We start from the raw sequence: 72,089 nt of genomic DNA, 5'->3' as shown, positions 1-72,089 counted from the left end.
TGGAGAACTGCCATTGTCATCCCCTTGCACAAAGCTGGTGCCACTACTGACCCTGGAACTAGTACCTCAATAGCTTAACAAGTCTGATCTGTAAAGCCATGGAGCGTATTATAATGGCTCTCATAAACAAGGACATAGGCAATCTCTAAGCACTTGACCCCACCCCGTTAGGATTCTTCAAGGGCAGATCTTGCCTGTTGAACCTGGTTGACTTCTTTGATACTGTCACCAAGGCCCTGGATGAGGGAAAGTCAGTACATACAACTTACTTTGACTTGGCCAAGGCCTTTGACACAATCCCCCACTTGGGCATCATCAAAAAGCTAACACAACTTGCCATAAATCCCTGTCTCATCAGGTGGGTGGCCAACTGGCTCACTGACAGGACCCTCAAAGTCAAAATAGGCCCCTCCACCTCCAATAGCAGGCCTGTCACTAGTGGAGTTTCCCAGGGATCTGTCCTGGGACCCCTACTGTTTGGCATCTATTTCTCAGAGGTCCAGGCAAAGACAAAGGGCCTGTGGCTGACCAAGTTTGTGGATGGTTGTAAGTTGGGTGCTGTCATTGACTCCTCAAATGATGTTAACATACTGCAAGAGGGTCTCACAGCAACTAATGACTGGTGCCAAAGTCATGGCCTCAAGCTAAATGCAAAAAAATGTATCATCATACCATTTGGCAAAAACACCACCCCTATTGATTACCACATCGACGGCAACCCCCTAAGCACACAACCTGTGGTGAGAGACCTGGGCACTCAGGTTGATAACAACCTCACATTCGACTATTATGTAGCGGCAATGGTCAGAAAAGCCTTTGACTTGGTTCATCTCATAAGTAAAGGGATTGCATCCAGAAAAAAGGAGGTTTTTACCTCTCTGTACTCCTCCCTCATTAGACCAATAATTGAGTATAATGCCCCATTTGAGGTGTACCTCTCCAAACATCTGCACCAACTGGAAAGGCCACTGAAATACCTCACAAGGAGAATCCATGGACTCCAACACCTGTCCTCTGCAGACAGGCTCAAATCACTATCACTCTACTCAGTATCATACAAATTGCTCAGGAGTGATCTGTGCCTCGTCTACAAGGCAAACTCGGACCCTACCCTACTAGAGATGGTCCATATCTGTAAGTCTAACTCCTCACACACTACCCACTCAAAAGGGCTGAATCTAATGTGCAACATCAACAAAACCTGCTGGAGAGACAGGTTTGTCTCCCAGAGGCTGCCCCATCTCTGGAATAGACTTCCCATATATGTCAAACAGAGCACATCGCTGACCCTCTTCAAGCTCAACCTTGACGAGTGGATGGGAAACCACAAATTTGTCTCAGGGATTCCACCTGTGTCCTTCACTGACAGGGGTGACAGGTGCTGACTGAGGTTTCTTTTTGGGGAATAAACTCTTGGCTAGGCTTGGAAGGGCCCCAGGCCCATTAGGCTAGTAACCTCATATGATCCTATGTACCTGATTTTCCTAGTATTTTCTCTGTCCCGTCTCTCTTGTACCTCCAGACTGTCCAGATTTGAAATGTTATTATAATATTTTTTTTTTTTTTTGCTTTCAAGAAAAGTCAAAAAGTTACAGCATATATTAATAGAAGAAAGTCCAGTCACCCAGACTTTTTTCTGTTGGTCTATACTCAATTTACAAAGGGCACACTGATTGGGCTGACCAATCAGCATGCTCGTTTTTGAATGTTAGTGACCAGTCATTGTATATTACTATGTGTTCTGTGTTTACCCATTTGTTCCACATTTTGAAGATGGAATGCTGAGAGCTATGACAACAGACCAGACAAAACAGCACCATGGGCAGCATTTAGGGGAGTGTAAGAGGCAGTTACTGGGAGTATAAAAAGATTCATTCCCTTCCATAAACAAAACAATGCAACTGTTATTTAATTTCCATTAAAAATTAGGTTTTATTTTATTCTTCATTGCTCTTTATTCCACTTGTATTTTAATGAAGTGAACAATGTGTGTTGAAGTTTTTGACTGGCAGTTGTGAATTTGATTAAAAAGAAAACGGTGATGCTGTTCAGTGTGACAGAATATTCTGAGGGTCTGTCTGTCAGAATTATATCATTATTGTTGTTTTGGGGCAAATAGTTATAGGTTTTGTCAACACATTGACTGCTGGACTTCCTACAAAAGGGCTGTTCATCTGCTTGTACCTGCCTTGCGTTTTTGCTTTCGGCTTCTATGACTTTGCTGTTTCTTTTGTAATTACTACACTGTTAGGCATAGTGGGCTCGAGGTTTGTTGTGTGAGACTGTTGTGCTCTTTACTAAGGAGTTATGGACTCAGTTTTTCAAACATGGTTTTATCTGAAGAAGTTTTCATTAAGAAGATGAAAGTGCTTGTCTTTTACTTGTTTTTATCAGCATTTCAATATTAAAGCAACCTTTTTATTATGAATTGTGGCTTCAGGTGTACTGTGTCCTTACTTTTGAACTACCTTCGTTTGCAATTTTTTCTTTGTAGATTACAAGTTTCTCCTTTCCTGACTGCTGAGTGATCATAGAATTAGAGTATGTGTGTGTCTGTGTATCTGACTGTCTGTCTGTATGTTACTATGTATATATTGTGTTCAGGGGCTGTGGAGTATGCAGGGGTACTAGAGGTCTGACCCTGCAAAAATACTTAGTGGGCTGTAAGGGAAACATACTCTTGGTCAGATGTGATCAAGAAACAGTTTTGTTAATGATCACGTGTGAGTCTTTCATAAGGAAACTGTTTCTAACTGTTGTGAAACTAAAGTCATTTAATACCATGTTGAATATTGTCTGGATGCCTGTGCGCAAAATCTGCCATCTGGGATAACCTAACATGATTAACAGTGAACGTCTTTTTTCTAAGGAATACTGCTCTGTTTCATATTTCTTTCTCTGTTTTATCCCTTGGTTTGGTTCCTTTGGTTTCTTACTCTCACTGCACATGCTTGACATGATGTAGTGTATTGGTTTGTTCAGATCTTATCCTCCTATCTCTCTCCATACCTTCCCTTCCTCTTCTTATAAGTGTAATGAACAAGGAATTCTGTCCTCCTTGTCTATGGCATAGCAAGGTCCTCAGACATTGCCTTTGTACCTAGGTTGCATGTTATACAGCCTTCATTTCAGCTGAGTCAGGTATCATTATCCTATGTAATATATAATAGTTTGTTTCTCTTTTTACTACATTCAAATGTATATTATTCAAGGGCCTCTTAGTGAGGGTTTCTCTTTCTGTAGTTTGTCTGCACTTTGTAAGGCATGAGAACTGTTCGACAGAGCATCTACATTAAAATAAAGTTAGGGGTCACTATCTTTCTTTGAGGAGTAAATTTACTTAATGATCAGGGAGAACAGCCTCCACCCTCTTATTACAATACTGAATTTTCGGTATATTGTGCACCACTGTACTGGGTCTTATGGACACTTATAAACAGCCATCTTTTGTCTTAAATGGCTAGGTTCAACAATTCCAGTCATACATATCAGATTATATATACCCCAGGGGCATGACTCTGGGAAAATAAAGAACATAATGTCATACCCAGGAGACACCGGTCTCGAATGAGATGTGCAGTCAGCCAGAGGGGCTACGTATCATTAGCTTCATCTCTGTTCCCTAAGAGCTGAAGTACTGAAGTACCATCTCCATAGTGCTTTTTAACACCTCTTCAAATTCTAAGTAATAAATAAACAGAAAAATGCATAACATAAAAATGACAGTAAGGCAGATTTGCTAAACTGATATATGTATGATTATTGTTTAAAGATCCAAAGTGAAAATCACAGATTCCTGAGTATACCTACTTCCTTTGTTGCAAAGTGGATGGGGGCTAGATGGGTGGCCCATAGATTGAAAATAGCCGGCATTTAAAGATACACATAATGTGCCTGTGTCTGGAACATGCATCCCTCTCATGGAGTGGAGCATCAGGGTGTTTAGTATCATGTATTCATTCCCTTTAAGGAGTCATATTGTTTGGAAAAGTGAAAGGTGGTCTTCTTAATGGAGGCTGAAGGTTTTCTATTTGTTTGTTTCTATAGGATCTGCATATGTATTCACTGAATGAGTCAGCAGAATGGCAGACGATGGTTTCTGCAATCTCTTTGCTCCTTCTCCTCCTTCTATGTGCATGAAGGTGGGATTCCATCCTTATCTCCCCATCCCATTACACATTTTAACTTGGGGGTCTGTTACCTCTATGATATATATCAACAGAGCAACATCCAGTAATAAAATAAAAAGCTGAAAAAGAGATATGTATTGAAATGCTATAATTTATGTCATTGTGCACTTGGCATGCACTGGAGGTGACTGTAGGAGCAGGCAGCATTATAGGCCAAAATGTGTGCACCACCTAGGTGCTGTAGTCAGGAATAGGCATGCATGTACAATGGAAGTGTACATGTTTCAACAGGCTAGCACTGTGGAGTTCACATGCACCTCAGGATATCACAAGGCATATGGTGAGTAGGAACCAAACTCTCTAAACTCCTAAATAATATCAGGCACAATACTTTGCTCTCAATCTCTTCATTCATGTGCAAAACATTATACAAAAACTAGGAAATAAATGCTTGAATTGAGGAAGGAGCTTATTGGCTGACAAGGAGAAAAAGCAACTAAAATGTTTGACACTGGTAAAGCAATATTGCAAAAAATAAAGATTAAAGAGTGAGGGCATTCTGGCAAGGTGATTGTGTACATCTTCTGAAGTCTGACAGCTGGAAACATTAGTAGTATACTCTAGTTAAGGTTTTAAACAAGAGTTATTAAAATCTCTTTATGTAAAAAAAGTAGTGATGTATGCAGGCAAAGAGAGATACAGACATTGATATAAAGCAAGGGGTCTACTATTTAAGTCAATAGTTAACATGGAAATGTAAATTTACATAGAGTACACTTGTGGTCAGTAAGCAATAAGTGCATTTATTTCCAGATTAAGGTACAGTCAGATCTGCTCAGTTGGGAATAACAAAGAAAACTTATATTTGACACACTTTGTAAATTGGGGTAACACCTCAGCTTTAATCTGAGCAAAAAAATACTCTGCAAGCTGTATTAATAGCATGCTTCCACTCTTAAAAATATGTAATAGTGGAGTTTTGGGCAGTTTTGTGACACAGCCTGCTGAAAAGCCCACATGCCTTCAAAATCCATCTGGCACTCCCCGGTAGGACTCTTTAAGAAGTAGTGATACATGAGCATGGGTGTCATGTCATTAAATGGTTCTGGACACTTGTAAGTAAACTGATGTCTGTTCATTGCTGAAACTGTATACATTAATAATGATTTTATTCCAGAGTGGGGATTCTGTAGAAATTACAAACTAGAATATTAGACGCTGTCAGTGAGGGTCACCTTGGTGCAACTCCTTAGACAAAATTTTGTACAGTGGCTAGGAACAGACAAGTAAACAGATGAGATTTGAGACAAATCTGCATAAATCATTTATATATGTTATCAAATGGCTCAGAATTTTCCCTCAAAAGCACTTTTGCACCCCTATGAGGGCATTCAGCCCAATAGTAGTGTATTTATATTAACATCACAATTCTCTTCACGGCCTCGGTATCCTTGATTGCAGTAGCTGTCCATTCCATATAACCAGACTCAGTACCTCTAAAAAAAGTGTCAGTGCCAAGAATTTTGTTTGCAAGAAACTGTTTTCCTGATTAGACCTAAAGTGATAATGGCAGATCGTTTGTATATAAAGCATTTAAGTCTTCATCAGTTCTCCGAGATGAATTGCTAGTTATGCCCATAATTATCACAATGGAAGGGCCTATGTATTTAAATATCTATATTTTATTATGTGAGGATGCTGTCAGAGCTTTAAATGTAAAGAAGCTAAGAAAAGTTTTAAATTTAGTTGTCTATAGTTAAGATGTTTGAATACCAATATTCACTGGCAACATTTAATTAATGATTTACTTTGTGCATATTTGAAAATAACTAAAGTTATTGTGGTAATTTAACTTTTGAATTAGTTTTCACAAAGGAAATAAGTGAGGTAGATATGTGAAATCTGTATCTGTGAGGCATACTACTGGAAGCCTCCAGCTTTTAGACCTGTTTATACTGGAATTATTTGTACTGATTTCATGCATTAAGTTTATGTGCTGTCTTTTTAAATTTTGTTATTATAATTAGCCTAATTGATAGTAACTGTTATAAAAGATTTGTGTTTCACAATGAATTGTTGTTTTTATCCCCTAGAAGGCTACTATGTTGCTGGCACATTGTGTGATTTTTGAATAATGTGTCATTATCTCTAAAAACCTGAGGAGTTCAGACATTAATTGAAAGAAAACAGTAAGTAATAAGTGTTTGTTTCCTGACTTATCCTTCTCAAAATCTGACAAAAACTTCCTTAAGAGGAAATAGAAATGGGTGATACATCGTATGCATACTTGACATGCATGTGTATATGCACACACATGCCCATATGGCACATGCCTTTGCAATATTCATGTTATAGTAAAGGTGGGTTGACCACCACCTCTAACTCCACGTAGATCCTGTGTACAAGTACCACTTTTTCGTAGTAAATAAAATAGCAGACATCACTAACAAAACTGTAATTATTACAATCTGCATTATATCATTTTGATTAACTTGATAAGGTTAGTGTTTTGAGGATTCACAAACAAAAGTAAACTGGATATAAAAAAACGGCAGCATGGATGTGGACTCAGGTGGAGAAAATATTGAAGTCAAGTGAGAAGTTAGAAACAATTTTGTTGTTTTCAGCTTGTTATTGGCAGCATTAAGGAGTGAAACCATCTGAAAGAACTCAGTGGACATTCTGATGCAGTCTTCCTTTCTGCTATTGTTTTTTTTTTTGTCATCTTGCTACTGGCAGCATTTAAAACTGAAAATGCATGCTAGAACTTGTTAGTTTTTCAGCTGCCTTTGGACTTTCTGCTACAACTGTCACTTTTATGGCAGCTCATAGCAAGATGGGGTGCTATAAAGGTTAGAGCAGAATGACTGATGTAGGACTCAGGACTAAAAGATTGTGATTATCTAGAGTAGCATCACTTTCCTATTTTATCACTGAGTGCTTTTAGATGATGACATGGACAACTGGTCAGTAGACATCCTACATGTCAATAGGTGCTTCTAAGCATTGTCCCTGCTATTGCAGACTGTGCTGCATACAAAATCCCACCTTTTGTGACAATGTGTTGTTGTACATATGCAGTCAATAGAAAAGGTGGTATTTTTTATGCTTATTTTTTTTTGCACATTTGCTTAGGCATATTTCATATAAAAATGATGTGTCACTGTTTGACATGTCTTTGCTTTCTTGAAGGTTGCAGCTTCTCACAGTAAACAGTGTTCACACAGACAGACTGTTTATTAGTGATCACTTCTCTGAGGTGCAATGATCTCAGGAGAATAATAAAGTAACAGACATGTCTTTGCTTTCTTGAAGGTTGCAGCTTCTCACAGAAAAGAGTGTTGACACAGACAGACTGTTTATTAGTGATCACTTCTCTGATGTGCAATGATCTCAGGAGAATAATAAAGTAACAGAAATGCCCCACAGTGGAAACTTGCCTAGTTTGCAAAAAATAGTCTTCCTTAAATGTTACAGTCTAATGATTGCTCATAAACTGTACAATCTCAAGTTCATATTTTGGTTAGTTCAGATGTCAGTTTCTATGGCTTTGTGACTTTTGCAAGCTGGGAATTGCAATCTGTGCTATTTAGTTTTGAGCAGATACAGTGAATTTGTTTTACAGCTGCAAAGTATGGTAGTACATAACTTTATTATGTTTCTTCTGTGTAATGTCTTGTATATTAGGTTGAAGGTACGTTGTCCTGTCTGTGTTGGACTGGCCTTCAGGGACAAGTATTGCTGTGTCAGTTTATTGTACTATATCTCTCTTACGTATTAAAACCAAAAGAAAGAAACAATAGGAAAATTTGATCTGAAGAAATAAAAAAAAAAAACATGCTGAATGCTATTTTGATTTTTTTTTTCTGACTTTTAACTGTAGAGGTTAAAAAGACTGCAAATCACTACAACAGGAATATCTAGGATGTATTTGTTGTTTTTTTTATTATTATCTTCTGTCTCTTTCACAATTTGTGACTTGCTGACCACTACCAGGCTGGCAGTGGTGCCTGTTCCACAGCCGTCTTACTCAACAACTTGTTCAAACAGCAGGTGTGTATTTAAGCAGCAATGTAGAATCATAGGTTCATACTAGGCTGTTCAACAGACTGACAGAAAGATCATTCATAGCCTTGCCACTAAAATTTGCATTAATTATAAGTACATTTCAGTGCATTCTCCTGCTTTTTATGAGGGGCAAAAGGGCCACACCTAGCATGAATTTGCAGTTCCCAACAACTTATCTAGGTTTTGTTTGAAGAGGAACAGTGAGCTGTTGTGTTTAATGTAAAGAGGATATCTGTTTCAGAGGAGTGAAATTCTTTGAGAGAAGTATCCATCCCATCAACAGGCTCCGTTTATGTTGCAGTGGAAGTTTAGTTCTTTCATGCAGGTTTTCATGGTGCTCTTTGTTTTGTGAATGGGTAGGAGGTCACACAGAACTGGATCATTTGCGGCATTGTAGGTGAGGAAGATGTATCCTCTTAAAAGTCTGTACAAAACTGTGAAGAGAGATAGCACTTCAGGAAGACTGCATAGCACATGAACACTGTACCCTTGATCATCTTTGTGATGAATCACTGGGGGTTTTCAAGGTGAGTCAAATATTTGGAGGTACACATATAGTAAAAGACGTTATATTCTATTATGGACCTGATAAAAGAAGAGTAAAGTAATATCTTAGTTCAGTCTAGAAAACATACTCATGGTGATCTATTTGGCTTAGCAGAAGGACTTTCTAACAATAGTACATACACAGTGTTCAAAGGAATGCTAATTGTTTACAAAAGTGCTAGGCCTGTGTCAGTTTTGAGCAGAGTACAATTTACGTGATAGGTATATAGCTGCTTATGTTTCCCAAAAGATGTATTGTTACATTTCTTGGAGTTTAGCTTTACACTGTGATCCTAGCACTATTTGCTTGTACACATTAAGCCCTCTTAAGAGTATCTGGGAGTCCAATGGGGAGGATATGACAGCTTCAGGATAGCAATCATCTGCAAACATTGTCAGCTACAGACCCATGATGTTAGATTGACATCAGAGAACCATATGCTAAATAGAAGTTGCCCGAGAACAGATCCCTGGGGGACCCCAGTAGAAATGAACCTTTTCATTGATAGTGTGTCCTCTGTACTGATAGAGTGGGTTTTGTTCTATTACTGATCCAGTTTACTATCCAGTAGGTTATGTAAGCATTACTATGTCAGTTTATTATACTATATCTGATTAGTTTGTTGAGGATGTCAGAATGTGGGAAGTTGTCAAAGGCCTTTGCCAGATTGAGGTAATAACTGTGGACTGATCTGTCTTCAGCCAAAGCCTCTGTGACTTTTTTAAAGAAGTCTACTAAGTTTAGAAGACAGGATTTATATTTTACAAACCAAAATTGGATTGGGTCAAGGAATTGTAGACTGCCAACATCAATATTTGTTAAGTTCCATAATGATGCTCTCTGTTGCCTTGCAAATCAAGCTGGTTAGTGTTATCCATTTGTAGTCTCTAGGATCAGTAGAAGGTCCACCTTTGTGGAGTGGGTGACCACAACTGTTCTTCACACCTCCAACATGAAGCTATTGAGAGGCTGTGGCTAAACAGATTTAGCAGTGATTAAGGCTGTGCTTAGTATGACAAGAAAGCAGCTAGGCTCATTGTCTAGACCTATGGACCTAGCATTCTTGGCCTTAGATTATAGGTTCATAGGTTCATACTAGGCTATCTGCCCTAGGTCATTTATAAGCCTAGCCAGAGTGTGTTTGGCTTTCGCCACCTATTTTAAATTAATTTTGCTATGCCCTTTTTCGAGGTTAGTATACTGTGCCTCTGTCTAACAGTGACACAGAAGTGATACCCGGGGTAAACCTACGATCTCCCATCCACGCATCAAGATTCCTCTTGAAGAGAGTCAATGAGGGACTCTGCCTAACCTGGACTGGGATTTTATTCCAGAGTGAAGGGAGCCTCTGGGTTATGAATCTAGCCCTCCAGCATGTCCTATTTATTTCAGTGCTGAGGTTCAAGTCTCTCGAGCGCGTAGCTCGATGGGACTTGGATTTTCTGAGGTGCAGCATGTCCATTAATTCCAGGTTGGACATGGCTTTATACGTCAGGCACAAATCGCCTCTGAGCAGGCGGTATGCCACTGAGTAGAGCTGGAGTTTCTTTAACCGGGCAGCATATGGCATCTGTTTGAGCCCTTTGATCCTCTTGGTGAGGTACTTTTGGGGTCTTTCCAGTTGCAACAGGTGTCTGGTAAGGTACATCCCAAAAGGGGCATTGTACTCAATTATGGGCCTGATGAGGGATGAGTAAAGAGGCACGATGACCTCCCCTGATCTAGATGTGAATCCCTTCATGATTAGGTGGGCTATATAAAATGTTTTTCTAACCACTTTGTCCACATGGTTGTCAAATGAGAGATTGCTATCAACTTGGGTCCCCAGGTCCCTAATTACTTCTTGTGTACTTAATGGATTACCACCTATGTGGTAATTTGTGGGCACTTTATTTTTGCCAAAGGGGATGACTATACACTTTTTGGCATTTAGCTTGAGGCCATGGCTCTGGCACCAGTTGTCTGTTTCTATGAGGCCCTTTTGGAGGATGCTTGTGTCAGCTGGAGAGTCGATTATGGTGCCCAGTTTGCAGTCATCTGCGAACTTGGTCAGCCACAGTCCTTCCATGTTGGCCTGTACCTCCGAGAAATATATACCGAACAAGAGAGGTCCCAGGACTGAGCCTTGTGGGATGCCACTTGTAACTGGTTTGGAGTCTGACATGGCTCCAGCAATTCTAACCATGTGGGTTCTGTCCTTGAGCCAGTTTGCAACCCATCTAGTGACATAGGGGTTTATATTTAAGCTGGTGAGCTTATCTATAATGCCAGAGTGGGGTATTGTATCGAAGGCTTTTGCGAGGTCCAGGTAGGCTGTGTGGACCACCTTCCTTCGTCAATGGCCTTGGTGACTGTTTCAAAGAAATCAACCAGGTTTAAGAGGCAGGATCTGCCCTTAACAAAGCCGAACTGGGTAGGATCCAGTGTCTGTAGGTCCCCAATATCTTTATTTATGAGGTCCATGATGATCCTTTCCATAGCTTTGCAGACCAAGCTAGTCAGGCTTATGGGGCGATAGTTTCCAGGATCCGTTGAGGCACCACCTTTGTGGAGAGGGACCACTGTTGCTGTACGCCACTCTTTGGATACATATCCTGTAGTAAGGCTGAGATTGAACAGTAGTTTTATGTTTGGGTTTAGCTCTTCTTGGAGTTCATGTAAGACGCAGCCCGGGACACCGTCTGGCCCCATTGATGCTGTGTTTTTTGCTATGGAGAGGGCAGCTCTTACCTGAACATCTGAGATGTCAGGGGGCAGCACTCTGCTGGGATAGATATTTGCCTTTTTGGGGGGGGGGGGGGTTTGCACTGAACCTGTCAGCTAGGATGTTGGCAATGTCTGTGGGTTCTGTGTATTTTTTGTCATTTTGGACTAATTCTGAGCATATCTGGGAATTCCCACCCAGGTTCCTAACATAACTAAAGAAAGCCTTGTGATTATCCTTAGTGTCCTGTGCAATTTTTCTCTCGAAGCTGGCCTTAGACGATTTTATGAGTGCCCGTAGTTTTTTGCTAATACTGATCAGAGATGCCTTCCCTTTTTGGGATTTTGCTCTATCATGTAGTAGCTTCCTCCTTCTATTGTATAGTTTGTTTATGGCTGGGGTCCACCAGACAGGACATCTGCCTTTGGAGGATTGGGTCTTGGTTTTATTTGGGATTGCATGATCCATGCATTCCTGAAGGTGTTCATAGAATGCGTTTATAAAGGATTCTGCGGTCTGGGCCGTATTTTCCACAGGCCCGGGGGCTTTGAAGGATTCCACCTCGGTTTTGAGGAGTGTGAAATTTGCTTTAGAGAAGGTTTTCACTGTGGTTTTCAGGGCAGGGGGTGGAGTCGGGATGTGAATATCCAGTGAGATTAGTTTATGGTCTGATCTTACCAATGAGGGATACACTTCTGGTCTGGAGCATAGAGTCCCCATGTTGGTGATGATCAGGTCCAGTATGTTTTCCCCTCTTGTGGGAGTGGTAACAAGTTGTTCCATAGCATTTGAGTTTATAAATTCTAGGAACCTTTGGGCTAGGGTGTTGGAGTTAGAGTAATGCTCCCAGTCTATGTTTGGGTAGTTGAAGTCATCCAATATAATGGTGTTTGGAGAGACCTTCATATTTTCCATTGTTCTCAGGAAGGCCGAGTGGGGTTCCTGGGTTTGGGAGGGTGGTCTGTAGCAGGCTATAAACTGGAAGGCAGTTTTACCCACTGTTAGTTGCACATGGATAGTCTCTGATGCTTTGTGCTGTGCCACCAACCTGGAGATGTGGGTATCTTTGATGAATATTGATACTCCCCCTCCTTTTGTGGTTCAGTCCAAGTTTTGGGGCCGAAAAGCATGGTATGAGGTATAACCTGGTAGTGCTGGGGTGCTCTCGGTAGCCTTGAACCAGGTTTCTGTTACTGCACAGATATCGATGTTCTCCATGCTAAGGAGAGTTTTGAGTGCGTGCATCTTGAGGTTTAGACTGGCGTTGAGTAGCATTACTCTTAGTTTCTTATCCCTTGTGATACCTATGGAGGTGGGTTTGTCTTTTGAGCCTTGCCTAAAAAAAGCACTATGGGGGTAGCAAGAGCCTTTGCCAATATCCAAAAGCCCTGGGGTGACAGGTGCAAGCTGTCCCTAGCGAAGCATCGTGGCTTGTCGAGCATGTCATCCCAGGCTGACAGGCATTGGATCCCCTTTGAATGACACCAATACTTAAGCCAATTGTTGAAATTGATCATCTTGTCTTCATATTGTGGCATCATTCTTGATGAGGGTAAGATGCTACTCAAAGTCAGGGTCATACCGGCCTGGGCTACATGCTCAGAGAGCTCCTCTATGTCTCTTTTCATGTAGTCCAGGGAGGTACGTCTCAGGTCATTCACACCAGCATGGACAATGACTGAGTCATATTTGTACTTGCCTTCGAGTGACCTGAGTGCTTGTGTTATGTGGCAGATCCTAGCGCCCGACAGGCAGCTCACCGTGACTTTCTCCTTGTTCAGCCTGGTGAGCAGGACGTCAGTGTGCCTGACGATAGAGTCACCTATTACAAGTGTATCAGGTGTGTTGTTTAGCCTTAAGGGCTGTGACTGTTCGGCACACTGGCTTTGTGAGCTATGTGTTGCACATGTTTTGTTTTGGGGTAGCGGTTGCTTGGGTGTCTGCTTTGGTGGTCTCTGCTGCTTAGGCAGATTTTTATTTAGAGCCTCCGAGTATGTTTTTGTGTGTTTATGTGTTTGGTTTGCTGTCGTGGTAGGTCTATGTGAGACTGGAATTGTAGTGAGTGTGGTTTCCTTCTCCTCCTGACTGGTTTCGCCAGTACTGAGTTGAGAGAGCTTAGCCTCCAGCATGGCTATATGGTTGCATCTCTCACATGTGTTGGAATTTGTTGGGAGGAGGAAAGGGTTGTCTGTGTACATGAGGCAGTTGTAACATTGCCTCAAGATTCCCTGATTCACCAGCTGGACCAGAGAGGAGATTGACAACTGACCTTTGGACATGCTAGAATAGTATTGGGAATTCCTTTATAATTGAAAAAAAAGGGCTAATGGGGAACAAGGTACTCAAGGGGAGTTTGTGAGGGTGTAGTGTTTTTAATTTTTTAGTGCCGACTTATATAATTGCTTTAGTGAGCAAGTGCCAGGTAACTTAAATGCAATGTGTTACAGGTAACTTAAATGCAAAAACGACAAACAGTAACTTTCTTTCAAGTGAAACAAGGAAATAAGTACAGTAAGCAATGCAGATATCACTAGGGATCCACAGAAGTGATGAAAAGCCGGGTTTTAGGTGGAATTAGCATTTCAGGTAAATAACAAGCAAACAAACAACAAGCATACAAACAAAGCTAGATTCAGGCTACAGTAAGAAACAGTTCAAATATGCAGGCACTATAAGCCTTTAACCAGAAATTCCCAGCTCAGAAGGGCAGAGTCCAGCCTCTCCTCCCACAAGAGTGCAGACCACGAACCTTCTTAATGTAAAATAACTGGCCTGAAGCCCAAGTGCTTAAACCAGAACTAATACACTTTTAGAATAACAGACAATGAGCCCTCAATCAGCAGTTCCCAACTTAGAAGGATGTAAGCTACCTGTCCTGCCACCGCAGTGCGGGCCACAAACCTTCCTAATGTAAAACAACCGGTCTGAAGCCCAAGTGCTTAATCCAAAAGACTTAGAATGATAGCTACACTTTAATCAAGTTACTACCAAGCAGTAATAAATAGAATTGAATACTTTAAAGAAAGCCTCGATTAGTGCTCAAGTTATACAAACAAATCTAGATTCAGCAGGCCTGGATCTAGTCTATGCTACAGCAAACAAGGTGTACCAATTTCAGTAAAAAGCAGTTCAAATATGCAGGCACTATAAGCCTTTAACCAGAAATTCCCAGCTCAAAAGGGCAGAGTCCAGCCTCCCCTCCCACAAGAGTGCAGACCACGAACCCTTTTAATGTAAAATAACTGGCCTGAAGCCCAAGTGCTCAAACCAGAATTAATACACTTTTAGAATAACAGACACTGAGCCCTCAATCAGCAGTTCCCAACTTAGAAGGATGTAAGCTACCTGTTCTGCCACCACAGTGCAGACCACAAACCTTCTTAATGTAAAACAACTGGTCTGAAGCCCAAGTGCTTAAACTAAAAGGCTTAGAATGAGATACACCAAGCAGTAATAAATACAACCGAGTACTTTTAAGATGACGCAAAAGCAAAATAAAGTAGGAAGAAACACAAATACAGTAAAAGCAGATACTTTTTTTTTTCAGAAAAGTAGCAAAAACAGTAGTAAAAACAATTCACATGCAGTGCAAGCTGGCACACTTGAGTATGTAGCAATATTAGTCCACGCACAGTTTGAAAAAATGTAATTAAATTAAAAAGGACTAAAAGCAAGTGCAGAAAGGGTTTACTAGGTAGAATGCGGTAAAGAGATGGGACTGGGGGAGTGTCCTAAATCAAATCTACAGTGGGGCGGGCACTGCAAAAGCCATCAAATTTAAACTACAACCAAGAACAGGGAGGGGGTGGGGAAACCAGTTTCAACAGAGATGTGAGGAATCAGAGTGCAAATTATGAAACCAAAAAAATATATACTGATCTCTGTATATTTGCAGAAGGGGAAACCAGTTTCAACAGAGATGTGAGGAATCAGAGTGCAAATTATAAAACCAAAAAAATATATACTGATCTCTGTATATTTGCAGAACAGTAAGACAATAGATATCTAAGCAACAATTTAGCTCTATAATACAGAATAATACAGAAAAATATACTCAGCACTATATATTTGCAGATAGTCTTGTAAGGCTGTCTCTCAACACACAGGTTCCACTTTAAAATGCTAAAAGAGGCAAAATCAAAATAAGGTAATAAAGTAGGAAGAAACACAAATACAGTAAGGCAGATGAAGTGCAAAATTTTTTTTTTTTTTTTTTGAGATGGAGGAAACAGAGCAGATTAAGATACTATTGGGGAATGCCCTTCCCAAGTGCTCTCTCTGTACACTGCAGAGGAGATGGGACTGGTAAGAGTATCCAAAATCAAAATATGATCTCACTGTACTCAGTTGAGTGAGCGAATGAGATGGGTCCAGGAGGAGTGTGCAAAAAGAGATTTACAGCAGGGGCGGGCAATTCCAAAGCCACCCAAGATTAACACCACAACAAGAAACAGGGAGGGGTAGTGGGGAACTACTGCAGATATTCAGAGACACACAATATTTACTGAATCCAAGACACACAATATTTACTCACTCAAATCTTAAATAAGTGCAGAAAATATACTTAAATCAGCTTATGTCCAGTTGATGTATGCAGACAAGTCTCAGTAGCCAGCAACTCGATTTAAAATGATTACTAGAAATGTAACCAACACAGATTTTAATGCTAGCAGAAACCCCCAAGCTAATTAACACTTAACAAAGGAATTTCAAAGCAGTCTAACAACTACTGCAGAGATTCAGAGAGACACACAATATTTACTGAATCCAAGTCACAGGACCTATTCTGAGGTGATCAGAAGAGCGTGCAGGCATGATGGTTTCTGGGAGAAAGTTTGTAAGAAACTGGGTAAAATCTGAGCTAAATGTATTTGCTATTATATTAAATGTCCCCGGGGGCAGAGTACAGGCTATCAGTTCATTGCAGTGTATTGTTTCTAAGAGGTCTAACATAACTGGAAAAGCTTTGTAGTTGTGCTTTAGAATGGTGATGATATTTAGTTTATACTTATACTTAAATGATTTGATTGTGCTTCAAATTTAATTGTTTAGCCTCTTGAGTTTAATTTTGGAGCCTGAGGTATTCAGTTTATTCCTTTGGACAATGAGTTTCTTCCGTTGGTTATATAGTTTCCAAATGCTAGGATTCTGCCACAATTGAAATTCTTGTTTTTATTTATCTGCCCACAGGATATGACATAATTACAAATGAATTAAGCATTTTAGAAGGTACTGGAACAAGAATGGACTTACATATAAAGGAATGATTGTAGGTAGGGAAGGCACAGGAAATTCAACAACACAGTACTGGCTATAATAAAAGAATCAGAGAAATTTTTAGTGTGTAACTAAAGCAGGAATTCTATAAGCACTCGAGATGGCACTGTTGATGGATACTTTAAATGTGCCCTCGTTCTGTCACAACAGCAAGACAAAGAGAGAAAAAAGTACTCTAACATAAAAATAATCACTTGTAAACACCATCTGCATGTGTAGGTGGGGAGGGGGATATTTGCATGTTGAAATGAAATAAACAATCTTTTTGTTCAGAGTGTATGAAATAACTGCTGTCAAACTGTAATGAAAAATAAAGTGATAAATAAGAATTTGTCCATAATATTGAACGCCAGTTGTAAAAAGCTGCATTTGTAAAATGTAATGCATGTTTATAACTTTTCTGAAAAGTATGTTTATTATCTATGCAGAACTTCAATTCACATTGGACATCTGCTGTTGGGTTGCAGAAATTCTATCCTAATTCTAAAGGCTAGCTATCGCCTTTATGAAGCGCTCTGAAGAATTTTGTTACATTGTATATCTCAGGTCAAAATAGTGAGTGTAGCTAAAGTTATAAAGCTGCATTTGCTGAGTTACTTATTACAAACATTTAGGATTGGGAACTATAAATAAAGCATAACGTTCATCATTATTAAGTCAAAGATCAGTTTATGAAACAGAAATTAATTTAAGAATGTCACAGTGGTTATTTAACCTATTGAGAGACTGAAAGATGGTGGACTAGTTTCTTGACAACAAAAAAAGTCCTGGGGATATTGTTTACTTAAATAATAGACGATCTATTATGGAGAGACACAGCTGTGTGAAACTACAAATATGCTAGGGTAGATATTGAAACATCAGAATATTTGGCAGGATGCTCAACCAATAACACAGACACTGGATTTTTTCCAGGCTCCCGAAAGTTCCTTCTAGAAAGAAGTGTACCACATAGCTTGCATCATCTTGCGGTTATGTGTTAGCATATTTAAGGTTTTATACCCCTGCATGCCTTGAAGACATGATTAAAGGAGTCTCTCTGTATGCAACTCTTGAGTATCAAGTTCTCACAGTTCCTGATTTTCTGGAAGAATACTGGCTGTCACAGTTCTGTTTGTTCATCTTCCATGAACTTAGTATTTATATTATAAAATGGCTGTGATTACTCATGCACTGCCTTCCATCTTCCCCTTGAATAACAAAGGGACTTAGTTAAGCTGCTTTACATTATATATGTTAGAAAGCAAAACAAGAGGACATTCCCAAGTCACCTGTACTCTTGGGAGAGTGAAGCATTCTACCTCCCTTCCCTCTTACCTTTTCCAACTAGGGTTATCACTTGTCTTTCTTTGCAAGGGACAGTCCCTTTTTGGGCAGTTGTGTCCTGGGGAAAAAATGGCAAATGTCCTGAGATTTATGGCAAAAAAATAGTTCCAAAGTTTTCTTTAATAATTGCATACAGCAAATATTTTGTATCTAAAACACCTACATGTTATACAATGTAGCATAAGCAACTGAAAAGCTACAAAAATAAGCTTTAATTTCGGCAAAAGGTGAAGTTCTGACCTTTGTGATGGCCATGGGTATGTTTGTTTTGCAAAATACCACATTCCTACAAAAAGCCCCACTTTGGGCATTTGAAAAGGTGGCAAGCCTTTTTCCACTGTGTCATGCCTCTGTGGACTACCTCTCCACCACCAGTTCTGGTAGTGCATTCCATGGGTCAACAACCCTTTCAGTGAAAAAAAAATATTTTCATAAACCAAGGGAGTAATTGGTGCCTAGTATTTACTGCCTGTGCACCCTACCTTGCACCCTGTCCTTCATGCTGATAATAGCTACTTCACATCTCCTTGACATGGTTGTGTGCACTAATATCATGTACCTGTGTTTATTCTGGTTTCAAGTGTGGAAGAGCTCTAACTAATCTAGCCTCTGATCATATTCTGTTCCTTCCATCCTACGGAGCTTTCTGATAGCATTCCTCTGGATTCCTTCCATCACCTTGATGTCCCTTTCCCTATACGGCCTCCTGAACTGCATGCAAGATTAGCTGTGTAGTCTGATAAGGGCCCTGTACAGTGGAAACATTAACTCTTTGCTTTGCTTTCTGAATCATTCCACTGTGGACATACCCCAGAATTTTGTTTACTGCTGTAATTGCCCTCTTACTCTTCCTCCACTGGTCTAATCCGGGTATGAGCAATATTTCCAGATCCTCTTCCTGCCCTGTTGCCATCAGTCATATTACCCAAGGCATGATAATTTGTTCCAGAGGTGTTAAAGCCATACAGTACATTTGATAGAATTGAACCTCAGCTGCCACCTTCCTGCCTGTTTGTTCAGACTTTATAAGCCCTCCCCAAATTGTTTTTTTTTCTTTTCCTTCACTGCTGCACCTATCTTTTATCTCAGTTGCAAGGAGATGGTATCTGTTCTGTTATTTATCAGATATGTTTAGGACAAAAACAGCGATAAATACTCATGTCAAACCTCTGTAATACTTTACTATACACTTTACTTTTTTAATTCTAGACATCATAACATTAGCAGGCTCATTTAGTGCCTAATGTCATTCCCTGATCTGGCACCCCTAAACAGTAAGTTGAGAAGCAAAATAAAAAAGGGGTCTGTTCTTAAAACTCAGAAGCCAGCTAGGTCCCATTTTCTGCACCTCTCAAACCCAATCTACTGAGGACCAGGCCACTTTCTACATTTATAGTAACTTATCACTCATGAAGCACTGAAGCACTTTGGTACTGCTGTTCTGACTACAAAAGCAGTATTTAAATTTGTTTCTGTACAGGCACTCAGAAAGGAATACTGTTAGTGCACTATGAATTGATCAGCATCTGCTGATTATGCCCCCAATACCTTGTACCCAGGACAAATGCCTTCTTTGCCCCACCCTAGCTCTGCTGCTATGCTTCAGCTAGGCATTGTCCTTTTCACCACAGCTCTCTGTGTCTTACCATTCAACCATGCCACTATTTGGTTCCTTACTCCAGGTGTTGCTTCCACTTGATTTAGTTTTTCTATGAGTCTCCAGTGGGAGACTGAGTCAAAGACATTTATGAAGTCCAGGTAAACTAAACCTACAGGTGTTTTCAATTAAGTTCACCTGTAACCCAGTTGTAAAGCTGGACCAGGTTCAAATAGCTTCTTCTTCAGGGAAACTCTGGTTGTTTGTAGGTGTTTACTAGGCTAATGACCACAAGGCCTTTTTAAGCATAGCCATGCATCCCAAATCTCTGACAAGTTCTGATATCCTTGTAAATCTAAGCAGGGGCTTGGGAGATGAAACTTTTACAAGCTAGGGCCTGGGAGGTGAACCATTTACAGGTTGCCTGTGTCCATTAGAGACATAGGTGCCAAACCAGGGATGAATTTCTGATTTCCCATCCAATTGTCCAAGTTGCACTTGAATTGGGTTAGGGAGGAACTCTACTTCACATGGATGGGGACCCTGTTCCATAGATTGGGTAGTCTCTGGGATACATACCTATCTCTCCAGCAGGTCCTATTTATATCACAGGCAAGTTTAAGTCTTTAGAATGGGTAATTCTGGTGCTGTTTATTTTGTGGATATGCAGGAGGTCCATCAGAGTGGGGTCTGAAAATGACTTGTATGTCAGACATAGATCTCCTTTCAAAAGCCTGTAGGAGACAGAATACAGGGAGAGAGCCTTGAGGTGGTTTGCATATGACATTTTAATTAAGCCCTGTATTCTTTTAGTGAGGAACCTTTGTGGACATTCCAGTTGCTGGCTATGCCTGGTTAGGTACATACCAAAGGGGGCATTGTACTCAATGATAGGTCTGATGAATGCTGAATACAGTGGAGCAATGACTTCTTGGACTTAGATGCCATACCTTTGTTTATAAGTTCCGCAGCATAGAATGATTTCCTCACCACTGTAGACACATAATGATCAAAGGCTAGATTACTATCTATGTGTGTCATTAAGTCTCTGACTACTGGGCCAACTCTAAGGGGTGTTGTCAATATGATAGTTACCGGGGTGGATGACTTCCCGAAGGATACTATTATGCATTTCTTGGCATTTAGTTTTTATCCATGGCTCTCACACCAGTTATTTATCTGTGTCACCCCTCCTGTAGAACATTTGTGTCAGTGTGGGATTCAATGACAGCTCCTAATTTGCAATCATTTGCAGATTTAGTCAGCCAGAGACCACTGACATTGGACTTGACTTCAGAGAAGAAATGCCAAAAAAGGAGCAGTCCAAGGACTGATCCCTGAGGGAGTCCATTAGTGACTGGCCTCTTTGTAGAGGTGGACTCCCCAGTTCTAACTTCCTGGGTCCTGTCTTTGAGCCAGTTGGCTATCCACTGGGGTGACATACGAGTTTGTACCTAACCTCTTGTCAACAATGCCCGAGTGGGGTATTGTGTCAAATGCCTTGGCCAAGTCAAGGTAGGAGTGTGACCCATTTTGCCCTCACCCATTGCTTTGGTAACCTTCTCAAAGAAGTCCACCAGGTTAAGTAGACATGGTCTGCCCTTGATGAAAGCAAACTGGGTTGGGTTCAGTCAGTCTCTGGAGGTTTATTATATCACTATTGATCATTTGCATGATAATTCTTTCCATGGCTTTACATATCAGACTAGTGAGACTTGTTGTCCTTGAGACTGCTATCCCCTAGAAATGCTACCAGCTATCCCTTCAGAGTTTTGGCCATGATTTTCTTTGCCACTTTTGTTAAGCTATCAAGTCTGTAGTCCTCTGATTTTTTTTTTTTTTTTTTTTTTGCTTACCCCTTCCTTGTGCAAGAACAACACTTACTGTTTTATACTGTTTTATAATCCACTGAATGCCCATGACTAAGCAGTGATGTACTGATAATCTCTATTAGGTTACATGCCAACCCACTGACCACATTTCTGAGAAATATGTGAAATAGTCTATCTAGTCCTAGTTCTTTTATAAAAGCAACCTAATTTCTTTCCCTTCTTTCATCTTTTCTTGGTGACTGTCTACTAATTTTACCATTCTGCCTCCTGTGTCCCAGGAATGGCACCCCTCCCCTTGTTTTAGTTTGCAAAGACTGAAGGCAAGTGTTCATTCAGTACCTCTGCTTTTTCCAGTATTCCATGATTTCCTTCCTAGCTTTGCTTGACTTGGACAGTTCTGTCTGTCTCTCTTCTTTCTTTTTATGTATTTGATACCTACTAGTAATTACGTCTCATTTTTTTTTTTTTGTGATGTCCTCACCCTTTTTGTTGCATTTTCCTGTCCTCTTTGTACTATGCCTCATCTAGCTCTCCACCCACCCATCCCATTCCACCTGTTGGGAAACCTATATTCTGCCCTAACTGCTAATCTCACATTCTTATTATTGCCAAATTGGCCTTCTTCTGTTTTTGCATTTTCATCATACCCTTTTCTACCTCACTGCATACTCTATCCCAGATCCAACCCCATAGCTTGTTTAATCCCTTAATTTATTTTCAGTCTCTAACTCATACTTGACCAGATGTATCTGCAAAGTATATTCCACACTTCTAGAATTCCACATAATCATTTTTGTCTTTTATATTCTTACCCAGCCACCTACTCTAAACCATACAGTGGCATGATCTCTGCTGGGTAATGGTGCATTAACCTGCATGTCCATGGTACTCTCTGCATTGGTTAGGACCATATCCAGAATTCTGACCTTTGTAGTTTGGCCCATCATCAACAGTCATCTTCTACCCATCTCTGTTCTGGTGCTGTGAATCTCTCAATCTGCTCCTGGCAGATTTAAATTCTCCATGAATATTACCCTGTTCCTTCTACTCCATTACTTTAGTCACTTTTCCATTCTCTCAGCCTCCTGGCTTTGTATGTTGGGAGTTGATACAGTGCATTAGTCAACCACCCCCCATTTTAACTGCTGTAAGACTTAACCTAACTTCTGACTCAGCTTCTGACCTTGGTGGCATTCTTGCCCCATTCTTGATGTTGTGTTCCTTCTCTTCTCTGACCTCATGTCTGATGCCTTCTTTTATGCAGATTGCTGCTTCATTTCACTGTTATCTATCCCGTCTCTGATAGTTCAGAGCACCTATACCCAGGCACCTCCATGTCCCACACAGTTACACTACATTTCTCCAAAGCTTATTTTAACACGTTATGCTTGACTGAGTTACGTTTCCTCCCACATCCCAAAGACATGCTGTAGGTGGATTGGACACTCTAAATTGGCCCTAGGTGTGAGTGCATGTGTGTGTTCCTTCTGTGGAAGGTTAGGCGCCGGGCTGGCAACTCAACACTGTAAAACTCCACTGCCAATCATGAGCGGACAGGTGATCTGCGGTGGCGACCCCTAACCGGGAAAAAGCCAAAAGAAGAAGATGCTTGACTGAGTTACACTGATTGGAATGACTTTCTACGATCAGAATAATTGTTTATCTGTACTAATTTAATTTGTTAGACTGTGCTTGGGTTAAATACTTAATTTATGGGTTTTGCCATCATTTTTTGTTAGGGCTGCTTTGGTTATTTCTATTTATAGGTATATCGTTCTTAGAGGTGATTTGGGTTAAAATTACTTTTGTGTTTTTCATTGTGATTTTCTTTATTGCCTCCTACTTTTCAGTTGTACTTTATCCTCTTGCGCCTGACAAGCCAACCCAGTGGTATCACTACCTCTCATATTCCCTTGTGAAGCTTCTTCCATTCCCTTGTAGATCCCACCACTCCTGACACCCCAAAGCTCCCTGAGCCAAAAAGCTGAACCACATCTTGACCTCTAGTCCCCCCCCCCCCCTTGTACAGCCTTTGCTACACAATTCATTTGCCATTTTGGACACTTTGCCTTTTTTTCCTTTTATTTTATTCTTTGTGTTGTTTTGTACATAGTTAGGCTTGTCAAAAAGTATCCTTGCTCTGTTAAGCAAATCCCAGACATGTCTCAGACTAAAGGTTAAGTAAGATTAGAGGATATACAATTCTTACTTCATTTACCTTAGAACTCCTCAGTCACGGACAAAAGGTCAGTGTTATCGTCTGGCTTTTTGTGGTAATGAAGTCTTACAGGGTCTTTCAGAAGCAATCATTTCACACCTAGTTCTAATCACTTGAGAGGATCACAAAGGATTAGGTATTTCTGAACCAAACAATCAGTTCAAACCAAATTCTTTTCACATAACAACAAAACAAACCAAGAATGAATGTGTTTCTTATGAATCCACTGACTTTTAAAAAATGTCGAGACAAACACCCTTGGATAATGTGCCTTGCTTCACTACCCTAAATTAACAATAAATCAGAACCCTAAATTAACAATAAATCAGAACAGATTAATCAAATATTAACTATAAATCAAATCAAATCAAATCAAAAATTCTGCTAAATCTGTCATCTTAATTACTATAAAATTAACTGTTCTACAACATAAACTGAAAGCCAACAGCTGCATTGAACATGCTAAACAAAACAAAATCCAACCAGTTCTTAACTTTTGCTTGAGTCAATTATTAAGTAAAAGCTCTAAAATATTCCTATCATAATATGCATTGAATCTAATTTTAGCTGCTGAAATCAATTACCATGTTAGACACTAGACTGTGAATTATACACTACAGTTAAAAACAGCTGTAAGGCAAACCAACAGTCTAAACCGTAAGCCTACTAACAAATTTCCATTAAGCAGCCAACTCAGAAGTCAACAAATCTGGCTTAGTAAATCAAATACTGTAATCATCAAATAAACAACTGAACAAATGTGTCAGTTAATGTTGGAGCCATAGCTAAATCCACAATCTCTTCTTTTCCCGCCCCCTCTCTGTTGTGCTGCCCTCTCTGTTCTTTGCTCATTGTCCTTCAGCTTGTTCTTAACCAGCTTCACCAGACTCAGATTGCAAACCTTCCCATAGCCTTTGTATACTAACTTTGTCTCCTACCCCTCCCTTTGTGACCTAGAGATAGGAAGCTTCACTTTTTCCTGATTTTAGTTTCATATTCAACATCAGGTTTTAATAATGTAGTAAAAGTAGGTAATTTAGTTTTAGCTGAGCTGGTTAAAGACGGAATACTATGCATTTCTATGAAAATGAATCTATGTATTTCCCATAGCCTTTGCTATCAGTCTTTGTCAGGAGATATTTCAGTACTTGGAATGTTCATTTGAGTGCAGATAATATAGACTGGATATTATATTTCTGATTTCCTACTACATAATTCCTGAATTCATGACTTCAGTGTTGTGGACAATAGATAAGGCAATGTCAGGTATCGCCTAATTCCAGAATATAGGCTTTAATGCATTATTCACATTTGTTGTGTCTACCAGTTTGATTATTTCTATGTACTTTTTAACTGAAGCAGTTGTATGTCTAATCTATTCTGTGGTCTTCCTAAAACTGGGTATGTTAGCCTGGCTTCCTTTAGATTGTCATGGCATAAACAGCATATGGAGGTTGGAACATATTCGCACTACTTGCTCTGAGTTGACATTCCTGGCCAATACATTTTCTATGTTGCTCTTTTTTTATTCCTAGATTTGATTCAAATATCCCCAAGCATTTATACTTTTGGTTGACAAAGAATTATTTTGTCAGATGGAGACATTAATTCATGGCCATAACATATTTCTTCCTTGAAAGAAATGTGACTGAATGTCTTTTCTAACCAAAGATTTTTCCTCAGACCAGCCTCTCATTCTAACTTATTTCAGTAGCTGTACTTTTTGTTTTCTATGTCACTGGCATTACATCTCTGGAATTCTTTTACTTTTTATTTTGTTATTAATAACTGCAGACTCACCCATATAATTTTGTTTCATCTTCTGGCAATTCTTCAAATTTCTCAGGTAAATATGCTCTATTCAACAGATCTGTACTGCATAGTTATTTGCCTGGTCTGTATTTTGGTTTAAAATTACACTTCTGTGGATTAAATAACATCTTCTGCTATCTCAAGGGTGACTTTAACAAATATTTTCTGAATATGCTTTGCAAGGACTTTTGTTCATTCTCCACCAAATCTTCTTTACCATGAATATATTCAAACTAAAGCAAGGAGTAAAAAGGTCACACAGGAAAACCAGTTGGTTAAAAGCATGAAAACAAAACTCTAGCAAAAGGCTTAATATCAGAGCTTTGGCCGGCTAACATCTACCTGAAATCAGCTGGATGTATAAGTGAATTTAAGTACACTTTTATCTGCTCTTTTACATATAGTACTGTATTTAATTTATTTATTTGTGTTTTTCACTGAATATTAACTCAAATGAAGTTGTGGCTGTCTCTCTACAGAGTACTTTTTAGAATTTCTGTGTAGCCATTGATAGCAGTGGGGGTTAGTTTCAGTTCATCACTGACATCCTGTCTTGCCTTATATAAGTGGTACATTTTGAGTTATCTCTGTTTAATATCAGAGCTTTGGCCGGCTAACATCTACCTAAAATCAGCTGGACGTATAAATGAATTTAAGTACACTTTTATCTGCTCTTTGCATATAGTACTGTATTTATTTATTTGTGTTTTTCACTGAATATTAACTCAAATGAAGTTGTGGCTGTCTCTCAGAGCTTTGGCCGGCTAACATCTACCTGAAATCAGCTGGACGTATAAGTGAATTTAAGTACACTTTTATTTGCTCTTTTGCATATAGTACTGTATTTAATTTATTTATTTGTGTTTTTCACTGAATATTAACTCAAATGAAGTTGTGGCTGTCTCTCTACAGAGTACTTTTTAGAATTTCTGTGTAGCCATTGATAGCAGTAGGGGTAGTTTCAGCTCATCACTGACATTCTGTCTTGCCTTATATAAGTGGCACATTTTGAGTTATCTCTGCTTAATATCAGAGCTTCGGCCGGCTAACATCTACCTGAAATCAGCTGGACGTATAAGTGAATTTAAGTACACTTTTATCTGCTCTTTTGCATATATTACTGTATTTAATTTATTTATTTGTGTTTTTCACTGAATATTAACTCAACTGAAGTTGTGGCTGTCTCTCTACAGTTAGTTCCCTACCCACTCTCCCTGTTCTTGTTTTGGTATTAATGTTGGTGGCTTTGAAATTGCCCACCCCTCTTGTAGATTTGTATTTGGATACTCCTTCTGGGAGATCATAGTCTGATTTCAGGCACTCTTACTGTGTACAAAGAGAGCATTTGGGAAGGACAACCCCTGTAGCCTCTTAATCCTGCTCTGTTCCTTCCCTCAAAAAAAAAAAAAAAAATATATATATATATATATATATATATATATATATATATATCTTATTCATCTGCTCTTACTGTAACTGTCCTGTTGCTGTTCTGCGTGCTATCTGTTCATTTGCTCTTACTCTGCACTTATTACTGCTTGTTAGTAGCCTTCTAATTTACTACCTTCTGCACTTGTTTTATAGTCATTTGTTAATTTAATTGCATTTATTTGAACTGTATTTGCCATAGTGTTGCTACACACTCGGGTGTGCTGGCCTATACTACAATTTGAATTGTATTTACTGCTGTTTTAGATGCTTTTCTGTAACAAAAAAAAATAAATTCTAAGCTTGTTTCCTGCCTTTCCTGTAACTAGTCAAGTCCAGATACAGACTTGCTGTATCCAGGACTGTTGGTAAGCTTCTGAGCCTCCCAAGCCTTTCTGTGTTGGAGGGATGCCTTCTAGCTTATCAGTTGAAGTGGTAAGTACTAGGTAACCTATCTACCATGGGAAGAGTGGGTGCTGGCTCTGAAATTGTAGTTCAATGGCCATTTGGGCAGTTTTTCTATCTCTTTCTACTTTCTGGTTTAAAGCCCGTTTTGTGTTTGGTCCCCGCCTTACCTGTAACTAGTGTAATCCAGGTACAGATTTGCTGTATCCAGGACTGTTGGTACGCTTCTGAGCCCCCCCTAAGCCCTTCTGTGTTGGAGAGAATCCTTCTAGCTTATCAGTGGGAGTAGTAAGCACTAGGTAACCTATCTACCACAGGAGGAGTGGTTTCTGGCCCAGAAATTATAGTTTATTGGCCGTTTGGGAAGCTTTTCCATCTCTTTCAACCTTCTGATTTAAAAGCCTGTGTTTGCACTTGTTTTCTGCCTTTTCTGTTACTAGTCTAGTCCAGGTACAGATTTGCTGTATCCAGGACTCTTTGTAAGCTTCTGAGCCCCCAAAGCCTTTCCATGTTGGAGGGAAGCCTTCTAGCTTATCAGTGGGAGTGGTAAGGATCAGGTAGCCTATCTATCACAAGAGGAGTGGTCCCAGGCCCAGTAATTGTAGCTACTGGCTGTTTGAGCAGTTTTTTTCCATCTCTTTTAACTTTCTGGTTTGATAGCTACACTTGTGCCTGTTTCCCACCTTTCCTGTAACTAGCCTAGTCCAGTTACAGAGTTGCTGTATCCAGGATTGTTAGTAAGCTTCTGAGTCCCAAAGCCTTTCTGTGTTGGAGGAAAGCCTTCTAACTTATCAGTGGGAGTGGTAAGCACTAGGTAGCCTATCCTCCATGGGAAGAGTGGGTTTTGGCTCAGAAATTGTAGTTTATTTGGCTGTTTGAGCAGTTTTCCATCTCTTTCAACTTGCTGGCTTAAAAGCCTACGTTTGTACCTGTTCCCCATCTTTCTTGTGACTATTTAAGTCCAGGTACAGATTTGCTGTAGTCCAGGTACAGATTTGCTGTATTCCAGGACTCTTTGTAAGCTTCTGAGCCCCCCAAACCTTTCTGTGTTGGAGGGAAGCCTTCTAGCTTATCAGTGGGAGTGGTAAGCATTAGGTAGCCTATCTACCATAAGAGGAGTGGTTCCTGACCCAGAAATTGTAGCTATTGGCCATTTGGGCAGTTTTTTTTCCATCTTTTTCAAAGTTATGGTTTAAAAGCCGCACTTGTGCTTGTTTCCCACCTTTCCTGTAACTAGCCTAGTCCAGATACAGAGTTGCTGTATCCAGGACTGTTGGTAAGCTTCTGAGCCCCGCAAGCCTTTCTGTGTTGGAGGAAAGCATTCTAGCTTATCAGTGGGAGTGGTAAGCACTAGGTAGCCTGTCTACCATGACAGGAGAGGTTTTTGGCTCAGAAATTGTAGTTTATTGACCATTTGGATAGTTTGTCCGTCTCTTTCAACTTTCTGGTTTAAAAGACCGCATCTGCGCTTGTTTCCCATCGTTCCTGTAACTAACCTACTGGGTAGCACTAGAAAGCCTTAAACTGATACAAGCCTTCTAGCTTAGGAGAGAGACTTTGGAGTGATTAAATATCAGTTTTCTGTACTTTCTTGCTGTACTTAACTGTCTCTTGCCTAAACGCAGATTTTCCAGTGTTTATTGTGATTTAAAAGCTTGTTTTTTTCACATATTGTACTTATTTGACTGCCTGCACTTTTAAAAGGTTGTTTTTTGTTTAAATAATTTGTTTAACTGTTGTAGGCTACACACTAAAGTGTGATAGCCTTTTCTGATCGTTTGTAGTCGTTTAAAGCTGTTTTAAGTGTATTTTTTACCGTTTTGCCCTATCTTTTCAAAAAAACAAAAAAAAAACAAAAGAATTCCTTGTTTCCCACCTTTCTAAGCTAGTATAGTCCAGTTTTCAGGCTAGTGCTGAATTCAGGGCTGTTCCCACCTTTCTAAGCTAGTATAGTCCAGTTTTCAGGCTAGTGCTGAATTCAGGGCTGTGATACTAGTTTCTGAGTTACCCATACCTTACTTGGATAGAAGGAAGTTTCTCTGTTCACCTGTGAGAGAGGGGAGCTTTGAGCAACCTATTTGTCCCTGGAGGAGTGGTTCCAGCACAGAAGTTAGTAGTTTATTGGTCATTTTGGGCTAATTTCTATCTCTTTCATTTCCCTACTATAAAAACCACATTTGCACGGTTTTGCGCACCAGGCAGTGCCAGTTAGCTACGGTTAAATTATTCCCGGCTCCACTAAGTCTCCTCTTCAGTTTTTCCCTTGAAACTAGTCTAACTCTCAACCTACGCACTCAAAAAACATCTTACAGCCCAGCACTTGCTCAGACCTAATAGCAAGCACTAATATACCCTGACATTGATTGCCCAGCAGGGCAAGGCTCTTTATTCACCCCTCACCAACCAAGTGACTAAGCAGCTTACCCTACTATTCAGGCATGACCAAAGGGCAACTTTCGGTGCACTCTCCAGTCTAGCTGGTGAATCTGGGTATCCTGAGGCAATGTTACAACTGCCTCATGTACACAGACAACCCTCTCCTCCTACCACAAAACACTAACATATGTGAGAGATGCAATTATACAGCCAAACTGAAAGCTAAGCTGTCTCTACCCAAGACTGGAACAGACAGTCAAGAGGAGAAGGTTAACACTTGCACCACAACTCCAACCGCACACAGACCTACTAAAACACTGGCAAAAAATACACATAAATACACAAAATCATACTCAGAGGCTCTAAATAAAAACCTGCAAAAGCATCAGAGACCTCCAAAGCAGACACCCAAACAACCTGCACTTCCCATCACAAACCAAACAACACATAAAATACAAAATCAGTGTGCCACACAATCACAGCTCTTAAGGCAAAATAACATACCTAGCACACTAGTAATAGGTGACTCTATAGTCAGACACACTGACATCCCACTCACTAGGCTGGACAAGCAGAAGGTTACTGTTAGCTGCCTGTCAGGAGACAAAATCTGCCACATAACACAAGCATTTCACTCCAGAACAAGTACAAATATGATTCTGTCATTGTTCATGTTGGTGTGAATGACCTGAGATGTACCTTCCTGGACTACATGAAAAGAGACATGGAAGAGCTTTCTGATCATGTAGCCCAGGCTGGTATGACCCTGACCCTGAGTAACATCCTGCCCTCACCAAGAATGATACCACAGTATAAAGAAAAAATGATCAATTTCAACAATTGGCTAAGCTTCTGGTGTCATTCAAAAGGGATCCAGTGTATGTCAGCCTGGGACGACATGCTAGACAAGCTGCGTTGCTTGGCAAGAGATGGCTTGCACCTGTCGCCCCTAGGCTTTCGAATAGTGGCCAAGGCTCTTGCTGCATCCATAGTGCCTTTTTTAGGCAAGACTCAAAAGTCAAACCCACCTCCATAAACAGCACAATTAACAAAAAACTGAGGGTTATGCTACTAAACGCCAGGAGTTTAAATCTCAAAATGCACATGCTCGAAGCACTCCTCAGTATGGAGAACATCGAAATCTGTGCAGTAATTGAAACCTGGTTCAAGGCTCCAGAGAGCACCCCAGCACTACCAGGCTACAACTCATACCACACATTTCGGCCACAGAACATGGACCGAAACACAAAAAGAGGGGGTGTATCCATATTCATCGAGGATACCTACACCTCCAGGTTAGTGGCACAGCATGATACCTCTGAGATCATCCATGTGCAACTAACATCGGGCAAATCTGCAATGCAAATTGTGGCCTGCTACAGATCACTCTCCATGATCCAGGACCATTACTCCATCTTTCTGGAGACACTGGAAAACATGAAGGTTCTACCAAACACGCTGATATTGGGCGATTTCAATTACCCTACCATTCACTGGGAAAACTACTCGAGTACAAATTCCCAGGCCCAGCGCTTCCTGGAATTCATCAATGCAAATGCCCTGGATCAGCTGGTAAACTCCATTACCAGAGGTGAAAACATATTGGACCTGGTCATCACCAACATGGGCAACAGGTGTTCCACACCAGAGGTCAACCCGTCACTGGTTAGATCAGACCATAAACTAATCACTCTGGATGTCCACACCCCACCACCACCCCCAACTAAGGAAACCACAGTAAAAAACTTTTCTAAAACAAACTTCACCTTACTTAAGACAGAAGTGGTAAGTTTCACAGCCCCCACGCTAAAGGATAACACTGCCCAAGATGCAGAAACCTTTACAAATGCACTCTATGAGCACCTACTACCTGGATCGTGCCATCCCTAGCAAAACCAAGACTCACTCCTCTAAGAGAAGGAAACCAGTTTGGTGGACCCCTGCAATAAACAGGCTATACAATAGAAGGAGGAAACTAGTTAAAAAAAAAGCAAATCCCAAGAAGGAAAGACATCCCTGATCAGTATCAGTAAGAAACTGAGGTCCTTCATGAAATCATCCAAGGCTAACTTCGAAAGAAAAATAGCCAAGGATTCAAAAGATAACCACAAAGCCTTCTTTAGCTATGTTAAGAATCTATGTGGCAACTCGCAGATATGCACTGAACTAGTGCAAAATAGCACAAAATTTACTGAACCTACTGATATTGCCAACATCCTGGCAGATAGATTCAGTGCAAACGTCACCCCTCTCTCACCTCCAAAAGATCTCACAACAATACCGGAAAAGTGTAGTGCCCCAAAAATCACAGACGCACAGGTGAAAATAGCCCTTTCAAAAGCTAAAAACACAGCATCAATGGGACCAGATGGTGTCCCAGGCTGTGTCTTGCATGAACTACACAACGAACTAACCTCCCACCTAAACACACTGTTCAACCTCAGCCTCTCCACAGGCTACGTGCCCATAGAATGGCGCACAGCAACGGTTATTCCTCTCCACAAAGGAGGGGCCACAACTGACCTTGGTAACTATCGCCCCACAAGCCTTACTATCCTGATCTGTAAGGCTATGGACCGCATCATCATGGAACTCATTAACAAAGACATTGGGAACCTCAAAACACTTGACCCGACCCAGTTTGGCTTTGTTAAGGGCAGATTATGCCTACTAAACCTGGTTGGCAGTCACCAAGGCCATAGACGAGGGAAAGGTGGTTCACACAGCCTACCTTGACCTCGCCAAGGCTTTCAACACAATTCCTCACTCGGGTATTACAGAAAAACTCACCAGCCTGAACATAAACCCCTATGTCACGAGATGGGTTGCCAACTGGCTTACAGACAGAACTCACACAGTAAGAATAGCGGTCTCCAGGTCCGACTCTAAAACAGTCACAAGTGGTGTCCCTCAAGGCTCGGTCCTGGGACCCCTACTGTTCGTCATATACTTCTCAGAAGTACAGGAAAACACAGGAGGACTATGGTTAACCAAGTTCGCCGATGATTGCAAACTGGGAGCCATAATTGGCTGACATGGACATCCTCCAAAAGAGCCTTACTGAGATGGACACCTGGTGTCAAAGTCATGGCCTCAAGCTAAATGCCAAAAAATGCATAGCCATCCTGTTGGGAAAAACAAAACACCTATGAATTACCACATAGGTGGCAGCCCCCTTAATACAGAAGAGGTAATAAGAGATCTGGAGACCCAGGTAGATAGTTATCTCTCATTTGACAATCATATTGCCAAAGTAGTTAGGAAATCCTTCTATGTGGCCCATCTAATTACTAAAGGGTTTGCATCTAGAAATAAAGAGGTTATAGTGCCCCTCTACTCGTCACTCATTAGACCCATCATAGAGTACAATGCCCCATTTGGGATGTACCTCACAAGACACTTCCAACAGCTGGAAAGACCACAAAGTACCTCACCAGGAGGATTACTGGTCTCAAACATATGTCCTAAAAACTCAGGCTGTACTCAGTGGCATATCGCTTGCTCAGAGGTGATCTCTGCCTGACTTACAAAGCCATGTCCAACTCAGAATTGATGGACACGCTCCATGCTCCACCTAAAGAAATCCAAGTCACTGCGAGCCACGCACTTTAGTGAGCTAAACCTCACCACAACAATAAATAGAACATGCTAGTGGGATAGATTCCTGTCACAGACTCCCCATGCTTCGGAACAAAATTCCAAGCTACATCAGGCAGAGCCCCTCACTAACACTCTTCAAGAGAAACCTTGATGAATGGATGGGTAACAGAAAATACACCCCTGGATCACTTCATTGGCTCCGCTTGACAGAGGATCAGTTAATTAATCAATGGGGCGGCGAAAGCTGACACACTCTAGCTAGGCTTATAAATACCCTCGGACAGATAGCCTAGTTCCTACCTATGAACCTATAAAGTTAGACTTTCCACTGTGTGATACCTTAAACCTCTTGTATCAGAGATAACATGGGATATATGCAAATTACCCTTTAAGGATATCAGGTGTTTCAGTTAAATGGAAATTCTGAATGTCCATGACTTTTTCTTTTACTTTTAAGTCTATTTATGGATGGCTCCACCCATACTCTACCAGAGGTAATAGCCAACCTGCTAGATGGCAGATTTGGAGCAAACCTCACCCACCTGTCCCCTCCAGTCATCCCCCAAATTCTACCTGCCAGCATTCCTCAACTATTCTCTCAAGAGAGCAAGTCATCTCTGCACTCCCCAAGATCAGAAACACGACATCAATGACAACATCCCAGGTTGCCTTTTAAACAACTTAAAATATGACCTAGCAGACCCACTTGGATCTTTGTTTATTCATAGCCTGTGGACTTGGTATGATTCTGGAAGAATGGAGGACAGCAACAGTAATCCCTCTGCACAAAGGGGGACCATCAACCGACTCTGGGAATTATAGGACCGTAAGCTTGACTAGCCTCATTTGCAAGTCCATGGAAAGAATCATTATGGACCTTATTAACAAGGACATATGTAATCTCTAAACTCTGGACCAAACCTAGTTTGGATTTATTAAAGGTAGAACATGCCTGTTAAACATGGTTGACTTCTTTAAGAAAGTAAAAAAGGCCCTGGACAAGGGAATGACAGTGCATACCACCTATCTTGACCTAACCAAGGCATTTGAAACAATCTCCCACATAGGTATTATAGACTAACTCTTTCAGTTGGGAATGAACCCTTACATTACCAGATGGACAGCCAACTGGCTCAAGCAGGACACATACTGCCAAAGAAGTGGGTGACTTCAACTCTAGCAAAAGACTATTCACCAAGTGACGTACCACAGGATTCTGTGCTAGGCCCCTTACTGTTTGGAATTTATTTCTCAGAAGTAAAGGCAAACTTGGATGATCTGTGGTTTAGCAAGTTTGCTGACAATTGCAAATTGAGAGCAATCATTGAGTCCTCCAGCAATGTTAATATACTGCAGACAGGGTTAATACAGACAAATGATTGCTGCCAAAGCCACAGATTAAAGCTAAATGCAAAAAGTGCATTATTACTCCCTTTGGGAAAGCTTACATCTCTGCTAATTACATTATAGATAGCACCCCCCCAAGTGTAGACCTAGTAGTATGTGATCTGGGTACTCAGGTTGATAGCAATCTGAACTTTGACCACCACATATCCACAATAGTAAGGAAATCCTTCTGTGTGGTACATCATATAAGTAAAAGCATCACATCTAGATCTAAGGATGCTATAATCCCATTATACTCGGCCCTCATCATACCAGTAATTGAGTACAATGCTCCATTTTGGATGTACCTCACCAGACAGCTGCAATAATTGGAGAGACCACAGAAGTTTCTCACCAAGAAATTACACGGTACGCAAAACAAGTCTTACAGAGAAAGACTGAAAGCCCTGTTACTGTATTCTCTCTCTTACAAGCTGCTAAGGGGTGACCTGTGCCTAGCTTACAGGGCAGTCTCTCACCCAGCCCTGATGGAAAAGCTAAACATTCGTAAATCAAACTGTACGAGGGTCACTCACTCCAGGGATCTTAGCCTAGCTTCTGACATGAACAGGTCATATTGGAGAGATAGATACATACATCTTCCAGAGACTGCCACTTCTCTGGAACAAGCTTCAAATTCATGTGAAACAGAGCCCCTCCCTGACCTTCTTCAAATGCAACTTAGATTAATGGATGGGTGACTGCAAATTCACTACTGGGTGGCACCCATGTCCTTCATGTATGGAGGAAGTTGGTATTAACTATCATAGACCCTTACCTCTGAAAACATCACTCACCTAACCACTGAAAACTGGGGTACCTCAGGATAAATATAGGGCTAGGCTTGTCAGGGCTCTAGGGCCATTAGCCTAATAACATCCTATGAACTCACCAATTCAACCCATAATAGAATACAATCTTTTCAACCTTAAAACAGGCCACATGAAACAACTTGAAAAGGTACATCAGTTCCCAGCAAGAACAATCATAAGGGCTGGAAAACTTGAATTGCTGAGAAAGGCTTTCATTACTGCCATTATAATTTACTTCTTACAAGTTATAAACAATGTTTGAACCTCTTGTGTTTTGAAGTTCAGTGACTGAAATCCACCCCTAGCAGAGCTAAGACCAGATCAAGGAACCCGATAGTAAAATAAATATTAGTAGTAGGAAAAAAACATGCAGTGTGAGGTTACAGCAGTCAAGCTGCAGGAGAGGCAGTGGTTCAAAAACTAATCTATGAACCTAAGGCTACATAGCATATGCTAAGAGATTTCACACATTTCTTCACACCCGGTGTAAACGTTTGCAGTACTAATTTGAGAACTAGTAGACTCTTGCAAAAATCTTTGACTGTTTATTTGAATTTGTTTACTAGGGTAGGGCACTGATCTCAGTAGACCTTTTTCAGACCCAATTTAGGATAGTGTAGCAAGAACAAAGTTAAAATTGTATAGCAGTATAAAAATACATGCAGTTTCTATTAAATATAGAAGCGGTGATGTGAATAGTGTACAAATGCAAAAGCAAATAGATATTGACAAAAATACAAAAGAAGGATTACTCTGATTTTGCATGACTGCAGCTGACAATCATGATAATGACAATATTTATAAAAATATACAAGAGGTGGGGTTAAAGAACAGAGACAGGTTGAAGTGGAAATAAAATATGGACGAATGGTACAAAGAAGGAATAATTTCACAAGACTAAAGGGGGAGAAGCAGTAAAAGAAACATGGAGTTAGTGATTTATGGGTGTCTGAAACAGATGGGGCAGACTAAAAGTAAGGAATATATATTTAATTGTGTGCATAGTAAAGGGAAGAGCTTATATTGGATGACTGTTGCAGGAGCATTTACAGCTAGCAGCCAAACAGGGGTCTACTTTATGTGCTCGAAGTCCGAGAATATCGAATACGATATTCTCGACACCAGTACACTGAAAGTGCAAAGCATCGAAAATGTAAACAGAAATCTCCATAGGTGGAAATTTCCATTTACTTCAATGTAGTGCGATCTCAGAGTAGGTATATTTAAGTAGCAGGGGGTGTGGTGGGGGGGGGGGGCCTACACTAGTTAACATTCTTTTTTTGTGTGTATTTTTTTTTTTGGACTTTGATTGTTTAATAGTTAGATGCATATGGTTCGATCCATATGCATTCCAGCTATTAAACTTTTCAGGTCCTAAAGTAGACCCCAGTTTCCAAATGTCTCCATAGCTAGCTTAGTAGATATGGGCATCCTGAGACAGTGTAACAGTTGTCTAATTTTCACAGACAATCATTTAATCCTTAAAGAAAGAAACACAGTATGCAAGAGATGCACATACACAATTTCACTGGAGGCAAAGAACTTGTTGCATACAAACAAGGCTGTCAAAAACACACACACTCTATATCCACCATTCATATAGATCAACTTATGCTGAGACACTAAAAAGCAAACTCCCCAACCCTCAAATACCTCTTAAGCCTATAAATGGTGATGCTTATCCTCAGTAAATTCTAAAGCACTTACCAAAAGCAACACCAAATGCCACACATATGCCTACACTGAGCAGAGCCCTAAGAGCAAAGTCCACAAGACAAGCAAATACATTACCCAGCACTATTGTCATAGGGAACTCCATTATATGACACACAGATGCCCCACTAACCAGACTGAACAAGGATACGGTAATGATTAGTTGCTTATCTGAAGCCAGGATCTACCAAGTTACGCATACACTGAAGTCACTACACCACAGGTTCCAGTATGATTCTATCATAATCTATGTGGGCATTAATGAGTGAGACATCCTTCCCTATTCCATACAAAGAAAGACATTGTTGATCTCTCTGAATATGTGTCTCAGGCAGGTATGTGCCTTGCATTGAGCAGCATTTTACCTTCAACAAGGTTGATGACATTGTATGTAAGTGAAGTTTTGAACTCAAAGTACTACAGTTTTTTATATTAGATGAAGTGGATTCAGAGTTTAGATGCTAACACAAAAAAGCTACAATTAATTGTCACTTCTATTTCAATGTGTAGCATTATATGTAAAAGGTAATTTTTTATATTTTGGGCAGCAGTCTTATAGCTTCATACAGAGTTGTGGCAGTACTATGATCTACTGCCAGATTTGAGCCTTATTTAGTAATTTATTACAGCATTACTTATAAATATCTGCATAGTCTGATGCCTTATTTTGGGATTGGATTGCAGTAGTGGCAATATAATGAATTCTGCTGCAGAATTTGTGCTTTAGTATTTTTTATAGCTGTATATTCCTGCTCAAAGTTACAATCCAGTAGTCTGATGCCTTAGTCTATGGTAGGATTGCAGTAGTGGCAGTATTGTAAATTCTGCTCCAGGATTTGTGCTACAGTACTTTTTATAGCTGTATATACATGTTTAAAGTTGCATTCCAGTGGTTTGCCTTGCTGCTGTTTTTGCTCTGTTTTTTGAGTCTGACATTAAGCTGAAAGTTTCTGAAATTCTTAAAATAGGACTATGGCTCCACTCTGAATTATTTTCAACCATCCCATCCTCATCTTGCTGTGGTTTTAAAAGGCTTTGTCTCCGGCTTGCACCCCTGATGGTAATCTGACATCCAAAGTCTCTCTCTCTCCCCTTTTATTGCTATTGTCTGTTATGTAACTTGTTTATGTACCTTCCCACACATTGTTTTCCATATATCCATAATACTAAGTGCCCACCCAGCAAACAAGTATTGCATTTAATTAATTTTATTTATTTATTTATTTATTGCATTTGTTTACTGGGAAAGTCCACTGGGAATAAAAGAGCCCATTTTCGGTGGAAGCCAGGGGAGAAAAGCTCCAACAAGAGCATAGATGCAGAAAAAAAATTAATTGGTACAGAAGTAGAAACAGTGTTACACATAGTGGTTACAGTAATATATACAGAATATATACATAACTTAGGAATTTAGTTGGTTTGATTACAGTAACAAATACAGAATATATACATAAAAGCAGGAATATAGTTGGTTGCCAGATGAATTCAGAGTGGTAAAAACGGAGATAAATTAATCAGCATTATTGTACCAGTATCAACAAGTGATGAAAGAAAAAAAATAATAAATATGGAGAAAGTATCATCAGTCACTAGTAGTAAAAAGTATAGGAATTTAGTTATAATACAAGAAGGAAGAGGTTAGATTATAGAGCAGGTACACAGCCAGAAAGAGTTGAGATGATTTTTCAGTATTTGTTTGAAGGTGGTGGTGTTGCCCATGTTTCTTACAGAAGGAGGAAGCGGGTTCCATAGTCTGGCGACAGTGAAGGAGTAGAGAACTTGACCAGCTGGTAAGGTAGTTTTTTTTACTTTTAGTAGTAGATGATTTTTAGATCTTAGTTGCCTGCTGGGTTGGTATTTGGCAAGTTGAGTTGAGAGAGCAGCACAATCTGTGGGTCTGTAGATTATTTTGTGTGCTGTAGTTGGCTGGGTGAATGAGAGATGGTGGGGGGGTTCCAACCAGCCTAATTGTTTCAGTGAGTTACAGTGGTGGGATGAGAATTTGGCCTTGATGGCAAATTTGGGTATTCTGTTGTAACACATATCAAATTTGGATTTTGTAGAATTTTGGATAGTAGTATGGAGAGGGACACCATAAAGAAGAGAGGGTAATAAAAACGTAGTTGCAAGGGTTTGTCTAGTAGAGAGGCTAAGAAAGTGTTGGTGCCTGTACAGCATACCAAGCTTTTGGTGTGTTTTTTTTTTTATGTTACTGTTTGTGTAGGTCAAAGTTTAGGTTTTCATTTATAATAATGCCTAGTAATTTAGTATGTGGGACAACTTCTATAGTGGTATTGTCTTGGGCTTGTATACTGAAAAGTTTTTATCTAGGGGAGTGGTTTTCTTAGGGGTAAAAATTACTAGTTTTTTTTTTTTTTTTGGAGTTAGGGCAAGATGATTGTTAAGCATCCAAGATTCAGTAGAGGTGAGGGCATTCTGGGTGATCTGCTGGAGTTCAGAGCTGGAATTTGCAGTGCATATTATTGTAGAGTCATCAGCATACTGGATTACTGAGCATTGTGGGAGAGTGGTGTGAAAGTTGTTAATAAAGATGCTAAATAAGACAGGACCAAGTATGGAGCCTTGGGGTACCCCTGCGGAAGTATTGAGGAAGGGAGAGTAAGACTGTTGCCATTCAGTGGATTGCTGCCTGTTGGAGAGATAGCTATTGAACCATCATAGAGTAGGTGGGGAAATGTGGAGGGTGGATAGTTTAGAGAGGAGGATAGTGTGGGAAATGGTATTGAAAGCTTTAAAGAGGTCGAGGAAAAGAGAAGTGATTATTTTACCAGAATCCTGAGCCTGGTTAACTGTATCAATGAAGGAGAGGAGGGCTGTAGTGGTGCTGTGCCCTGGTCTGAAACCATGCTGATTGGGTGACAGATTTTGATTTTCAAGCAGGTGGTTGAGGGGTTGGGCATAGACACATTTTTCCAGTATTTTAGAGAGGGGTGAGGGAATAGCTATGGGTCGAAAGTTTGTGGTGTCTGTGTTGGTGCTGCCTTTGTGTAAAGGGAGAATGAATGCTTTTTTCCAGATGTCTGGGACAAGGGACTCTTTAATCGATCTGTTAATGAGTATGCTGATGGGATAAGCTATAGAGTTTGCAGCTAGCTGCAGGAAGTGTGGGGGTAGATTGTCAAGGGCTAGAGTACAGGGTTTAAGCTTAAGTAAAAGTTTTTTATTGTGGCAATGGCTATGGGGGAGAATTTTAGGTTAGAGTTGTGTGGAGGATTGTTTTCTGGGATGGTTTGGTCATTAGCTGTCTTGGTGGTGGTAACCTTAGGAAAGGTGATGGTTAGGTTAGCCATAGTGTCAATGAAGTAGGAATTGAAGAGGGTGGCAAGTTCGGTAAAGATTTTGTGTGGGTCAGGGGATGGGTTGCTTTGAAAACCTGGATGTGATAGATGGCTGATGGAGGACCAGAAATTTTTGGGATTATTTTTATGTTGGCTTTGTAGGTGGAGGCAGTGAGCTTTTTTATCATTGGTTATTAGACATTTTGCCTGGTTACAGAGTTGTTTGTATTCTATTAGACTTATAGGGTCTTTGTTTTTCTGCTATGATTTCCAGATTTTATCCCTTGTGGACATAACTTCTTTGGTGGATTTTGAGAGCCAGCTTGAATGGTTATGTTTTATTTGTTTTTGGCAGGGGGGTGCTTGCCTATTTAGGATGTCTAGGAATGTTGAGTTAAAGAACTCAACAGCCTCATTAAGTGGCAGGAATTTGAGCGGGTCCCAATTTAGTTTATCTAAGGTTGCATTAAATATGGATGGTTGGAACTTAGTCAAATTTCTGGTTGATTTGTATATGTGTTGCCCTGGGGTTGGGGTAGTTTTGCGTAGGATATATGCTGGGTGGTGGTAGCTAATCGCATTAGGTAGTATGCCTGCAGTGATGTTATTATTAGGTTGGGACACTAATATCCAGTCTATTGCGGAGCCCCAAATGTTATTTTTGTGGGGTCTGGTGATGTCTTCAATTAGTTGGGAGAAGTTGTAAAGGTTTATGTTTTTGAGTAGACCCCCCCCCTTACTACAAATTGTCTTCTGCTGATTTTTCCACAGCTCCCACCTGCTTGACACCTTCAGATGCCTTCACCACACTCTGAGAGTTTATCCTGTTCCATCCTTGGCAGATAAGCATTTATTTTATCGTTTTGCACTTCAGTTAACAGTTTAGAGTGCTACTGCTTTATTTTTCCTATTTGTTAATTTTGCCTTTAAATCATTATCAAGGTCACTTATACTTGAAATTGCATTGCCAATGTAGTTTAAGTTGTTTTGCTGTTGTATTATACTTGCAAGTAATCTTTCTTCTTTTACATCCAGAGGTTAGTAGTGCTCTGTACAGGTAAAAACACCCAGAAAGTAAATGTTATCTATAAAACTACCTTAGAACTGAAATTTGTAACTAGAGTACAGGGTTTAAGCTTAAGTAAAAGTTTTTTATTGTGGCAATGGCTATGGGGGAGAATTTTAGGTTAGAGTTGTGTGGAGGATTGTTTTCTGGGATGCCCACATAGATTGACTTAAACAAAGCCATTGTGAGGAAACAAGCTTAGAGCAGCTAGTTTGCACATTAAACAGCCCTTGTAGCAAATCTAACCAAGTCTAATGCCAAACAGGGGTCTACTTTATGTGCTCGAAGTCTGGGAATATCAAATACGATATTACAATATTCTCAACACCAGTACACCGATAGTGCAAAAATCTCCATAGGTGGAAATTTCCGTTTACTTCAATGTAGTGCGATCTCAGAGTTGGTATATTTAAGTAGCAGGGGGTGGGGGGACCTACACTAGTTAAAAAATTTTTTTGTGTGTATTTTTTTTTTTGGACTTTGATTGTTTAATAGTTAGTTGCATATGGTTCGATCCATATGCATTCCAGCTATTAAACTTTTGAGGTCCTAAAGTAGACCCCAATTTCCAAATGTCTCCATAGCTAGCTTAGTAGATATGGGCATCCTGAGACAGTGTAACAGTTGTCTCATTTTCACAGACAATCATTTAATCCTTAAAGAAAGAAACAAAGTATGCAAGAGATGCACATACACAATTTCACTGGAGATAAAGAACTTGTTGCATACAAACAAGGCTGTCAAGAGCACACACACTCTATATCCACCATTCATATAGATCAACTTATGCTGAGACACTAAAAAGCAATCTTCCCAACCCTCAAATACCTCTTAAGCCTATAAATGGTGATGCTTATCCTCAGTAAACTCTAAAGCACTTACCAAAAGCAACACCAAATGCCACACATATGCCTACACCCAGCAGAGCCCTAAGAGCAAAGTCCACAAGACAAGCAAATACATTACTCAGCACTATTGTCATAGGGAACTCCATTATATGACACACAGATGCCCCACTAACCAGACTGAACAAGGATACGGTAATGATTAGTTGCTTATCTGAAGCCAGGATCTACCAAGTTACGCATACACTGAAGTCACTACACCAGAGGTACCAGTATGATTCTATCATAATCTATGTGGGCATTAATGAGTGAGACATCCTTCCCTATTCCATACCAAGAGAGACATTGTTGATCTCTCTGAATATGTGTCTCAGGCAGGTATGTGCCTTGCATTGTGCAGCATTTTACCTTCAGCAAGGTTGATGACATTGTATGAACAAAAGATGATTGACTTCAATAATTAGCTTAGTGTCTTTCCTGGGGGAATCAATATGTGTCAGCATGGGAGGACATAGTTAATAAACCACATTGCTTTGCAAAAGATGGTCTGCGCCTGTCACCACTAGGCTTCTGAAACCTGGATAAAACTTGATTCTCCCCTTGGAGCCTTTTTAGGCAATGCCAAATTGATAAGCCTACCAACATTGCAAATAAAACCTAAAGAAACCTAAAGGTGAATGCCTGTAGCCTAAACAAGAAATTTCATGCTATGCAAGCTCTCCTTACTCTGGAGAATATAGACATCCATGCCATTACTGACACATGGTTTAAATTCACAGAAAGTACTCTGGTAGTACAAGGTTTCAGTGCCTTCCATATATTGAGACCATCACCTGCACAGACAAGGAGAAAAGCTGGAGGAGTCTCATAGGATCATAGGAGATTAATAGGCTATCGACCCAGAGGTCATTTCAAGCCTAACCATTTCATCCCAATGTAATGCCATAGAAATGTTAGTTAATACCCAAGACTGCATTTTAGTAATGACTGCCCATGTCTAGGAGGGTTGTGGGTGCTATTCCTGGTAAGAATTTATGGTGGCCCATCCACTCATCCAGGTTCCTTTTGAACAGTGTCATAGATGTGCTCTGTTTCACTTGAATAGGTAGCCTATTCCAAAGATGTGGCAATTGCAGGGAGATAAATCTGTCCCTCCAGCATGTCCTATTTAAGTTGCAGGTCCCTGGAACAGGTGGCCCTATTCCCATTTGATTTATGGAAATGCAGCAAGTTCATTAGGTTTGGGTCTGAGATTGCTCTGTAAGCCAGGCATAAGTCTCCCCTAAGAAGTCTATATGATACAGAATAAAGTGACAAGGACTTTAGTCTGTCTGTGTATGGCACGTGCTAGAGTCCCTTGATCTTCTTTGTTAGAAACCTCTGAGGTTTCTCCAATTGCTGCAGGTGCTTTGTACAGTACATGCCGAATGGGGCATTATACTCAATTATGGGCCAGAATAGTGCTGAGTATAGAGGGGTTATAAATTATTTTGCTCTTGAGGCTATGCTCCTACTAATCAAGTGTACTATGTAGAAAGCCTTCCTTACTACAGTAGACACATGGTGGTCAAAGTTATGGTCATGGTCAACTTCTGAACTCAAGTCCCTTACCACTTTGTCGGTACTTAGGGTATTGTTGTTGATTTTATAGTGTGTAGGGGCATTTTTTGTGCTGAAGGCAATGATGATGCATTTCTTTGCATTCAATTTGAAACTGTGACTAAGACACCAGTCATTGGTCTGCATAAGACCCTCCTGGAGTATACTGATATCATTTGGGGATTCAATAATTGCACCCAGTTTGCAGTCATCTGCAAACTTGGTCAGCCACAACCCCATAGTTTTGACCTGAACTTCTGAAAAGGATATATCAAACAGTAAGGGGGTGCAGCACTGACCCCTGTTGCATCCCACTGGTAACTGGTCTGCTGGTTGATGTGGTGTCACCCACTTTGATAGTGTGCGTCTAGTTTGTGAGCCAGTTAGCAAGCCATCTTTCAATGAAGGGGTTTACATTCAGTTTAAATTTATTGGTAATGCCCAAGTGTGGGATTGTGTTGAAAGCCTTTGCCAAGTTGAAGTATGTTGTGTGCACAGATTTGCCCTCATCAATGGAATTGGTTATATTTTTGAAAAAACACAAGATTTAACAGGCAGGATCTGCCTCTAATAAACCCAAACTGGGTAGGATCCAGGGTTTGGAGGTCACCTATGTCTTTATTTATAAGGTCTATAATGATGCGTTCCATGGCCTTACAGATGAGGCTGGTCAGGCGTATTGGTCTGTAATTCCCCAGGTCTGTTGCTAGGCCAACTTTGTGGATGAGAATAACTGTTGCCGTTCTCCATTCTGTGGGAACAAAGCCTGTGGTTAGACTATGATTGAAAAGGATACTTAATGCTGATGCTAGTTCATTATTTTAGCCTGTTTAGAAGACAGTCTGGGATGCTGTCTAGTCCCATAGAGCCTGTTCTTCAGATATCTAGGCTGGGGGGAAGTTTGAGCCAAGGTTTGTGATAGATTTGGAGGGGATGGGAGGTGAAATTTTTGCCAAACCTATCCACTTGCAGGTTTGCTATCTCTGTGGGGTCAGTGTGTGTGATACCGTCGGTCACTAGTTCTGCACATGTCTGGGTCCTACCATTTTAGACTACGTATGTAGCCATACATCTTGATATATATTAGCAGCAAGCATAAGTCTAGGTTGGGTAAACAGGACAATGTCCTGAAATTCACCCATGTACAAATCACCATAGACAAAGCCCCATCCCATATTCTAACAAGCTATAGGTCAGTTTACTATCAAAATTTCGAAATGTACTCCGTTGACTGTACTATCGTCGAACACGGACGTTCGAAAATGGTAATATCGATGTCAAAAAAACAATCTAGGAACGGGTTTTAACGTGGGTCAAGGTAGGTGTTCAGTATTATTCCGAACTACAAACATCTCCCCTACCTCGACCCATGTTAAAACCTGTCCCTAGATTGTTTTTTTTTACATCGATATTACCGTTTTCGAACTTCCGTGTTCCACAGTACAGTCGACGGAGTAGGTTTCGAAATTTTGATAGTAAACTTATAGGTCACCCTCTATGTCCCTAGAATCCCATAGTTCATACCTAGACCTACTGGAGGCACTCACCATTAAACCAAATAAGCTATTCATGGGAGACTTTCATTACCCCTCTATAGATTGGCAAACATACACTGTCACATACTAACAGACACAATTCCTGGACTTTATTAACACAAATACCCTTGACCAGAAAGTGTGTATGCCCAACAGATTCAAACATACTGGTCTATTATGGGAGAGTGCTACCCTTAGCCCCCTCATGTCATATCCTCACTGTTGAGATCAGACCACAAAGCTGTCTCCTTCAAAATAAAAATCAACTTGATAACCCCAGAAAACCCTGTAACAGTTAAGAAGTATCCCAAAGCAAGCTATTAAGCAATAGTTTGTCCAAATTCAATGTCCCTTCCAAACCTGAGTTCACAGCACCCTATGCATAATTGTTCACAGAGACCCTATACACCCATGTAAATGACTGTATAGAGGTCACTGTATTTACTAGAAGGAAGCCCAAAACAATCTCTATAAACAAACCATTCTGGTGGAATCCTAACCTTAATAGGGTATATAACAGATGGAAAAAAGTCATAGCTAAAATCAGGAAGGACAGCTCCTGTAAAAATAGGAGATGTCTAAGTAAACTAAACAGGAAACTAAGAGTACTAATTAATTCCAACAAGGCCAATTATGAAGTCAAGATGGCTTCACAGTCTAAAGACAACCTCAAGACCTTCTGCAGCCATATCCAGAACCTCAGAGGCAGGATACATCAGTGTGCTGAAATGATGGTCAGTGATGCCACATTCCCTGAGCAGAGCAACATAGTTGAATTTCATGCTGACAAATTCAGCTCAGACTCTTACAAGAGAGTCTAACACGGACAAATGACAGGTGCCAAAGTCATGGTTTAAAAGTCAATTCTCAGAAATGCATTATAGTACCTTTTCGGAAAACGACTACCCAGTCTAATTACTCCATCAATAAGACACCCCTAATAGCTGACCTGGTAGTTAGGGATCTTGGAACATATGTAGACAGTAATCTGTCCTTTGACTAACATGTTGCCAAAGTAGTAAGAAAATTATTCTCTGTCACCCAACTTATAACTAAGGGCATGGCATCCATGTCCAAAGAAGTCATACCGTCACTTTATTCAGCCCTTATCAAACCCATAATTGAGAATACTGACCCCCTTTGTTATGTACCTGACCAAACATATACAACAGTTGGAATGCCCACAAAGGTTCCTTATCAGAAGAATCCAGGGTATAAACACATTGTCATATACGGATCACTTTAATGCTCTATCTCTGTATTCGGTCTCCTACAGGTTACTCACAAGCAATCTATGCCTGCCATACAAGGCATCCTCAAATCCTGCTCTAATAGACCTTATGCACATATGCATAATGAACAACATCAGAACCAATAGCTCCAAGGATTTAAATTTGGCTTGTGACATGAATAAGACATATTAGTGAGACAGATATGTGTCTCAGAGGATCCCCATGCTCTGGAACAGGCTCCCCATCCTTGTGAAGCAGAGTCCATCCATAATACTAATTAAGCATAACCTTGACCAATGGATGGGAAATTGGAAATTCACCCCAGGTCTGATCCCCATGTCTCTGGTAGACAGACACTGTCAGTAATGCCCAAACTAACATACTCCACTACACACACCTAACCTCTACAAACCTCCTAGCTAACATACTTCTTCCTAATAAATGCCCATGATACATAGCAAAACAATTGGATTGGCTTGCATGGCTAAGATTATAAAGGCCTCCGTGGTCATTAGCCTAGTATATACCTATGAACCTACAAACCTATTTACATCATTAAATAAACACTTCTAGTCAACATTTTGATCACTTTATTGAGTGCCACTGTTTTATGCTAAAAATTGCAGAACATGACTAATTAAATGCAAATATAACACCAAAACAAATGTTTTACAAAAGCTGTATCAACCCTGACAGCCTGTAATAGTGTTATAAATTAGCCATCATCTGCATATAAAACTGACAAACTGATTCTTCCACTGACCCTGCCTGAATGGAGATTTGAATAAACTGAGGCTACATATTAACAGCAATGAAATAGATCATACAGTATTTGAAAAACAGCTATTCTTTAATTAATCATGTATACTTGTTTCATTGCACAGATCGTGTAAGGAAAATGTACCCTCTAGCATATACATTTAGCTCAATCTCCACACAGTAACATCTTATAGTATCAAATTATTGCCATGACGTCCACCTTAAAGTAATTTACTTTGCCATACAGTGATTTCTTAGAATGTCAGTTTATTACAATCATATCAAGTACTTTTATAAACTTTCTACAACACTTCATATTTAAATGTTTTGATTATCCGGTTGTTCTCGTAAATGTTTTACTAATGTGTTTTAACTTTAGATTTTAATGTTTCTTTGTTGCTCTAGTATTCTCTGTGAAGTGTTGCTTTGTCTTGCCCATAGCCGGCTTTAGGCACCAGCGAACCCTGTGGTCGCTGGGGGTCCTCTGTTTCTGAGGGGCATCCAACCATATCAAGTTATTTTATCTAGATATGTTGTACCATGTCTGTCAAACCAACAAAAGCTAGTACAGCAATCTTGTATACTTAATAGGTAATAATAACTTTTATTTATATCTACCTTAAAATTCAAAAATATATTTCTGGTTAATTTAACAGTGTTTTATCAAGTAAGAGCCTTCACAATGCCATTAAATATTTTACCACTGACACAGTGCCCCTGCCTTAATTAAACTCTGTGGGACATTCTGTACACTAAAACTAACATAGCCAGCTTTAGATACTTGCAATACCCGTGGTTGCATGGGCCCTCTTAATCATCATTGACTGTGTGGGGGCCCCACAAAAGCTGCTGCCAATTGTGGAAAAATGAGAAAAAATGTACTAATTTTCTGATTTTGCTCATTAACCTAACAGGGCTCAGATATAACCCTGTTAGTATAAAGCTGATAATTTACGTGAGCAAGGTAAGTACTATACATCAGCAGTCCAGAGTGACCAATCTCGGTGCTTACCTCAGATTTTTAAGAGCAGCTGACACTCCCAATCTTCAGGGATGGTTTTCTCTTTCAGGTAGTTTTATAAGTACTGGCAGGACACCAAACAGTATCACTCTCAACTTCATTGCTGAAGAGATCTACTCAGTGCCAAAAATAATAGGGTCTATATTATATCATCGAATGCTTAAAAAAGCGAACGCTGATTGATCGACCTAATTTAAGCAAAATCTTACAACCTCGAACTGTCAGATCAGTGATTCTTTTCCCAGGGAAAAAAAATTGCTGATCCAAAACACATACACACAACACAAGCACACTAAACAAACAGAAATCCACACACATACACCTAAAATCTGATACCTAACCCTACACTAAACTATGCACACACCACTAACTACCCACTTACCTTAACCCAAACCCTAACCCTAAGGTCCATCACTATCGCACACTCACCTCACCTGCTCCCTAACCCTAACTCACTTAAATCCGCCCTAACCCTCATGTCCACTCAATCGCACACACACCTAACCCGAGCCCTAACCCTAACTCACCTAAATCACCCTAACACTCACATCCACACAATTTCACACTTACCTGAATCCGACCAGTAACTTTCCACCATAACACTGAAAATACCGAAGCAACAGAAACGGACAACTGAATTCTTTCTCTAGGAAAAAAAATCGAGTTTCTGCTGTTTCAATATTTTGCAGTTTCGCAAAAATAAGTTCGATCAATCAGCGTTTGCTTTTTTAAGCGTTCGAGGATATAATATAGACCTAAATAATAGCAGAATAAAGGCTCAAAATCAGAAAGCCATTTTAAATATTACTCTGATTCAATTAAAAGTGAATACAGTAACACTGTTTGCATCAACATGCATTCTTGGGTAAAAAGAAATTAAATCTCTGATGTGTGGATTTATTAACTATCTGTAATCCTGAATGATTTACCAGTAAATTAAACTTTTTATGAAGTACAGAGCAAAATCAGGGAAGGTCTCGGAAATCATGGGTAGTGACAGGTATGCATTACTCCTCATCAAGGTAAATGATGACAGGTATGCATTACTCCTCAATGAGATAAATTAGTGACTTACCCTTGCTGCTGTTTGATGACTGCAACATAACAGTCACCGATCTGGTGTGGCACTACCAGTGTTGCACATTGTGTTGCTATTTGCTGAAATAAGTACAAAACTACTATTGCTATGGCTTACATGTGTGTGTGTGTGTGTGTGTGTGTGTGTGTGTGTGTGTGTGTGTGTTTGTATGTAAAAAAATATGACAGATTTTTATCTAAGCACACACCCAGTAATGCTGGGACACATACATTATTCTTTTGAGTACCAGTAAAACATGCAGCTCTAACAATGTATTACATTTCAAAAGTAAGGCATAAAATGTATCACAGAATATTCAGACACTCACATCTTATGCGAGTCTGATGGCCCCCACTACGCAGACTGTATAAATGGATACAGCAAGGTCCATCCCCTTAATCATCATTGATTCTACGAGGGCCCCACAAAAGTTGTTGCTGGTTGGGGAGAAATGAGGACAAAAAATGTTTTAATTTTCTGATTATGCTCTTTAACCTGAGCAGGGCTGTGATATGATCTTGTTAGGATAAAGCTGATAATTGCCACTGCTCTCAGCTGCATCCATTCTGAAACCAGCCCTGCTCAGATGTGTGTGTACAGAAAGTTGCTCTAGGTTATGTGTGGGGCTGGGGGATTATGTGGTTATTACTACCTTTAATTTTCATCACAGCCAAACCTTAGAGGTGTGCAGTGGAGGCCATTATAGCTCATTTTGGAGCTGGGGACAGTGTGGTCATTGTTTCTCTTACTTTTCTCACAGACTTCAGAAGTATACAGAGAAATTTACTATAGCCTTCATAGGAGCAGTGTAGTGTCTAGGAGCAACAAAGTAGAATACATTACTGTCATCATTACTTTTCAATTTCCTAACAATCACACATCAGGCACGAACACAGATGGTTGCCTTTGGGATTTAGTGGTGAGAAGTGAAGGGGTATGCTGTGTATATTTATATCAGCAGTCATTTGAAATACATGACTGTGACAATTTGAACCTCTGCTTTCATCCCAATCTAACACCAGAGGGATGCATGGGCAGTGACTGACTTTTTTAAGGGGTTAAGTAGGCAGGCAATATTACTAGATAGGACCTGTGTATCCTGACAGCTTTGAACATTCACCTTAGTTCTTCCTTGAAAGAGAGACAAAAAGATAACATTGAAATTTTTTCTTTCTCATAATTTTTGTTTAGGCCACCATTGGATTGAAAGGATGGGAAAATGCTCTAAAATGCATCCCGGAGCATCTATAGCCCCTACAGCTTCTGGGGGCACCAGCTTAATTGAGTTATTTCCTCAATGGTTATCACTGTGCTGTCTTGGTCAGGAACGGTGTGTTGAAAGGATGCAAAGAAAACTAAAGCTGAACAGCAGCACTGACTTTCTTTCCTTAATCATAATTTCTGTCATTGTATGACAGGGTTGTGTAAAAGAAAAAAAAACTCTAAAATGCACATCAGAGCATATAGAAAGTTATGGCTTCTTGAAAAAGCTGAAGTATAAGGCAAAATATGAGAAAAGTAAGAAAAAAGTAATGTGCATGGTATGGGGAGCACTGAAGGATGTGTGTATGTGGGGGGGGGGGGGTTGAAACAGTAGGAAGTGCCTAGGATGCCATTTCAACTAATTCCACACCATACATAGAGTTGTTGTAATGTATCATTGTTGCAACTAAATGCCAGTAAGTGTGAATTTCCCTTTGTGAGTTGGGTCAACATAGTGTGGTACATAGGCCTGTTGTAATGTAAGATCATTGTTGCTACAGGCCAGTCTGTGTGTACTACTCTTAAATGTATGCAGCATGAACTAAAAGGTTGCTTAGGAGTGGGGACAGTGACAGGTAAAAGTTGGATGAAAAGTGCCTAGGGGCCCCCAACTTAACATTTGCTGGGGGCCCCCAAAATTCTAACACCGGCCCTGGTCTTGCCCACTTTGAAACTTTTCTGAAGAGGGAATATCAAATATATATATATATATATATATATATATATATATATATATATATATATATATATATATATATATACTGCAGTCACTGCTTTAGAATCTGCAACTGGGGTCCCAGTGTTTAAAAGGTTCTACTTGTTATACAACTAAAGTTAATGCATAACCTGGGGAAAATGTACCAGCATTTTTAAGGTTATATCTTTTCTTGAAAACAAAATAAGAAATATTGTACATTTATAAAGTTCTACTACATTACCCTAATGAAAGCCAGTAACAAACCTGAAACCCTGCTACACTAAACAGTGCTGATATTTAATCAACAAATATTAACCACCAACAGCACTGAACAAATTTATTTTTATAAGAATAAAGATAAGAGTGAAGATGATGGTTTTGTGGAAGCAAATTACTTTCAAGTAAAGATAATGTCAGGGAAGTATGACCCTGCTATAAATGTAGCACGTACACTTGCATTATAACAAGCCTTACCCTGCTGAAACAATTAAAAGAAGCATTATTGTCTCTAGAGTTTCACAATCTTTGTTCATCCATTCATTCTTTATATCATTTGTGCATTGTTCATTATGGAAAACTCACTTAATCCAATGCAAGATCACCTAGAGGGAACCAGAATATATTGTCACAATAAATAAATACATAAAATAAGAATGTTCAGGTCCAATGCAAGATCACCTAGAGGGAACCAGAATATATTGTCACAATAAATAAATACATAAAATAAGAATGTTCAGGTCCAATGCAAGATCACCTAGAGGGAACCAGAATATATTGTCACAATAAATAAATACATAAAATAAGAATGTTCAGGTCCAATGCAAGATCACCTAGAGGGAACCAGAATATATTGTCACAATAAATAAATACATAAAATAAGAATGCTCAGGTATCAGCTCAATCAGTACAAAAATTCCAAATGTTTTGAGTGTGAGAAATGACTTTTTTTTGATCAGGTGCATCATCCAAAGAAGAGGACCAAATTTTCAACAAAATAGGTCATGTCACTGGCTCAGAATAAAAAGAAATGCTGTAGAGCTAAACATAAAAGGGAAATGAGCTATAAAGCAGGAAACTAGTCATGATCATTTTTTCTTGTTCAGGCCCACCATAGCCACAGGCAATCCAGGGGCCCATGCAAAGATAGGCTCCACGGGTGACCTAACACTGGAAATATCTTCCTGGCAATGTCCCAGTTACATCTGCCATTCTTCTCCTGTACTTAAGACTCCCTGGTACACCACAGCTGAAGTTTTAGAATGGAACTCACCCCTTGGTGACATAAAGAGCCTTCAGTGGTTGAGTGTCTTCCAACTGTTACCTATCTTGTGCAACTACTGAAGCATACAGTTAACTGCTGAGTGGACAAAGAAATCAGTACAAAGTAATAGCAGTTTAGGAGTCTGGCCTTGTACATTACATTCCTTGGCTTACAACAAGGGCTAATATTCATAAACATTCAGCGTAGCACAGCAAAGCTCACTCCTCACTTTGTCAAAGTAGCACTGACCGCCAAATCCCATTAAATGCTCTGTGAACACTTGAGTCACCCATTCCAGAAGATGGAGCAACTGTGGATGTGTGTTCCATTGAGAAAATAATGACAATGTACAATAAGCTCTCAGTTAACTTGAATTCAAGCAACTGGCACTCCCAAGCAACCAGCAAAAAAAAAAAAAATCTAAGAAATACAGCACAATTTTCATGTGTTGCACTTTCTGCACCCCCCCCAGAAGCATACCTTACATTTTTAGAGTTTTAGAATTTTAAAAAGGAAGATAGGAATAAATTGCCTCTCTCTCCAACCTGAGAAGAAGTCAAACCAAGCAAATAGTATAGGGTAAAATAGTAACTCTCAACCAACTGGAAACTACAATTATCCAGGATCTACCAATCCCCATGGGTGCCGGTTAACTGAGAGTTTACTGTAGCATTAAACTGCATAGATGTAGGTCTGCTCTGCTTAGTTAAGAACAGGCAACTGTGTACTGTATACTTTCTACAGAAGTCAAGAGCTTTATGCAACTAATATCCATATACAACATTTATGCCTGTAGCATAGTTATGTGAGTTGCCTGATGTTCTTCTGGTCGACACATATATTTTAGCACTTTTATTATTTCCTCCTTTCCCAATGAAATTTGTGTGTACTGTGATGATGTCATTTTGAGCTGCTGAGAAATTTTTCCCTTTTATGAAATTTGTCTGCTCAAAGAGTAACACAGACAGTATGAATTTAGTGTTCTGATACTGTTCGATAATAAGTGAATTAATGATTGGGAACGGATAAATAAATGCAGCCTTGGCAGTGTGAGAGTCTACTAGCCTATTTACAAGTAATTCGGTTCAGTAATTTCTTTAAAAATCAGTTACATGTTGTATTTATGCCTGATCATGCAGCTTATGTTTAAAATGCACAATAAATTATTGTTGTATTTATGGGCACTAGCCATGGTTTAAAAATTGGAGTTATTCAGAGACCTAGTTAGGCTACCAATTAATTTTTCCCACATGCTTGATAAGTAATTGTCCTGGTGTGTATCTCAGATGGAAATGGAACAAAAAGTAATTTGTGTGGCACCTCACGTGGGACACTGCTGTAATGCAAGAGAGTGTGACTATTTTGATAGCTGCTGGTATGAATCAAAGCTAGCAGCCCATGAAACACAGTAGAGGTATGATTACCCTGCCAGAGTAGTAACATAATACAGATGACTGTTTGCGAGATTTGCTAATAATGATAATGAAAGCACAGTCACTGTGAGATCTGGATACAGCGATTATGAATGTACAGTCTTGGGCAATCTGGATACAGCGATACTGGCTATAGTATCATGGGGGTCTGGATACAGTGATACTGAATGCAGAACCAGTGGGGATCTAGATGCAGTGATTCTGTATGCACTACAACTGGGGATCTGAGTACAGTGAGAATGAATGCAGTACTAATAATGATCTAGATAGTGATACTGGATGTACTACCACTGTAGATCTGGGTTAAGTGTCAATTAATACACTACAGGATTTGGGCACAGTCACACTGAATGCAGTACTACTAGAGATCTGGATACAGTGATACTTTATTAACTACCACTTGGGATCCGAGCACAGTGACATTGCATGCAGTTTCACTAGAGATCTAGGAACAGTGGCAATGAAATAACTACTACTGGGGATCTGAGTACAGTGACACTAAGTGCAGCACCACTGGAGATCTGAATGCAATGATACTGAATGCAGTACCACTGGGGATCTGAATACAGTGATACCGAATGCAGTACCACTGGGGATCTGGATACAATGACAATGAATGCATGTCCACTGTAGATCTGGATACAAAGACACTGAATGCATTACTACTGAGGATCTAGATGGAGTGATATTGCATGCACTACCACTGGGGTCTGGGTAGAGTAACAATGAATGCAATCCCACTGGGGATCTGGGTACAGTGATACTGCATGCACTACCACTGGCGTCTGGGTACAGTGATAATGCATGCACTACCACTGGGGTCTGGGTAGAGTAACAATGAATGCAATCCCACTGGGGATCTGGGTACAGTGATACTGAATACACTGTCACTGGGGATCTGACTACAATAATACTGAATGCAGTACCACTGAGGGGATGTGACTACATTGATACTGAATGCACGACCAGTATGGCATCTGAATACATTGATAACAAATGCACATTCTGTATGGGATCTAAATGCAATAAAACTGAACACACTATCACTGAAGTCTGACTACAGTAATAGCACATGCACTGTTTGGGAGATCTAACCACAGTGATAGTGAATGCAGTAGAAGTAGAGGATCTGACTACAGTGATAATGAATCCACAGACTCTGGGATCTAAATACAGTGATACTGAATGCAGTACCACTGGGTATCTGGCGATAGTGGGAATACATTCACAGCCTCTGGGATCTAAATACAATGATACTGAATGTAGTACCACATAGGGATCTGGTTACAGTAGGAATACACCCACAGTCTGAGGGGACTGGAATACACTGATACTGATTGTGGAGGAACTGAATACAGTGATACTGAATGTATTTCCTCTCAACAGTGAAGGGCAAGGAATATCTTGGCAGTAGCAGCAATACTGAATACAGACACAGACACTGAATGCAGTACCACTGGGATATGAATACAGTGATACAGAAGGCAGTGCCACATGGGGATATGGATACAATGAGACTGAATATAGTACCACTGAGGGAATTTCCTCTGAGGATCTGACTATAGTGTAGTACTAACACCTTGCCGCAATTAAATGAGAGAATGCATAAAATGACTATGGGCCCAAAATAAATTACCTCCTTTCCCCTTAGATCTAACCAGAATAGAAATAGTACGTTTCAAAACTGAAGTTTAGTGCACTCCCTCAAAAAGTGAATAAAGTGCAGCATATTTAATTCCATCATGTATAAAAGTTACTGCTTGATAGAGTACTATCTGTCTAAAGACAGCATCTTTTTCCTTCCATGCCAAAATTTTATTAGCCAGTCAAAAGCATGAAGGTATTTTGTTGGAGACAGTTTCTGTAACTTCAAAAATGTCACTAATCATGTGCAATATCTCTGATCTGTGTAATGCATCATTCACAACTTAGTAGGATTTCAAATGACATGCAATGGAAGCGTCAAATTAATCCTAGCATGCTCATTGAGAATCAGTGCAACCCCGAAAGAGAAGATCCTCATTATTTCATCAAAACAAAGTCTAACATTTTGAAATTAGCTCCTGCTTCATAAATTACTCAAAGATGTCATAGAAAAGATAGTGTGCTAACTACAACAGCTGTGCTAAGGTTCATTACCTGATAACAAGGTACAATAACATAGAAATAAGTGACACGTACAACGGACATTACATAAAAGTTTATGATCAGGTCTCTGTTCATGACAAAGCTGTTATATGTTTGACAAACAGATGTCAAGAAATGTAGCTTGACAGCATAGCAAAGCAAAATTCAAGAGATGAATATTGACACACACGTGCACACATGCACACAGGATCATAGTTGCTCAGGGAAAGCAAAAATGTTTAACAGCTCTGCAAATAAAAAAAGTAGTTAATTAATTAATTAAATGAATTAATTAATTTGGAAGGGGCACCTGCTCACTACCATAGTCTCTAACTCAACTATATGTCCCCCTCCTAATACACCCATAACAGGCATAGAATCGTTTCACCCCCTGTAATTATTCCAATCCTGGCCACCATTACTTAATGCAAGATCTGTCCCTTAGTTAAGCCTGCTTTCTTACTGCATGTTACTTCAGCTTATCTTGATTTTATAATAACATTAATTGAAATATATAGACTTGAAAACTCACCTTGCATCTATAGTCAAGAGCTGATTGCTTTTTGGACAACAGCTACAAGCTGGGGATGCAGCTAATCTGCTTCATTCACCTTTGCTCTGCTCAGGCTCACTCTGCTCCCCTTACCCTACCCCCAGGTCCCACTTGTCCCCACTACATCTACATTTATACTAAACAAACTGTACCTACATCCAGTACAAACCCACCACGCATTGCCACAGCATATTCTCCAGATTAATTACTCTCCAGCAGACACCCCTACACTCTCCAAAGTACACCTCTATGTCCATCCACCTTTATACTAACCTTACACTCCCATATACAAATGTCTCCTATTTATTTCTTATATTGCACCATGCCTACTGCACACCCTTCCTTTATCCCCAAGCACCTATCCAACAGACCATCTTCTGCTCTATCATTCTAACCCTAACCTTTAGCCATACTCTTAACTACATCAACTCAACATAAAAATCATGTATGGTCCCATTTTAAATAATTACCTACCTAACTTCCTGTCACCACATTTTGCCCCAACTCCCAAACCTCCTTTTTTCTCACACTGACAACTTAATTAACAATAATACTAGCAACCACTTTCCCATCACTTCCTCACATATGTACACCTCCACCACACTATTCTATAATCACTTCCTCCCTAATATACAACTGCACCATAATGTTGTATAATCACACCCTCCCAGATATATACCTCCACCACACTGTTCTATAATCACACCCTCCCTGATATATACCGACAGCACACTATTCTATAATCACTTCCTCCCTGATATACACCTACACCACACTATTCTATAATCACTTCCTCCCTAATATACAGCTGCACCACACTGTTGTATAATAACACCCTCCCTGATATATGCCTACACCTCATGGTTCTATAATCACGGGTCTATATTAGAACACCGAACTTTCAAAATTTCAAGTGTTCTAATATCGACCTGTTTTCAGTGAACGCTGAAAGTATCGAAGAAACAGAAAACCAAATTTTTCCTAGGGAAAGAATTTGGTTGTCCGTTTCTGTTGCTTTGGTATTTTCAGTGCTGTGGTGGAAAGTTACAGGTCGGGTTCAGGTAAGTCTACAATTGTGTGGATGTGAGGGTTAGGGCAGGTTAGGTGAGTTAGGGCGCAGGTCAGGTAAGTGTGCGATTGTGTGGACGTGAGGGTTACGGTGGGATAGGTGAGTTAGGGTTAGGGCACAGGTGAGGTGACTGCACAATAGTGACGGACCTTAGGGTTGGGGTTTGGGTTAAGGTAAGTGGATAGTTAGTGGTGTATGTACAGTTTAGTGTAGGGTTAGGTGTGAAAGTTTAGGTGTATGTGTGTGGATTGTTGTTTGTTTGGTGTGCCTGTGTTGTGTGTATATGTTTTGGAACAGCACATTTTTTCCCTAGGAAAAAATTTGCTAATCTGTATGTTCGATGTTTTAAATTTTCGATTAATAGGGTTCGATATTAGAACACTCGAAATTTTGAAAGTTCGGTGTTCTAATATAGACCTTATAATCACATCCTCCCTGATATACACCTCTACCACATTATTCTATAATCACTTCCTCCCTAATATATAACTGCACCACACTGTTGCAAAATCACTCCCTCCCTAATATATACCTTCACCACACTATTTTATAATCACTTCCTCCCTGATATACACCTCTACCACACTCTCTTCTATAATCACTTCCTCCCTAATATACAACTGCACCACACTGTTGCATAATCACACCCACCCTGATTTATACCTACACCACACTATTCTATAATCACTTCCACCCTGATATGCACATTCACCACACTATTCTATAATCACGTCCTCCTTAATATACAACTGCTCCACATTGTTGTATAATCACACCCTCCCTGATATATGGCACCACCACACTGTTCTATAATCACACCCTCCCTGATATACACCTCCACCACACTATTCTATAATCACTTCCTCCCTGATATACACCTCCACCACAGTATTCTATAATCACTTCCTCACTGATGTACACCTCCGCCACACTATTCTGAAATCACTTTCTCCCTGATATACACCTCTACCACACTATTCCATAATCACTTCCTCCCTGATATACACCTCCACCACACTATTCTATAATCACTTCCTCCCTAATATACAACTGCACCATATTGTTGTATAATCACACCCTCCCTGATATATACCCTCTACCACACTGTTCTATAATCACACCCTCCCTGATACACACCTCCACCACACTATTCTATAATCACTTCCTCCCTAATATACAACTGCACCACACTGTTGCATAATCACACCCTCCCTGATATACACCTCCACCACACTATTCCATAATCACACCCTCCCTGATATACACCTCCACCACACTATTCTATAATCACTTCCTACCTGATATACAACTGCACCACACTGTTGTATAATCACACCCTCCCTGATATATACCTCCACCACACTGCTTTATAATCATACCCTCCCTGATATACACCTCCACCACACTATTCTATAATCACTTCCTCCCTGATATACACCTCCACCACACTATTCTATAATCACTTCCTCCCTGATATACACCTCCACCACAGTATTCTATAATCACTTCCTCCCTGATATACACCTCCACCACACTATTCTATAATCACTTCCTCCCTGATATACACCTCCACCACACTATTCTATAATCACTTCCTCCCTGATATACACCTCCACCACACTATTCTATAATCACTTCCTCCTTATACAACTGCACCACACAGTTGTATAATCATACCCTCCCTGATATATACCTCCACCACACTGTTCTATAATCGCACCCTCCCTGATATACACCTCCACCACACTATTCTATAATCACTTCCTCCCTGATATACACCTCTACCACAGTATTCTATAATCACTTCCTCACTGATATACACCTCCACCACTCTATTCTATAATCACTTCCTACCTGATATACACCTCCACCACAGTATTCTATAATCACTTCCTCCCTGATATACACCTCCACCACACTATTCTATAATCACTTCCTCCCTGATATACACCTCCACCACACTATTCTATAATCACTTCCTCCCTGATATATACCTCCACCACACTATTCTATAATCACTCCCTCCCTGATATGCACATCCACCACACTATTATATAAGTGAAAACTGTTCCTCCACCTTCCCACTTCAACCAACAAATACCCCAAATACATAAGGAAATCATGGTGGCTTTTCAACCATCACTTTACCACAAAATGATATAATTAAATGGTAATGTGCATCCAACCCCAGACCTGACAAACTCTTCCAATGAAGCCCACTCATTCAGTTCTACAGGTCTACTTATCATAAACACTGGCCTGAGAAAAACATACAATAAAATTCCTAAGGTACATGCTTGGATAGATCTCCTATTACCTGACATTCTGATAGCTGGCTAAAACCAGTAACTCATAATGGGGAAGTGGTCCCACAAGGCTGTAATATACTAATATATGAGAGAATAAAAAGGAAAGCAGGTGATGTAATATATACATGAAATCTCAATTTGACCACTCATCTACTCACCCTTCCTATAATTGGCAATGTAGAAATTCTCATGACAAGACTTGAAATTAGCAAACAGAAAAATATAACCATCATAGGAGTATATATCCCCCTGGCAACAACTATAACGCCTTTGAAGAACTACTCTCCTGATTGGCCAACAATATTAACCATGAAATCTTAATATTAAGTGACTTCAGTATTTACTGGTCATCCCTCCAACAGGAATCTCCCACAAATAACATTAACATCTGTGGTTTCTCCCAATGTATAAATAATCCACCAAAACTCAACAAAAAATAGTGATAAATAAAATACCCCAAAATGGCTTCTTACTAATAACCTTGCCAACATTACCCCTGCAGGTGTCATGCCAGACAATCTCAGTGACCATATTCCCATGTATGCCATCAGGAAACATATAGCTACCACTAGAACCCACTGCTACAACCTATAATGCAACATATCTAACTTGACAAAACCTCTTTCAAATCTGAACTACAACTTGTAAACTGGACTCAGCTATAAATACTACAATGTGACAAAGCTATGTCTCTATTTGATAACATATTTTTCAATATACTCAACAAACACGTCCCTGTTAGAAAAAAAGTGAAATTTAAAAATGTTAATGGAAGAATAGAGATAATACTTTGGTTCTCTGGAGCAAAATGCAACCCTGAAACCAACCTCAGGAAATAAAGACAATAAAGAAATCAAACCAAAAATGTAATTAAATCTGACAAAAAAAGTTGTATACTAGCCTACAACACTCCAGACTAACAAACCTAAAAACGTTCTGGTCATCAATGATTAAATTGATCCACTCTGGCAGTACTACCCAACCTGATCCAACAACTATCAACTTCTTTTTTGGTATGACTAGCCAGTTCAATACATATTTTATCCAATCAGTAGCATCTATCCTAAAATACAAAACCCAAAACCAACCACTTAAAGAAGAAACTAACATCTCTCTCTAAAATCTTTCCCTAAGCTATTCCAACTTCCTCAGTCAAAAAACTTCTGTAACTCAAACCAACAACACTAGCCCATGGCAACATCCCAGATGACTACATCAAAACTGCAGATGACATCCCACCCTAACTTATACACATCTTAATCAACCACTCCATTGCAGAAAGCTATGTCCCCATAATTTGGAAGACATTCTATATCTTGCCACAACATAAAGGTGGCAAGTCTACTGAATTTGCTAACTATCGTCCTATTACTATCCTATCTCCTCTATCCAAGATCCTTAAAATGCATTATCATCAACACCTTAATTCATACTTAATAATAAACTACTCTTTCCAACCCAGCATGTCTTTCACAGAGACCACAGCACTATCCCTGCACTCTTCAACTTCTCCACATCCATTAACACAAACAGAACTTCTGGTAACCTGGTATCTGCTCCACTCCTTGATCCATCCAAGGCCTTTCTTATGGTATCTCACCCCAAACTAATCCAAAGACTAACAAACCTTGGGCTAGACTCTTCCTCCCTTCCATGATTCAAAAACTATCTCACAGATAGGCAACAGGCCATCAAGTGCAAAATGAAATGTCATCATTTTTCCTGTAACTGTTGAAATTCCCCAAGGATCCATTGGCCCCCGTCTTATTTAACATCTTCATCAATGACCTACATAAACTGGCCAATAATGCTACCATCCTACAGTACGTAGATGACTCCATTCTAATCTCCTCTGCAATTACCCTTGAAAACCTGCAACACCTATGAATCTTTACATGCATTTGAAACATGGCTCACAACTCTCAACTCCTATTACCTCCCCAAAAAAAATAATCTTGTTTACACCTAAATCGTGCAGTGTCAAAAAGTCCAGTTGACTAACTTCTCTTAATAACACTAAACAAGAAATGGTCCCACATGCCAAGCTTCTAGGAGTAACTATTGATGAAAGTATGAAATTCAACATTCGCACAAAAGAAGTAGCCAAAAATACACATCAAAAACTTGGTGCACTCTATAAAATTAAGATCTACCTAACTGAAGATGCAAAAAAATGTATTGCTTCTACTTGCTTATTTTGATTCCTTCTCTATTGAACTCAAATCATCATCAACTTGCAGTCCTCCCAAACTCACTTGAGAAGTTCTATCACAAAGTAGCAACATTTGCTGCTAACCTGACCCACAGGTCTCATCAGTGTTCAGCCCTAAAAGTGCTTCACTGGACAGAGCTCTCACACCATCTTGCCTTCTCTCAGAATGCTACCAGTCATACTTTTATATACTCCCCAGAAAAACTTGCAAACCGAGCCCATCTTACCAAACAGTGAACACTCAGTACATCAATCAGAGGACAAACACATACACCAAGTAACCAAATCCAACAACTTAGTAAGTGAATGACTCTCCTGTCGTAGCTCAAAACTTAGGAACTCCTTTCCACTCTCCATAAAACATCAAAGCAAAATTAAACCTTTTAAAAATCAACTCAAACAGCACATGATGGATAAATGATCCTCCTCTTGCTCTACTTAAGTTGAATGTATGTATAATTTCTCATGCTTTGTGTTATTTTCTTATTTGGAGCTTTTCTCCCCAGGCCCCTACTGAAAAGGGTATTTTGTTTAGTCAGACCACCCAGTTAAGTAAATAAATAAATAGAATGGGAGGGTTCTTTCTTTACCCTTATGTTCGGTGTGCCTAGAACTGTTTATAATAGTAGCAAGGGTGTAGGGGTATGTGGATTTTCATCCCTGCCAAAAAATGTTCTTAGAATGCAGCTTCAGTGATGTGATTACTGATCAAAACTACATTTAATGATCATGTTTTTATTAAACTGAGTTAGACACTCCGGAGCCTCACCTGAAAAAGGGGTTAGGGGCACATTGTGACTCATACTGTTGCCATAGTACAATAAGTAAAGGTGTGCAGACACAGTGAGGTATGTTGCAGGTTATAAAACTTTACTGTTATCACATGGAATGGCCTTCAGTGAAAATGTTTCTTTTTTTGGCGGGGGTTATCAGTCTGATATAAATATTTCAGTTACAGTTTTCCTGTCTCATCCTACAACATGGGATGTCATAAGATAATATTCATCTAAAAGAAAAGACACACATTCTTTCTCTTATCAACAGGAAGGAAGTTATCACATCACTTTAACACATGTTGTAAGCAGAACACAACATTAAATATTCACATAATTTCAAAACATTGCAGAAATATAGTTCATATATGGCAAACTGTATGCATGGACAGTGGACATGTGAAATGTAATGTACACTTACATAAATGAAAACTGTTTGGCTTGTCAGGAGATAGCCAGTACAACGCACAATGATATTTGTATATACAATATGAAAATGAGGAACAATAAAACAATCTCATGTTAAAGTTTGAGGTAAGTACAAGCAGTGGCATAGATTAGCCACTAGATGTCAACATAACTTCATATAATACAGAATTAGTTTCAGTATAAATCAGAGGAAAGGTCAGACAGTATGAGAATAAAATAGATAAAAGAAAAACTATTTGCTGTTTTTTGAACAACCTCCAACACACACACAACCTCCAACACACACACACACACAAACACACACACACACACAAACAATGTCAAGAGTTAGGGCTAGTGGTCTTTATACCTCTCAACCAAGCATTAATATTCATAGCATTGACCATTCAAAAAATCATGGCAAAGGTTCAGAAAGAGGAGCACATTCATATTTTTCACACCTGAAGTTCTTTATATTCTATCACTGTATCATTAAAGGTAGATACTCTTTGTACAAGCATAGTTTATTAATTTGAATATGTCTGTACAAGAAGACCCCTCACTCAAAAAAGTGAATTGCAGTATATGATATTTTAGGTTTATTTTAAAGGTCAGAGAAAGTTGCTAGCTGTCTTGATAATCCTAGTAAATGAGTGCCTGCTATCAAAGGGAACTCTGCTGGTTTGATTATGAGATTCACTGAGGTATGTAGTTGGAGGTTCTGAGCTTCAAACCCAGCTCAACAGAATATAGCTCAATATACCCTATTGTTCTAACCCTCTAGAACAAATTGTATCACTGCTGCATGATTCACCAAGAAAAAGGCTGCAAGCAACATCCACAGGAAATAATTGAGGAAACACAGGTTTAATAGTTAAGCGCTTTTCGTCGCTCAGCGTTGGAGCAACTTCTTCAGACATCATTCAATTAGTTAATTAGAAATTTATAGTACAATCAATTTAAAAACCATCCACATTTAAAGTGGTATAAATACAAATAAAAAACGCACAAGTAAATAACTCAGCTCGACCTTCCTATGAATAATGTATAATATAACCTGCATAGGTTAGAGTCGTACAGTCACAGATAAAACTGTTGTACTGTTATTGATGTTAATATTCAGTGTAACCCCATACAATTAACCTAAAAAATAATAAATACATTTTGACAAAATGGTCAAACGTGAAACAATACATTTAGTAAAACTGTAAATCTAAATGTATATGTAAATATATAAATAAAAAATCTATACAAGTATATACATATATACATAATTAGTTTATAAAAGAATTATATTACCTACATAAGGTTGTAACTACTTTAAAAGTGACTATGAAAAGTAGTGTAAACGGTTAATTAAACTTGCACTAGTACCATATTTTATTCTTTATTTTCTATTTCCTATCCAAACTTTTAAGTTTCAACAAGCAGCTAATGTTGCAGTGTTCATTTAAGCCTGGTTTAATAAAGGCATTTGTTCTCCACTGCCAAGACAGTTCACGGTCCTCCAGTAACAAATTATATGGACCCCCTCTAATGTCAGTATGAATTTGATCAAAAGCAGTAAACTTGAAGTTATGTCCTGGGTTAGCTGCAATGTGTTTAAATAAAGCATTATCTGTCTTACCATTAAGTATTGCATATGTATGCTCATACACTCTCTCTTTTAATCGACGTTCAGTCTTTCCTATATAGAAAGCTGAACAAAGAGTGCATATAGCAGCATACACTATAAGTTTTGAATTACAGTTTAACTTATGTTTGATTTTGTATTTTATGTTATTAATAGTAATGTATTCACTGCAAGACATAAATTTACACATATTAGAGCTACCACAATTAACCATCCCTTTTCTATTAGTAAAACCATTTACTGTGTTTGTCTCCAAGATGTTTTTAATATTTTTCCCCTTTCTATACACTATCCTAGGGTATTCCAAAAATTTGGAATTTATGTTTTTGTCTTGTTGTATAATTACCCAGTTTTTATACAGTATCTTTCTAATAGTGTTACTGTCACTGCTGCATGATCACAGAGGTGCACACATCATTATAGCATTAGGACAGTGAGTATTTAACTTTGACACAGATTCTCCATTCCGTCTACAGCCCCATAACTAGTGTGCATTGTGCAAAAACATGTGTATACTGTATCCAACACAAAAAGATTGTGTAGCTCCTCACACAGAGCAACAAACTAGCATATATATATATATATATATATATATATATATATATATATATATATATATATAGAATGAAGATATTGGTCTAGCAGGTGATCACTGTAATCATAAAAAATGTGTCTCCTGAAGCCTCAGGCATTCACATAGGTGTCTGAATTAACAATGCATAAATATTAATCTATCTATGAATTAAATTAAAACAGCCACGGGATGGCCATTTGAGATAGAAAAGTGATGTCATTAACTCATTCAATCCTATAGCACCTTTTTTGTACCATTCCAGTTTGCACCCAAAGCTCCCTATGGCATCCAATCCTTTTTTGGATCTAGTTTCTCTAGCTGTTAGTCTATGATGTCTTGCAGTAGAGAAATTAATCACTGTTTATCACTTATTGTACATATTTTCATATTTATGTTCAGATTTTCATAACAGTGAGCCCCACGTGTTATTTAGGGGTATGGGGTGATATGCCAGGATGGGAGACAGAAAAACTCATTGTCAATGTTCATTTATATAACACAGTGCACGAGATACTGCTAGTTATTTGTTAGTAGAATAATTAAAAAAAAGAAGTGACTTGCAAACTGTTGCATGACATCAGGTAAAACCTTAAATGTTGTTGAATAAAACTCTATTTGATATTTGCACTCTAAGTTGCACATCTTGAGAGATATTAAGTATCACGTATATTGCCAATTATACAGTGACCCCCCCCCCCATTAATATTCCAAAACGTGCAAGCTGATTGGTCAGTTTGCCCGTTGTAAATCTGACTTATACAAATGGATAAGGTCTGATCGCCCGGACTTTTTCCATTAGTATAAATCTTCATTTTTTTGTGTTTTTGGTAGCAACGAAGAATGGAACAGCACCGTTGCTGTAATCCCGCTATGTTAAATGAGTTTAACATAGCAAGATATCTTAAAAAAAAGCAACGAAGATCTTCCTTTCTCCGTTGCTTTTTTTAAAAATATCTCGCTATGTTAAACTCAGTGAGACAGCTTTAAAAAAGGGAACGGAGATCTTCCTTTCTCTGTTGCTTTTTTTAAAGCTATCTCGCTATGTTAAACTCTTTTAACATAGCGAGACACTTTTAAAAAAGCAACGGCGATCTTCCTTTCTCCATTGCTTCCACACACAGCTCTGATGTACTGCATAAGCAAACGCATGCGCAGGACATCAGAACTGCTGCAGAATACCAGACAGCTGTGGAAGGGCAGCACAGCGGCATTATACAATGCCATTATTTAAGAAAAGTAAGTATTTTTTTTCTTAAATAATGTCATTGTATAATAGCAATAACCCACTTCTGGGTGTGGGTAATGCTGGATTTACCCACGGTTGTCTTTGTTTGGGCACTCAGGTTTCATCCTCATGACCAAACCACACCAACTGTGGGTAAATCCAGCATTACCCACACCCAGGCATGGGTTATTACTTAATTATACGGTTAAGTATATGTTTTTATATGCTGCAAATATCTCAATAAACATGCACTCATAGCAGAATTTCTTGTCATATGAAAGCTTATGTCTGGTTAACAAAAATGTACTAATGATGTATGTCTATGCTGTACAGTTTCCAGTACATGCCCATTTGTTTGTGAAAAGTGTAGCAAAAAATAATTTTGTGTTTGTGTACATTATAATATATTATAGTATTTAAAGTAAGCCTATGAATGCGCTCAATATTATTGATGTAAAGAAAACTTCTTACTGATAACATTATTTGTACAGTCTTAACAGCTTTTATTGTTCATGAAATATTTACATTTGTTAATTGAAGCTTTTTAAATTTATTTTTCAGAAAATGCTCTGGAATGCAAGATGTCCATAGGCTGCTAGAGATGTGAACTTCTACACCACATACGTATTAACGAGCTAAAGGCCTAACTGAACACAGGTATGTGCAGCTTAGTCCTGCTGGTATTGTGTTCTGTCAAGGAAGTGATTTTGAGAACTTCTTATATAATATCAGTATCCTTTTCTTGGGATTCCTGCTACCTGGATGCAAACTCATTGCACTACTGTAAGAACTGTTCTCATCAACAAAAACAGTGAGTGCATCTCATTTCTAGTGTTTTGGCATATGTGCCTGTTACTACTTACTGTTGGAACTCCTTCAAACATTGCAGAAATAAAGTGAGAGAAAGAAGTCATATATCTTATCATACACACACACACACAAACACACACACACACACACACACACACACACACACACACACACACACACGATAAACCACAAGACTAAAATACAAGCCAAAAGGTAGTATATTTGTGAGACATTCTTCAGTCACAGGTGTTACAGTCAAGACTCTTACCTGTTTAAATACAGCTCTCTCTCCTTTTTTTTTTTTCTGCTAAGAGGAGCATTGCATTGAAGCCCCCTTACATAACTACAGACTTGAGAAATGCGGCCATTATACCTTGCTGTTTGTTATACAGAGTTCAGGTTAAACAAAGCCATTATCAATAGTGCTAAACACAATGTTAGCACTGGTACCATATCTTTAAGTGGAGGGATCTCATCAGTGGTTTTAGACCCATCAGCCTGACCAGAATTCTATGTAACATGGTAAGCCAGTCATAATGGAGTTTATCTGTTTGTGTTATACGGGGAGCATTATGGATTTAAGGGAAGCTCTTGCCCTCCAAATCTTGTGATATTTTTTTGAAGATATAAACAAATACATAAGCCCAATATATTGTTAAATTAACTAATACATCATTATCATCATCAGCCTCCTTTGTCCCATTTTCTACATGGGGTTGGGACGTCATGACAGCTGTCATCATCTCTGTCTATCCAGTGCCACTCTCTTACCTTCTTTGACACTCATGCCTCGCTGTCACAGGTCTTCTCTCATACAATTGATCCACCTGTTTGCTCCATGCCTTGTTTCCTACTTGCCTTCTTCCTGTCTGTCCCAAATCTTCTCCACCAGATTGTCTTCTGCTTTTCTGCACATGCCTGAACCACTGTAATCAGTTGTCATTAACCTTTTCTGCAATTGGAGCTACTTTAGCTTCTGCTTTTATGTCCTCATTTATTTGTCTGACCCACAGTGCACACCCTACCACCTGTCTCAGACACATCATCTCCATCACCTCCAGCTTCCTGAACTGCTCTGCCTTTACTGCCCAGGTCTCTGTACCATGCAGCAGTACTGGTTGTACCACTGTCTTGTACACCTTACTTTTCAGCTTCTTTGGCATTCTTCTGTCATACCCTACACCTGCTACTCTGTGCCAGTTGGCTGCAGCCCTCTGATTCTAGCTTTGACTTCATACTTGAAGCTATTCACCTCTTCCACTGTTTTCCTTTCTATCACAATTCTCATCTTGTTCCGATGTTTGCCATTTGTTACCATTACAACTATCTGTACTCAGTTTAATCCCATGTGCCTTCATGTTTTCATTACACTCTCCTATCTTCTGCTGACATTATTGCTTAGAGTCTGCATGCTATGCCACATCGTCAGCATACAACTTTGTGGAGCTGTCCCCTCAGACCTGTTTGCTAATGTAGTCCACCACTAGTATGAACAGCAGTGGGCTCAGAGCTGAACCCTGATGTATACCCACTCCCATCGGAACCTCTCTGTGAGTCCGAACACTGCTCATACTTAAGTCATTGGGTCCTTGGACACAGTTTGCATTAATTCTACCAATTTTTCTGGGATTTTGAACCACTGCAGGACTGCCCAAATCAGCTTTCTTGGGACCTTGTCATATGGTTTCTCTAAGTCTAGGAATCCCCAGTTGGACTCTTTCCTCATCTCTAGCTTCTTCTAAAATATCTGTCTCACTGCAAACATTGGGTCAGTTGTGCTGAATCCTGATATGAATCTGAACTGCTCATCTCCCATCTTACTTTCTAGTACACTGCATAGTTGTTTACACCTTCTCCAGAATTTCATGCACTGTGATAGCAGCTTGATACCTCTACACTGCTCATGGTTGTGGATGTCCCCTTTGTTCCTGTACACTGGCAGTAGTATGCTTATCCTCCAGTCATCTGGGATGTACCTTTTACTCCACACTGCTAAAAGCACTCTCAGGAGCCATTTCTCCCTAGCTCATCCAACATCTTTACCATATCTGCTGCAACTGCATCGGAGCCTGCTGTTTTCTCTAACGTCATTTTCCTTAATGCTGTTCTTACTTCATCTAGGGTGGGCTCTTCCTGTTCTCTCATCATAGACTATGTCTGGGGCAGTGCAGCTTCTGTAGGGTTTTCTCCTTCCATCTGTCTTTGATGTCCTGTGGACTGGTGAGTGAGTTGTTGCATCCCTTATGAAAGGTGTCAGACTATCTTGTTTATGTTTCTGACTTTGTCTTGCAGCCTGGTATAGCTTCTTTGTGCCATCTAGTGAGTTACTTTCTAGAAGTTAGTAGAGTGCCTCTGGTGCCTTATTCTTTGCTAATGCATCCATTCTTAGCCTCTTCTTTAGCCAATTATTCCTTCTTGGCTTGCTCCATCTTTTCTATCATCCACTTATCCCTGCACTCCTCTGTTCTTTTGATCACCTCCTGGATTTCTGCATTCCACCTCCAGCTTTCCTTACTTACCTTATTTCTTTACCTGGTTCGACCGCATATCTGTTCTGTAGTCTTCATACATGCTGTTCAGAGGAGCTGCCATTCTTTTTCAACTCCAACTATTTCCTCTTCTTCTTGAGGTGCTAGAGCCTTGGGTAATTCCTTGAACTGTTGTACTTTCTCCCCAGTCAACTTCCAGGTCTTCAGCCTTGTCTCTGTTGATCTTAGAGTCTTCCCTAACCACTGCTTGCAGCTGATTGTGGTAACCAGTGTTTTATGCTGTGCAATCTCTGATTCTAACCTAGTGCCTTTTCCTTAACAGGATGAAATATAGCAGAGTTGCATGTTTGCCATCTTTGTATGTAATCTTGTGACTGTCTTTCTGAATCATGTGTTTGCTACTATCAAGCCATTTCCTTGTTTATTCATCTTGCTCTACTCATGTGGACCCAGGCAGTCTTCATACCCTATTCTGTCTAGATTCAGGTCACACATTATCAACACCAATCCATGTTGTCCTGCTTAATCTAGTAGGTCCTGCAACTGCTGTCTGAATGCACTCCTTTTCTCACTATCACAACCTTGCTGTGAGTCATAGGCTCAGATTATGAATTGTGCTATATCCTTACAATAGAGTCTGATTGCTATGAGTCTGTCACTAATTCTGATGATAGCCCTCACTGCCTTTTGAAGGCCTGTCCCTCACCACAATTCAGACACCATTTCTAGTCTGTCCCCCTCCTCCTGAGTATTAGACTCTGGATCCCAAGCCAGGTGTCTTTATCTTGTCTCCTGGATACATAGGGTGTCCAGCCTCTTCCTTACCATCATGTCATTCATTTCCAATCTCCATCCTGTCAGTGAACCTATATTCAGTGTAGCAATTCTTAATTCATGATTGACAGGTTGATTAGTTTTATGTTCAGTTTTCACTCAACCGAGCTATCCTGGGTACCCCAAGACGGGCAACTGCTTTACGGTGGACACACTCTGGCCAAAAGGGGCACATACCTATGAACATACACTCCTCCCACACTGGGACCCTAGCATAGGTCAGAGTATGCCGGGTCCTCAACCCACTTATTATCTGCAAATACACATGCCCATTTAGTGACATTACTCAACACAACTGAATCACCTCAAGCCATATTTTACACAATTGAGTGGCTAGCCCCCTATAGGGCACCATGTAGAGTCTGTGCTGCTGCCCATGGCTCTACTCTTCAGTGAGTTGAGATGGAAACACTCAACACATTTTTTGGAAGTGGGAAGAACCCCAAAGAGATATAGTGAGACCATGCAAACTCCAAAGAGGCATTGGAGAGAGGTCAGGATCAAACCTTGTGCATTGGAGATGAAGAGTTTAACCATTTATGCCATTTGGTCTATGGTGTAAAATTATACAATGCAATAAATAAATACTCCACTCAAATGTAAAAACCCATAATTATTTGAAAACAAAATTAAATGTAACAGTAAGCACTTTTGTCCCTCACAGATTTCATCAGATTGTTAAAAATCTGCACAGAACTATAGACATTCACAGGATAGTAATACAAACATACCAGTCATAGACACCGTTCCATTA

Source organism: Protopterus annectens, chromosome 12.part0 (genome assembly GCF_019279795.1).
Source record: "Protopterus annectens isolate FY-2018-M chromosome 12.part0, PAN1.0, whole genome shotgun sequence".
NCBI classification, from domain to species: domain Eukaryota; kingdom Metazoa; phylum Chordata; order Ceratodontiformes; family Protopteridae; genus Protopterus; species Protopterus annectens.
Note: the sequence above shows the minus strand (reverse complement) of the source record.